Source organism: Oncorhynchus gorbuscha, linkage group LG10 (assembly GCF_021184085.1).
Source record: "Oncorhynchus gorbuscha isolate QuinsamMale2020 ecotype Even-year linkage group LG10, OgorEven_v1.0, whole genome shotgun sequence".
Taxonomy (NCBI): domain Eukaryota; kingdom Metazoa; phylum Chordata; class Actinopteri; order Salmoniformes; family Salmonidae; genus Oncorhynchus; species Oncorhynchus gorbuscha.
Genome location: NC_060182.1, coordinates 46447968 through 46519710, shown reverse-complemented (window position 1 = coordinate 46519710; position 71743 = coordinate 46447968). Strand labels below are relative to the sequence as shown.

Here is a 71743-nt window from a genome sequence, read left to right as displayed (position 1 = left end):
TATTTCGGAATAAGCACACCATGCAATAATCTGAGTACAGCACTCAGACATAAAAACAAGCCATACAGATACCCGCCATATTGTGGAGTCAACAGAAGTCAGAAAGAGCATTATAAATATTAACTTACCTTTGATGATCTTCATCAGAATGCACTCCCAGGAATCCTAGTTCCACAATAAATGTTTTGTTCGATAAAGTCCATAATTTATGTCCAAATACCTCTTTTTAGTTTGTGCGTTTAGTTTACAAATCCAAATTCATGTGGGGCGAGCACTAGGTCCAGACAAAAAGTCAAAAAGTTCCATTACAGTTCGTAGAAACATGTCAAACGATGTATAGAATCAATCTTTAGGATGTTTTTAACATAAATCTTCAATAAATGTTCCAACCGGAGAATTTCTTTGTCTTTAGAAATGCAATGGAACGCAGCTACCTCTCACGGGTGATCAGCTCATGGCCTTCAGTCAGACCTCTGGTTGAAACAGCTCCTATTCTCTCCTCATTCACAGTAGAAGCCTCAAACAAGGTTCTAAAGACTTTACATCTAGTGGAAGCCTTGGGAAGTGCAATCAGACCAAATTTACACTATCTTGGATAGGCAAAGAGTTAGATTTCTCACACCTGGTTTGATTTTTGTCTGTTTTTTTCCTGCCATATGAGTTCTGTTAAACTCACAGACATCATTCAAACAGTTTTAGAAACTTCAAGAGTGTTTTCTATCCATATCTACTAATAATATGCATATCTTAGCTTCTGGGCAGCAGGCAGTTTACTCTGGGCAATTTATTCATCCAAGCTACTCAATACTGCCCCCCAGCCATAAGAAGTCTTAACAAAAGAATCTTGTCTTCGTGTACCAGAGCGCAGAATAACTGATACATTTTTGAACGATCAACACCTGTTGAATATGTCCGGTGTCAATTGTTGCCAGCAGCACAGTTACAGTCACCAATGCTCTGGATAACATGAAAACTGCCTAACCAGCTCTGCTAGGGGGAGTAATAATATAATAATATAATAATAATATTGGTCAGAGTGGGGTGTTCACTCATTATGTGTCTGGAAGTAGCTAGCCAATGTTAGACAGTTAGCTTGTGAGGTCAGAGCTTTTGGAACAATCCTACTTATCGGTCAGAACGTCCAGTGTGCTCTCTTTATGCGAATTCCTCTGAATTTACGAATGGACCATCTGACACCACAGTTGCAGTCACCAACGCTCTGGCTAACATAACAGCGTAACCAGCTCTGCTAGGGGGAGTAATGTTCAGTGAGCTGTTCTCTCTTGGATGTCTGGAAGTAGCTGGCAATTTAGTACAGAACACACAGATCAACCCTTAAAGAGATGGGTGGGGCTAAGGCTTAAAAGGGTGTGAACAATGCTGATGGGTGTAGACAAAGGGCTCTCCAATACTAGTACCAAAACATTGAAAGACAGTTCTCAAAAGTGAGTTTACAAGTGGATCAACTTTCAAACAATCACTTTCCCCTTGTTTCCTCAAATGCAGTGTATGATATACCATTTTGTAGCTCTGAGTTTCTAATTTTATCCAAAGTAAAAAACAAAAATTCCAATGTTGCTACATAAGACCGAATCCAGGTGGTTTCGGTTTTACTGAATTTCAGTAAGTCAATATAAATTAATCTGTAAAACTAAACATAAAACAATACCACTAGTCTTAAGAAGAAGGTTAGAGCTAGTCTTATAGAGAAGACTAGAGTGAGGGCAAGGAGGGCAAGTAACGGTACCATGGGAAAGCCCCACTGACAGCTTTCTGTAGGCATTTATTGAATAGAGAAAAACAGATCTGTGTTGTAACTTTAATGTGTTTGAGTTCATGTTTAAGTTTATTCTTTGAGCTGTATTTGTAAAGATATTTCTTTACATTTATTTGCATATGTAATTGTATTGGGTTGTGTTGAATTACGTTTTTTGACTGCAAATCCCAGAATGCCTTGTGAGAGGAATGAGTGATAACGCGCCAATTATGTGCAGGTGTGTGAGTGATTGTGGCTGACTTTCCGACAGCATCTTACATGCATTGCTCTGTACCAAAACCATTGTTGTTAAATGTAACGTAAACAAGTATTCTTACTAAAAGAAGTTTTCTTATCAAAACCGACGTCCCGAGTCATTAATTTGAAGTTAGCAAATCTAAAATTTGGTGCCGAAACCCAGCATCTGAGCTGCGACGAAGAAGTGGCTGAAATGGCTGAGGAGGAACGTCGGCATGAAGCAGAAAGAATGAGACGAAAGCGGGGTACCATTCGAAGCGCAACAACGCGGATTTTGAATCAGATTGATGTGGAAATATCCCAGTCAAATCCGGATACCGATCACTTGAGTACATTGTTGGAATTGTTATCAGCTAAGGAGGACAGTTTGTTTGAACTCGATCGTGGAATTGAACAGTTAACGCCATTGGACGGATTGGAGGCAGAGATTGCATGCACGGAGGATTATGTAAATGTAAAGTTACAACATCCTCCCCCCCGATGAACAATTATGTTCATCTAGATCTCTAGGCAGTATATCAACTGAATAGGTCTCCTCAACAAAGTCCCTGAAGCAGTACGAACTGAACATGGGACTTTGTTGAGGAGACCTATTCAGTTGATATACTGCCTAGAGATCTAGATGAACATAATTGTTCATCGGGGGGGAGGATGTTGTAACTTTAATGTGTTCTTTATAATCCTCCGTGCATGCAATCTCTGCCTCCAATCCGTCCAATGGCGTTAACTGTTCAATTCCACGATCGAGTTCAAATCAGAGAGCGATACTGGATCTTGAGTGCTAGGCAGCTAGTCAAGAGCACAGTGGCAAGATGTATAGTGTGCAAGAGATTCAAGGCAAGGGCCGGACAGCAGGTCACTGCGCCTTTACCAAAAAACAGAATAACTGAATCCCCACCATTCGAAGTCACAGGTGTGGATTTTGCAGGACCGCTCTATGTGAAAGAAAATGGTTCTGTGAAGAAGTCGTACATTGCACTGTTCACTTGTGCTGTAACTAGAGCAGTGCATTTGGAACTGGTCTCCGATCAGTCAACAGAGACATTCCTGTTAGCTCTAAAAAGATTCATCTCAAGGAGAGGATTATGCAAGGTAATCTACTCAGATAATGCAAAAATGTTCAAGAGAGCTGATCAGGACTTGAAAGAGCTGCGATGAACCTCCAGGTGATGCCCCTTTCTGAGAAGAACGCCAAGAGTTGGTTCTCTTCGATTGCCTTCTACAGCTATTCCAGCTCAGATCCCGGGTTTCGGCACCAAAATTTTAGATTTGATTTTACAGTCATTGTTTAGGCTTTTTCCTGCCTTCAGTAGTTTGATCTCCTGTCCGAAACTCTGTTTGTTGGGTTACCTTAATCCAGTACCTTTCTGCATTGAACAGTTCGTCAGCAGTCAGTTCACCTTGCATCTTTATGGTTGTACGAGCATTGGCTATGAATCTCTTTATCCAGGCGGTGACTCTGAACACTCTTTTCAGTTTGCTGTACCTTTCAAGCTCCAACACAGGTTCATTGCTGTCTGTGCTGTTTGCTGCAAGTTGTACAGTAACCTAGCAACTGGACTTGAGTTCTATATTCACCTCATCCGGAACCTTGTTATCATCAGTCTCTTCGGACTGATTGGGTGAAGTCAGAATTCTGGGTCCATTCCACCATAGCTCGCTCTGTGTCAAGTTTCGAACAGTTTGTCCTCTGGTAGGGAGGTCGGCTGGATTAGTTTTCCCTTCAAGATGTGACCATGACTCTGGATTGGTCAAGGACTGGATCTCCGTCACTCTGTTCGCAACAAACTGCTTCCATTTCTGAGCTGAGCTGCAAATCCAATGCAGCACGATCATCGAGTCTGTCCACGTTTTGATCTGTTTTTCTTCCATTTTCAGTGTGGTCATCAAGTTGTTTGCTAGTCTCGCTCCAATCACAGCTCCCATGAGCTCCAGGCGTGGCAGCGTCATTTTCTTAAGTGGGGCTACCCTGGACTTGGATGCGACTAGACTTGTTGTTTCCCTGTCTTGTGACTCACCTTGCAAGTAAGCTACTGCACTGTAAGCCCTTTCACTTGCATCACAGAACACGTGTAGTTTCAGGGTGTGGTTATTCTGTGGCCGCATGTCTGTTCTGTACCACCTTGGTATGGTGAGCTGGTGTAACTGGGGTAGTTCTGAACACCACTGTTGCCATTCTCGTGTCAGATCAGGTGGTAATTCTTCGTCCCAGCTGAGTCCCCTCTCCCACATTTCCTGGAACATGCACTTGATCCTGATGGTGAAGGGAGTTAAGAAACCAAGAGGGTCGAAGATACGTGCAGACGACTGCAGAACACTTCTCTTTGTGTTTTCCTTTTGCCTTAGAATGCTCAGTAGTGGCCTGAGGTCAAACACAAAGTCATCCGTTTCCGGCCTCCATACTAAACCTAAAACCTTCAGCACTAATCCTTGTGTTTGTAACGTCAACGGGTGGTCAGTTGTCATACTCTCCTCCCATTTCGTTTTCAATTCAGGAGAATTGGTCATCCATTTGCAGAGGTCCATGCCTGCAATCGACAGCATTCGCTTTGCAGTTGTTGTCACAAGGTAAGCCTCTTCAACATTGCGTGAACTTGCAATGAAGTCATCTACGTAGAGTGACTCTCTCAGTATCTCTACAACTTCTGGTTGTTCTGTTTCATATTGTTTCAGGTGCTTCCTGATTGTAGCTGCCAGCAAAAATGGACTTGGGGAAGCTCCAAATACCACTCTTTTTATCCTCAGCACACGCAGCTCCTCTTCATTTTCTCCCCTTGGTGGGCCAGTGAGCCATAGAAATCTCACGGCGTCTCTGTCTCTCTCTGCTAGGGATATCTGCAGGAAAGCTTTCTTGATGTCTGCCATGAATGCGATCTCATGTAGTCTGAACTTTATCAGAACGCTGAGCAGATCCGGATTCAGGTTCGGTCCTGTGAGTAGACAGTCATTGAGAGATGGACAGCCATCTTCATGGGACGAGGCATCAAACACCACTCTCAGTTTTGTTGTCACCTTATCTTCTCGGAGTACTGCATGGTGAGGTAAGTAGTATTTTACGTTGTCTGCACTTGATGCGTTGTCCTTGGGCACGTCCTCTGCCATATCTTGTTGTAAGTAGTCTTCTACTACTTCATTGTATCTGCTGTACAACGTCACATCCTTCTTCAGTCTTTTCTTCAGACATTCAAGCTGTTTCTTGGCGATTCTATAGTTGTTTTGGAGTTCTGGCATTTCTCGTTTCCATGGCAACTCCACATGGTATCGCCCATCTTTGAAGGTGGTTGTTTCCTCGAACCTTTGAAGAGCCTCGTTTTCCTCTGAGTTCTGTGTCTTCTCGCTTAGAATACCCAGCGACTCAAGCTCCCAGAATGCATGCAGTTGCTTGGAGACTAATGTGTCTTCATCAAGTGGGATGAAAATGCAGGTTGCCTCGGCGACACTTGACATGGACACGGGTCCCTGCACCGACCATCCAAAGGTGCTCTCTAAAGCAACTAGCGTGTCTGTCAGTCGCTCCACTCTGCCTGATACTATCTGCCAGTAGTAGTCTGCTCCTATCAGGACAGAGAGTTCAGGATCATTGTCATCTCCTGGAAAGTCTGCGAGCTGCAGTCCCCTTTTACTGAGCTCATGCTGAATCCGTTCACCAGGAACCTTCATCACAGCTGTGCACACTTGTGGGGTTTCAATTGCCTCTATCTCTATTCTCTGCTGTTTGTCCCAGACATTCTCCAAGATGACTTTCACTGTGTTGCGTTGGGACGTTGCTGTGGCAGAGGAGCCAAACGTGTGAAGAGTGAGTGCCTCTTGTCTGATTACTGGTAGCTTCAAGCCCTTCACAAGGTTTTCATATATGAAGCTTCTCTGACTGCCTCCATCTAGTAAGCAACGAGCTATCTTCCTGCCCGATGGGCCTTCTACCCATGCCTTTGCCGTTTGTAGCAACACAGTGTTCTGCCCATCTGGTTTCATCTTCACTGAATGGGGAATATCTGAGGAAACAACAGCGTCTACAGAAACAGTAGAGGGTTGCACCTCACTCCTCTTACTGGTACACAACGCAATGTGATGTCTGCTTCCACATGTTGCACATGACACATCTTTGACTTTACAGAATTTTGCTATGTGTCTCTGTCCTAAACATACAAAGCATCTTCCCATGTTCTTTAGTTTCTCTTTGCGTGTAGCAATATTGTAGTCAGGGCAGTTTTCTGATTTGTGGTCTGCACTGTCACAAAATAGACACGTTTGCTGTTCCTTCTGGCTGGCTGTATGCAGTGCTGCAGCAGAGGGCATGTTGGGTCTTCTTGGTTTCATTTCATTGGAGAAGCATGACTTGTTCCATGGTTTGCTCTCTTTCTGTTGGTTGTATGATCTTGTCATTTGTAGCGCTCTCTCCCTGCTCTGAACCTCTTTCTGTAGGAAACTGATAATCTCAGACACTTTCCATTCATCATCTACTCCCCTCTGACGACTATAGTCAAGAGCTATGTCCTCTGGAATCATCTGCAGTAAGATTGGGAATAGTAGGCTTCCATAGGATTCTGACACCACACCCAGTGATTCCAAGCTCCTAATCTGAATTTCACATTCATCATATAGCTGCCTCAATGCATTTAGATCAGAGGATTTCTTCACAGGTGTGAGGTTCAGCAGCTTTGACATATGAGCACTAATCACAAGGTCTTTCCTTCCAAATCTGCTCTTGAGTAGAGTGATTGCATTGTAACAATACCACTAGTCTTAAGAAGAAGGTTAGAGCTAGTCTTATAGAGAAGACTAGAGTGAGGGCAAGTAACGGTACCATGGGAAAGCCCCACTGACAGCTTTCTGTAGGCATTTATTGAATAGAAAAAAACAGATATGAAAATGACACCCTGCTATTTATTGTTGACCAGCAGATGCCACTAAAGTGAAGTTCTAAGTAATAAATGTTTTTTGGTCAACAGCTTAAGATGGTCAATGCTGGGGAGAGGGGAGGGGGGGGGGTGCCTAGCCTGTTCCCCTTCCTCTGTGCACTCATCCACCCTGATTTGACTTTGTTTGAGTCCCAAACTGTTGTTTCAATTCCTATGTCCAAACGACCATCTGTATGGGTTGTGTAAGAAAAAAAATATGGCGGTACAGCAAAAGGGGATTGTTTACAAAATGTCACACTCCCCCCACCTCTTTGACATACGAGATAATAAATAAAAATGAAAGTCATGTAACAAGTAAGATCCATCTTTGTTTTCTTTGACAGCTGTGAGTGTTATTATACACGTCTAGGATTAGTCTGACCCAACTCAAATTTGGCCCTAATTCAAAGTGCCAATGGAAATGGGGCTTTAGTCACTAGGTATGAGTAACCACAACATAATATTTGTAATGTGTGACAGGGCAAAACCACTGAATGTCCTATATAGGAACATACTATAGGAACATCAATATACAAACAACCTTAACTGATTTGGACAAATTTGGTTGTTTGTCTGATGTGTTTTCACCTGACAAATGTAGTCTTATTTACCGCTCTTTAGGCCATTTCATTGTCACAAGTTTGAGAGGCTGTATGATTACAGCTTGTATATAAGGAGAAAAAAAACATGTCAGGCATTATCAGACTGGACTAGATGGTGTAAACTAGGGTATCAATCAATAATTATGTAACAAAGATGATGATATCATTGTATATCTAAACTGTTTCAAAGCACAAGATACACCCTGGACAGTGGGCACTCATATGGATATAAAAGAGTATCGCTTTGGAGGTGTACTATGAACAGAATGCTGAACCAACGTATGGCGATATACAGAAATGACTCAAATGAACTGTGACCTAGGGGTGGTCTAGCAGTCTAGGCCAGGGTTTCCCACTCAGTTCTGGGGGCCCAACAACACAGCTGATTCAAATAATCAAAGCTTGATAACCCTTGTCTAGGCTGCTGTCGCCAGTGCACAGCTGAAGCATGTGTTTGAATCTGGTCCACTGCTATTTCAGCACACTCTCCTCTATATCTCTCTTTATCTAATAAACATACAAAGACTTAATGGAACAGGAAAAGGGTTTGTGGATGCTGAAGTTGACAAAAAAAAAATATGTTAACGTTTTTCTTAGATTAGAACATAATGATCTGGAATTAAATGAATGGCCTGCTTTTCCAGTTTTTAGTCAATACCATGAAATACACATTTTTGATTAAGGGCTCTGTTCAACCTGCATCGTGGAGGTTCAGCTTTACAGCATGATTGAAATGCAATTCTCGCTTTAGCATTCACAGTAAACGCTGCATATGTCGGCTCAATCGGAAACTACCTTTACATGTCTATCGCGGGATCTGTAGCGCTTCAGCTTTACATATTGAATAGAGCCCTAGGACTAGACCGAGTGTATGCAGCATTGTAGCTTTTCCATTAAGAGAACGTGCCACATATGTCCACTAGATGGGGATCCATGACCTAACTCCAGTTACTACTACTGTAAGGCTTGTTTTCAAACTTGGTAAATGAGTGTCATTTAACACTGATGTACTGTTTGGGACCAGGATAGATGTACGCCATTATTGTGCCACACTTCTTCCTCCCATTCTCCCACTTAAGGGAAACAAGCTAGAAGTCATACGAAGTGTAACAAAGATGGTAGAAATTAAATATTTTTTTACATTTCCAATGCAAAGAAATTTAAATCAAGCTCACATTTGTAGTAGGTTGGCTAAACCATTATGAGTAATGTTTGATCATTTTCTTCCATAAAGAGTATAAAAGAAGTTGGAGGGTGTCTACCCTCCTATTTCGTGACGAAACCACTTGTGATCACAGAATAGACAATTCCGGGAAGTGAACAATGTGCACACTGACTGGAAAGCCTGGTGAGAGCTTTTAGTCTTTATATAGTGGCATTCTATGGATTACACATTCTTGTATTTATACATTGTCTATTAGATCTTTTCCCCCTATAAAATTTTAATATTTTATTTACAACAGTTATACAGCAGGCTTGAGTACAAATACTATTTTAAATCTCTCAAATGCTTTAAGCTTTTGCTTTAGCCTGTACAGAGTACCAAATGGATGGGGTTTGCAATTCTGGGACTGTTCTATTGGTCCATTAAGCCAGACAAGCTCAATCAAGCACCACAGATAAAGTATTTGAAATTTTAAATAATATTTGAACCCAGGTCTAGTATACAGTAAAGTAAACAATATTTTCATGTGTCATTCCAACACCTGAACGTTTAGAAATATGCTTAGTAGATGTTGTCATGGGTTATGCAATATGAAGACACTAGGTTGAGGACGATGCATTGTTTATGTATCGTGAAACATAGCTTGTTTGGAATACTTGGTTCCAGTTTGATCCTTGTCACAGACTATTGTAAAGCTCCTCTTCTCCAACCATTAGGGCTAGATCAATGCCTGAAAGTGCTTCTTGGGTTGGTGGACATAGATTTTTTTTAATTTCACCTTTATTTAACCAGGTAGGCTAGTTGGGAACAAGTTCTCATTTGCAACTGCGACCTGGCCAAGATAAAGCATAGCAGTGTGAACAGACAACACAGAGTTACACATGGAGTAAACAATTAACACGGAGTAGTCAATAACACAGTAGAAAAAAAGGGGAGTCTATATACAATGTGTGCAAAAGGCATGAGGTAGGCGAATAATTACAATATTGCAGATTAACACTGGAGTGATAAATGATCAGATGATCATGTACAGGTAGAGATATTGGTGTGCAAAAGAGCAGAAAAGTAAATAAATAAAAACTGTGAGGATGAGGTAGGTGAAAATGGGTGGGCTATTTACCAATAGATTATGTACAGCTGCAGCGATCGGTTAGCTGCTCAGATAGCTGATGTTGGAAGTTGGTGAGGGAGATAAGTCTCCAACTTCAGCGATTTTTGCAATTCGTTCCAGTCACAGGCAGCAGAGTACTGGAACGAAAGGCGGCCGAATGAGGTGTTGGCTTTAGGGATGATCAGTGAGATACACCTGCTGGAGCGCGTGCTACGGATGGGTGTTGCCATCGTGACCAGTGAACTGAGATAAGGTGGAGCTTTACCTAGCATGGCCTTGTAGATGACCTGGAGCCAGTGGGTCTGGCGACGAATATGTAGTGAGGGCCAGCCGACTAGAGCATACAAGTCGCAGTGGTGGGTAGTATAAGGTGCTTTAGTGACAAAACGGATGGCACTGTGACATCGCCGAAGTCGAGGATCGGTAGGATAGTCAGTTTTACTAGGGTAAGCTTGGCAGCGTAAGTGAAGGAGGCTTTGTTGCGGAATAGAAAGCCGACTCTTGATTTGATTTTCGATTGGAGATGCTTGATATGGGTCTGGAAGGAGAGTTTGCAGTCTAGCCAGACACCTAGGTACTTATAGGTGTCCACTAATTCAAGGTCGGAACCATCCAGTGTGGTGATGCTAGTCGGGCATGCGGGTGCAGGCAGCGATCGGTTGAAAAGCATGCATTTGGTTTTGTCATATACAGTAGGAGGGACACGAAAAGCATGCAGATGAACGAGATAACAATCATAAAGCATTCTCATATAGATGAGAACCAGTAAGCAGTGGGTTTTAGGCCATCTACAGATAATGCCTGTGGCTTACTACTGACCTAAATGTTAATGAAGGACGCTGTGCATTCATGTTGTAGCCCATTTCACTAAAATAAAGTAACCCTATCTGATTTAGCTGACATAACTTCAGATAAAGTACAGTGCTGTGTATCAAATAGTATGTCAGAAATGATTCCGTTAGAGAAAGGGATAATAACATGTTCCAGAAGTATTACTTTGCTGTGGATAATAACCTGTGTTTGAAGGGAGGACACACACACACACACACGTGGTGAAATCAGGAGATTGGCCATACATTATACACACCTGTCCGTTGCAGATTCATGCTTAGTTTATTAGTAATGGGGGGGGGGGAGATATGACTGTCAGGCCAACCTGCATGTTGCAACCATGTTGTCCTGGTTGTGGACCATTGTTGTGGTTCCCATCTGGTGGTCGACCCGGGTAGGGTTTCTGCGAATGAAGTCCGCTACATGGCTCGGCAGCGGATGTCCGGATTGGGATCGCCGTTCCGGACCCGTCGTCTGGTCGTCCAGACTGGAAGATCTGGGTAATAACTTAGGCAGATGTTAACAACACACACACTCATGAAATATATTATTACATTTCCTCCCAAATGAGCAGCGTTGTGGCACTAACTGATGGTTGTATGTGGAAGTTGTTTATGGCTCTATCACTTTCTATGTGCCGAAGAAAATGAAACAAAATGAAAGAAAGCGTAAACAAAACAAACTATAGTTATCCCCCCTTAATCATCTAATTCGACTATTCTATCTACGTCCACGGTCTTGGCAAAATGACCTTATCATGGCATTGTCTAATGTCATATCTAGGGCTTTCCTAATTTGCGGGGTGTTGCTTAGGGTACTATCCTAAGTTGATAACTACATGATAAGTCTACAGCTGTAAGGCACTAGTTTTGGGCAGTCTACAGGGATGACCTATGGACAACTGAGAAGAAAACTGGTGAGTGCTATAGCTGTAGAGGCCTCAAAATAAATGTCCAACTTTACTAAGGCTGGTATTTTGCTCTGACCCTTACGTGATCCGAGCGTAAATCCTAATTGGATGTTCCGTTGTGCAGGTGTGTTTATGCTTACGCAAGCGCACATATCAAGGGAAGGAAACCAAGTATCCTGGCAGATTACAACTTGTTCAGAATGAGTCTGACGTAGTCAGGTCATTTTCATATCGTTGCCTGGAGGTCAGTCAGAATTGGTGTCGAGGGAGTCTATAGTAGTTTTACTACCAGTCTCTGTCTTCCGCTACTGTAGTGGAGGTAGGTATGAAGAAGTAGAATTCATAGCTATGTTATCCACGGAGGAGCTAACTTCATGACGGAAGTACTCTAAGTATTAGACTAGTCGTACGTGGTGTGATCGTGGTTCATGACTTCTAATAACTTTTCTCCTGAACAGAGGGTTCTATTTATTAGTGGCATGTGTGTTAACCATTGGAAGAGTACAATGGAGATTCCCTTCCCCGTGCTGCACTCTGAGTGACTCCTATGTTGCTATTATCAATAGCAATTTAACTCATGAGGTTACTAATCCTCTTACTGAGTGTTTCTGGACTGACTGGTATTGGTACTGGTACTCAAGGGGTCCAGTTGTCCTACCGATTTATTCTGAAATGTTATCCTACAGGAATACATGATTAGAGCATATTACTAGTTGTCTTGTAGTGACTACTACACATGGCAAGGAATGATTATTGTTGCCATTTGTTTTGGAGGTGGAACGTCCACTGGACTTCCTTTACGACCAGTGTGGTACAACTCTGTACTATCTTAGATGTGTTCTAAGATAATCCCAGTCTAGGGGCCTGTTTGCTCCTCACTGTTCTCCAAGGGGAGTTTACAACTAGATTTGATTTATGCTCTGGCGGCCTCGTACGGTGTTGTCCGTAGTATCGACCCCCCACCGGCCTCGATCATGGGTCTGGGCTACTATTCCTCCCCTTTGTGTCTCGGGACCCTCCCACCAGCATGTCGTGTTGGTATCCGAGGCGCAAACAAAAAGTTCAGACCCTATGTACGAGTTGTCAACCAAATCTCCTGGTGTTTGTGCTTCAACACCCTCAGTGGCTGTCAAGGTCTGTCAGTCACCACCACATCCGCGTGTGGCACCCTCTTCAGTACCTGCAAACTGAGACGAGGATATCGGTCTGTGATATCGCAAAGTGTTTCACCAGTGGGAGTCATCGGGTCAGTTGCTGGACTGACGCCAGCAGTGTCATTGTAAGGGTTGACAGTCCCCCACAAAGCAGAAGGTGTATCATCGGAAGCAGAGTATACTCTGCGCATCGATGTTTCTTGCTGAGACAGCCACAGTGCTTGCGGAAGCGTCCGAAGGGCAAGAGAAGTTCATCTCAACTACCGTATTGCACGAATGCAAGGAGGAGGGAAGTGTAGTTTCAGCATGACTCTTAATGTGAGAGGCGAGGTAGTCTGAGTGACCCCTCGCAGTGTAGTGTGGCATCGTTCCATTTTTAACCAAAGTTTAGTTGGCTTCAAAGCCCTTTTAGATCATCAAACAATATTTGAGAGATGAGTGATATTGTCGCACCCGAATCAATTAGCGCATGACAAGTTAAGCAGTCCTCCAGGACTGTTTCCAGGTATGGGCGTTTCGATTCGTGTTTATTGGACATATTCACCACAAAGTGGAGTGGTCGTTCGCAATGACATGATGTGTCAATTCTGTTCAAGGTGGAAGCAGATCGACTTTTCAGATTTTGAGTGGGCTTGGCTTTAACGAAACGTTTGACCTTTTTCTTCGCAACTTTTGTATCAGTCTATAGACAAAGCCCGTGGGCTTGTTTCTTGATCAAGCCGGCCCTGGATAGGGTCTCGAGAGAGAGCGGGAGAGATTTGAATTTTAACGTCCTTGCTATGGGTGTTAATTCCTGCGGACCTCTTGTCCGGTAATTCCACGTCTAGTCCTTGTGACTTATCTTTTACCCTTTTCTCAAATATTTCTCGCTTTAGTTCTTCACGTAGTGGAACTTCTGGAGAACATTGGTCTACGTTTTGATCTCCCTTCAACCCTTTGTTACCCTTGTGCTCTGACACTGTGTGGGTTTGGTGCAGGAACGTAGTGAACAGGTCGATTGTAGCGGTTGTCGTTTTGATGGCGACGTACTTTAGTTATTTAGACCGCAGAAGTTATTGGAATCATGGTTTCGTGGTAGAAACTGTTGTTGTGCGTCATCTCTTAACACTCCAATACCTGATAATGCTCCTCTAACTGGAGTGAGTGCTCCTGGTCAAACTTCAAAACCGAGTGGTCAGGGCTCTTAGCATTGCGAGCTTTTGATGCCTCAAAAGCTGTGCTTGCAAGCTCTCTGAGTTTTAGATAGGCAAGCCGATCTGGGCTTCAGGGCCCAAGTAGGTAATGAAGATAGGATACATGTTCAACAGGAACATTTGTTTAAATGGTAACAGGTCTTCCATGCCTGTTTCAGTGAGTAGGCCAAAGTAAGCTGAACGAAGCCTATGATAGTAAGCTTGTGGGTGTTCATTCCGAGCTTGTTTGACCGTGATAGCCAGGGAGCTATTGTGTTTGTGAGTCGCAGAACCGCTGACTACTAATTTCAAAGCTGTTGCAAGTTTAGCGTAGTCATTTAGCACGTGTTGCTGTTGTAGGCGAATGAACCTGGTCACGTGTCTATTCGATGTTCGCTTCAACAGGTAAACCCTGTCAGAACCCGTAGTGTTCGGGTAGCCATCCAACACGTCCTCTATGTCAGCTAATAACGTTTCAGTATCGTTGGCTGACCTGGAACGGGGTCAAAGGTGGGGAAATTCTTGACAAGTTTGTCAAGGTATTCCGCGTCAAGCGGGCGGAGAGGGTCGGCTTCATCCTGTGGGGAAAGTGGGGCCCAAAGGCCAAGAGGAGAAGCCAAGCTTTGGCTTTGTTGGCCAAAACTCACCATATTACTCAGTGCCGAATGGCCAAGAGGAGAAGACTGAGGGACACTTAATGGAGGCAATGTCTGAAACCTATCGTCTTCACTCCTTTGAGTACCGGGCTCCGGTTGCTTGGATGGATAGTCACTCTGTAGAGCGTGACCATTCTGGACTTCCTCCAGATAGTACCTAAGGGTGGTATTCTGCTTCATTGCAGAGTCCACTTGAGCGCTTAGAGTACTGATTTTGGACACGTGAGTGTCGCACTTGCTCCTTTCGGTCTCAAACTTATCTGTCATTGTTTGCAGATAGAGGTCTTGAGTACGGAGCGAGAGATTCAGTGTAGAGATTTCTTCCGCTTGCTTAGAAATCAGGATTTCCATCTTCATCACCGAGTTCTCATCATTCATTTGGTCAGTGACTTCAATGAGTTCTGCTGATTTGTCATCCAACTTAGTCATTGTGTTCATCAATTGATTGTATTTGTACTGCAGAATTTTGAGTAGAACCATGTTACTCTGAGTAACGTTCAACAAAACTGCCTGCATGTTATCAAATTGTGTGCTCCTGTTTGTAGATAACAACAAATTTATCTAGTTTGGAGTGGACTACATCGTATTTAGTTTTGGCTAAATCTAGTTGTTCCTGGAGACGACGATTTTGTTGAAGAGTTTGTGCTCGTTCATCGTCATAAGTATTTGCAATTACTTTTAATTGTTCAGATTGCAAACGCAGTTCCTCGACTACCAGAATATTTTCATTTCCTGATTTTGCCAATAGTTGCTCAGTTCTCTCCACCTGTCCCCTCATGTTAGCCATGTCTGGCACGTGCTTCAGCTGTACACTGTGGTATTGGACCGATGCCACATTTTTATGGCGATACATCAGTGCAAAAGTGGGGAGAACCATCACAAAGCCTGTGTCTGATGGTTGATTTGAGAGCGTTCGCAATTTCGGCAGTTTCTTTGCTAATGGCATACTTAGGGTTGGTATCGCTGCTGAGGTCAGAGCTCAATCCTTTTATGGGCGGAGGTTCACTAATTAGCAGAGGAGTGGTGACCACCTTTGATAGCTTGCACATTATTAGAAGAATTTCGAGGAAAAATGTTCCTATGTTTTTTCAAAGTTTGGGTTTGGAATTCAGTGGAAGCTGCAAAGACAAGTTTAATCTATTTATAGATGTTGACGAACTATCAGTACTGTACCAGTAATGTGGAAGTTGGATGTGAATGAATTTGCAAAATTGAATTAATTAATCAATGCCAATGATTAATCCTACCTGGGTAGGCTATCTGGGTAATGAACTTTAATTGACCTGAGAAGTTTCTTCATCTAGGTTAATATGGGAAGTTTAAAAGTTTCTCATTTGATTGGAAGAACATTAAGTTAAGTTCAACAATTGAACTTATTAAATTGAATAAGATGATAATCCATACAATCTCCATTGATTTGATATCATAAGTGTAAACAGTAGATCAAATGTTGGGAACATTCAAAACTGTGGCACTTCTCCCTAAGGCCGAAACCACATGGGATTCCCTCTGGTGCGGGGCTTCTGTCAGTACTAGATTACTGAATGGTTTTGCAAAAAAAACAAATTTGACTGATTTATCAATTTAATGATAAATCAGACCTATATAGGCTATTTGGGAATTACACTAATTAACCTGAGAAGTTGCTTCATCTAGGTTAGTTTGTTAAAAGTTTATAATGTCTTATTTAGAAAACTCGTCAATTTGGATATTATTTAAAATATCTATTTCAGAATGTAAATTGCCAGATTTACACTTATTAGTTCAATTGGATAAGACGTTGATATCCGTCTGGAAATCATAAGTAATGACTTGAGTGTGACCGGAATAATTCTTCATGAACGAATATATTAGGCCACACGCCAGCGGTCAATGATTTCACACACTGAAATCAAACGGAAATACCCGGGGCGGAACTACCGTTCTGCAAGGCGGAGGAATTTCAACGTAGCACAAGAAAACAAATGGGCTATTTTCCCTTGTTAGCTTTAGCATGCAAGCTAAACCCTCCTTTGTGCCTGAAAATGCAGCCCATAGAATTCCCTTGGCAAGGGAAAGGTTTTACTTACAACGTATTATGTTCAAACTCTATTTTACTTTTTTTTAAACAATGTTTTAACCGGAACACGCGGCAACAACGAAATGCGCCTTGGTCTACTCACGAGAGAGACAGAGATATATATCGCTGGTCAAGTTTATATCTTCTGAATTTCAATCTGCTGGCTCTTTATCCTCGCTCGAGAAATTAATAATGACCGGGCCTACCCCCGTCTGAAACGCGGCAGGCAGAAATAGCCCTGCGTTTGGTCAACCGCTCTATTTCTCAGATTTCTATAATTAGCTTTCTGAACCCACACAGAAATGTGTTCGCTTACGTTAACCACTGACCACGTCAGAGAACACGGAGGCGGGGTAATCTTCAGCACACACACACACCCCCAATAATGCTTGTCTACCACTCCAAAAATGTGTAATAAACTTGGTATATTATGTAATCTGCTTTTCGATTTTATACAGGCTGAATCAAAATGAAAGCGTCATTCTATTTTAGATTCTATCAGGGGGCTCCAATTATGTCGTGTCATTGGCTATGCCAGATTAAGTGATATGACATGCTATTCTATAAAATAATTTCTCCGTAATTAATATCACCTGATTGAGCTAATCATGTAAATGTAATTAACTCGATAATAATAATAAATAAATCATATTTATAGAGGTGTTATCTCTATAAATATCAATAGCAGTCAATATCAATCATCTGAATTCAGTCTCATCTGAAAGTTGTACATTCTTGGTTATCTGCACGAACCCTGGCTAACAATTTGAATCAGCAATACAAAATTGGGTTTAATTATTTATTTACTAAATACCTAACTAATCACACAGAATTACACATACACATAATTCAATCATAACTTGATTACAAATGACATCATAAAGGAAAACGTCCCTAGCGGGCAAAACAGATATGATAGCTTGTTACACAAAAGAAAAGGGGCTGGGTTTGAGTGAAGGAGCGGGAAGACTGAGGAACAAAGGCCGAAGCTGTGCTATCGTAAATACAGTATCTTATGCATTCCAAATTACCGCCCTTTGGAAAAGGAAAATGCAATAAATATTTACTCTGAGCTGCGGTAGGTTGGCGGTAGATGGAAGGCCGTGTTGCCCAACCGAGTCCTTTGAAGAATGTCTCTGGTGGTCAATTGGATACTGTGACGTAGAAGTCAGTCACTGGCCGCGGGCAGCATTTCGTACTTTAACGCATGCATACATTCATCACTCCTCCCTGTTCCATTATCAGATAAGGTAACAATGTGGGTCGACACACAAGTTAACTTCTCTGTCTTTGTACATACATTGCACACTTATTTAATATAAGTAATATGTATTATACTTATCTATGTTGTGGATGAGCACATTGTTTGTTCTGTTCCTATCTCTCTCTCTATCTATCTATCTATCTATCTAAGATAACTAAGCTAACTAAGCTAAGGGAATGGGATGACTTTGTAGTGCCTGTCCCGAATGGTTTGTTCATGTAAATGGACATATTGAAAGACACTGTTAGTAGTGATGTAATGTTGTAAATGTTATGTGGTGATATTGTTTAAAAACGTGTTGCAATGTATATCCTTTAGTATGTTTAGTTAATGGAAAATGTAGGTTTGATGAGGTAATTGCTTAATTAATTAGGGTTAATTGTTCTGAGGGGAGGGGCTAGCCCTACAAAAGGAGCCTCTCTTTCAGTTCATAGAGAGGCCATTTTGAATTGAGCTGTGAATGGGACAGCATTGTTTTTAGCTGTCCCTTAAGGTATATGTTTGATGGCAGTACTTTGTTGTTTTTGTTCAGGGAATCACTATGTAAATAAACACCCTTGCACAGAAGAACATTTGCGGCTCCGCCATCTTTTTATTTTGATAGAGGCTAGGGTTTCCAGTATAGCCTTCTGGCCTACTCTACTTGACAGATACGTTGTAGTACGTCGTTGTGTGATAGACGGGATACTCCATCTGTTCCTTCCTAACCCTCGTTTGCATCTGCTGTTGCTAACTCAACGGCTAGGATGTATCACTTCTGTAGTGAATAAGAGTTCAAAGCTCATACCATTCGCAACCAAAGCTCACGCTGATGTTGGACTCGTTCTGTAGTTATTATCTGAACCATTCTGACATAGGACCGTCGTCCTCACATCTTCGGAACAGGAAGTTATATTGTCGTCAAGGGCTTATATAGGAAGGGAGAGGAGGGCGTGTTTGAAAAGTTTTATAGCCCATGTCCCTTCACAGGGGAGGGCCAATGATTGAGCAGAGCCATATCTTATGAAGACCGAAATCTCACATTTTAGAAGCTAAAATCACATTTCATCCCATCACAAATAATTTTTAACATTTAAATTGAACAACAATTCCATGCGAATCCGAAAACTCTGATGTGTAGACTTTCCACTGTAGAGTTCGTCATCTTATCATTGATGAGAATGTCTCAGATGACAACCGAGCTGACATCATATTCATTAAGTACCACCGCATATGTTAAATTGTTCGGATTACCAGAATATAGTTAATTTCCCCCCACCTTCTGATGTTCCCCGAATCTCTATGTTAACCAAGGGTTTTGCAAATGTAACCTCAGTAGGGTAGAGAGAGGAAAAAGGGGGGAAGAGGTATTTATGACTGTCATAAACCTACCCCCCAGGCCAACGTCATGACTGTGTCGAGTTCAATTTTGCACTACGCAGCATTACCTGTGGTACTTAGCTTAGGCCTATGTTTGGAGATATCTTTATTCACTATGCAAAGCACAGAAAAATGGATATTGGTAAATACATTTAAAGTGTAAGGTATATACCGGATAGGTGTAAAAACGAGACTAGAGAGAACAAAAAAAATGGACAAATCACTACATGTGTATTGCACAGTCTGGAGGATTAGAGCGAGTCAATTGTGTATTCATGTTTTTTATGCAGCCCTTGGATAATTTTTGCAATAGCAGATTTCTTCAGCATCATCTCAATTTGTGTAAGAGGCATATTTCAAATACTTTTGCATCTCACAATTCCCTGTTAATAAACATCATATGACAGGAAGGGAGGGGAAATGTTTGATCTACTTGACACGGTGCAGGTGCTATCAAACTAACACAATTTCACTTTTACTTTCTATGGCTAGTGGTAACAGCACTTGGAGACTTCCTCTTCTTATAAAGATATGAAAACATCCAATTTACTCATCTTATTTGAGTACATTTTGGTATTACAATAGTACATTATCACTAGGTTTTATTCAAACAGACAATAGCATTTGTGCTTTCAGGTGGTTCTGAGACTGTCACGAATATTACCGAAGGTGGCTCCCCTTCTTGTTCGGGTGGCGCTCGTCGTCGCCGGTCTACTAGCTGCTACCGTTTCTTTGTTCCGTGTTCGTTTGGTTTTGTCTAATTGGTTTCACCTGTTTATTGTTTGGTTGTTAGGGTGGTGTTATTTAAGTTCGTTTAGCCCACTTCTGTTTGTGCGGGCTTGTTCTTCTGTATTTGTGACAGGTGTTAGTGTTTTGTTGGGTTTTCTCGCTGTCCTGGTATTTTACCTAAGGGTACTTATTGTAGTAATAGTTACGCCTATGTAGGGTAATACTATTTTGTTATTTTTGATTTTGGACATTAAAGCATGTTTTTTCCTGCTTCCTTTGCTGCGCCGGACTACACACCCATTCACTCATTGAGCGTTACAGAGACAAGGCAGTGCTAGTGTTTCAGTGCCCTCCACAGGTGAATTGTTAGTTCAACTGAGTTGGCTTGCCGCACATTTGTAGAAAATAAATGTCTGTAATTAACTACTAAAAATAAATAATTAAAGAATACAGACAGATGAAATATGACTTAACCTGGTGTTAAATGTGAGTTATTCTGATGTTTCTTCTTTCTTAGTGTTTTTCGCGTAACATTACACAAAAACGAGCTGCAGCATACGGGAAGACCAAAATGTGTCAGGTTTGTTTTAGTTATGCTTTCAAACCTAAATCGACAGTCAGATTACCAGTAACCTGCATTACTCAGGAGCTGAGATAATATTGCAAGTAGAGTTAACACCAAAGCAGTCATATTTTCTTTGTGTTATAATTATGGCTAGGGGTCCGCTAGCGGCACCCCTCGACAACATTCCTCTGAAAAGGCAGTGCGTGAAATTCAAAAATATTTTTCAGAAATATGTAACTTTCACACATTAACAAGTGCAATACACCAAATGAAATAAACTTTTTTAGCCCCCAGGTGTTATTTATCAACTTCCACAAGAACTATAAGCCATAAAATAATACAATTTAAAAAATCTTTCTTCGTGTTTTTGGTCTGTATATCCCACTCATACATTTCCACCCTAAATTATGAAGAGTTTTTTTTTTTCTTAAAAATGCTGCTGTTCTGGACATTTGTAGGTAAGTGAAACTTACCTGACAATGATGCATAAAAAAGTGTTTTACATTACATTTTCTTTTCATTAACTTATCTTAATGGTATTTTGTTGTTTGTAGGTGCACTATCCTTCTGAACCTATGCAGCCAGGTCCCATCTACTTTTGAACTCCTCGCAACTGCAGAGGTCAAGACAACAACAAGCATGTGCAGACCATGCACAAGCTCCACCACAGTCTGGACCATCATTTCCTGATCACAGGCCACACCAAGTTTGCCCCTGACTGGTGCTTCAGTCTCATCAAGCAGCGCTTCAGAAAGACCAGAGTCAACACTGTCTGAGATTGCTGGTGTTGTGAAGGACAGCACTGTGACAGGGGTCGACATCCCACAGCTGGTTGGACTGGAGGATGGTACGGTGCTGGTGGAAAGCTATGGTTGGCAACAACACCTGACTCCGTATTTCAGGCCGCTGACACAGATCAAGCAGTACCAGCACTTCAGGTGAATATCATTTTCATTGCATTGTATGAGGTTATTATTCTTATCTAAACTTGGGAGGTGAATTGATGTTGTGCAAGGTTGTAATGTCTTCTACATTATTTTATTATTTCCTTTTTCTTTTTACAGCTTCGGTGCTCTGGAGCCTGGTGTTGTTGTCACCAAGGAGCGTTCAAACTCAGTCGGGACTAGGTTTCAGATGCTTGACATCCTTCCTCCATAGATGGTCTGCCTGTACAAGCACCACCTGGACTGGAAACAGCTAGACAAACTTGTGTTTTTGAGAAGATCAGGGAGTTTTGCAATGAAGAGGCTATGGACGTCACATGACCTGCCCCAAAGGCAGGACAGAAAGAGGATTTCCAAATATAGATTCCCTTGTTCATGCGTTGTTCGGATGGACCAGTCATCAGCACTATCTGCAGTGCCTCTATTCAAATGACTCTCTCCTATTCAAATAACTCTCTCCTATTCAAATAACTCTCTCCTATTCAAATAACTCTCTCCTATTCAAATAACTCTCTCCTAATATGTTGCTGCTACTATTTCTTTTTTTATCCTGCTGCTCAGCCACTTAACCCCTGACTGTATGCATATAAGACCATCTCCACCACATACCACATCTATCACTGATATTGATATTGTTCTTGTACTTACTGTATATTATTTTATTTATATTGACACTATCTATTTCTGATATTGCTACTCTGCAAGTAACCATTTGGCTGTACCATTTACACCTTCTGTAGAGACCCATCCACTTCGCAAGATGTGGCTGGGGATTGGTTATAGAATTTCTTTCACATGACCCATCAATTTAGACAAGTGTGTCTGGGTAAGCGTCAGTCTGGACACTTTGTTTACCCTGATTTTTTCCCTTATTGTAGGCTACTTCTTTTACCACTTTTAGTCTTCATCTTTACTACACTACTCACTGTTTAGCACATGACCTCACATGTGAATCCTTAAAGAGATGGGTGTGGCTAAAGCTTAAGAGGGTGAACAATGCTGAATGGGTGTTGACAAAGGAGAGTTCTCCAGTAGGTACCAAAACATTCAAAAGTGAGTTTACAAGTTATTTGGTTGACGATATTTCTGAGAACATTAAAGCCAGATTATCAAGTTATTGATAGTGTTGAAGTTTGTGACATTAACACGTTGCCGTTCTCTTACCAGTGTGTAGTTAACAGAGTATTCAACAATAGCTGAATCGGTTCGCCTTCAAAATAAATGTACCAAATTGAAACTGTGAAACTGACCCAAAACGGATACAAATAGTGCTATCATTCCATAATTGGGTTAGATCATACTAAACAACTTTGGAATGTTATGTAAATTCAACAAAAGACAAATCAGTTTATTTGATTTTTAAAATAAATTAAACTGAGTTGAAACTGCACTGTTCAGACTTCAGAATTGCATTGGGAGGCATACTTATTTGAACTGTACAGCATAACCTATGGATTGTGAGCTATGCAATGTGGTATCAGACTAGTGACACCCACAGAACAAAACTCTGATTATGGGTAAAAACATTGTCCGACTTGTGCCTACATGAATTTGACAAAAATCAACTGATCATGGAGTTTTCACTGCAGTCAACTGCAAGTTTCTGCAGTCTCTCTTCGGCAACTTCATCCTGCATTGTGGGTGGCTCTATTGTCACACAATCATTAGGGTGTTTTTGTTTGACCTACCCGAACGTGACCAAAAGAGGAATCAACTTTGCACAATACATGTATAAGGTTGATATGTTCAAATTCACGTGATGTGAGGCGCTCTCTCACCGATTGATTGTACAGTGTACACACCTATATTTTCAGTTTGTGAATGCGTGATGTGGGGGGGGTTTGAGACGTTCATTTCGACATTATAAAGAACACATTTAATAAACAATGACAACACAGCAATGTTGCACTGAGTCTTGCTGTTGAAAACACATTAGTGTACGACTTTCGCTTGTCGCAGATGCACCTCCCCAACTTCACTCCTTGACTTTCGTCTATAGTCGGTTGCTTTCACCTTACCACAAACAATTGTGTTGCGCTCTGGATTCATTCCAATGGGCGCTTGAAACAGTTCTTAAAGGTACATTTCCTGAGGAAAATGTGCCAGCTTGCAAGTATTTTTTTCATTATGTTTCAGTTTTGCACATGCCTGCATAACAAAAATAATGTAATATATACCCATTGACTAAATGTACAGAGAAACTACATGATCCTTGGAATATAAAAGTATACTAAAGAAAGACTTGAACATATCTAGCTGTTAATTCATTTTTTTATTCAGACATTATAGTTAAGTTAGAGTCATGTATCATCAACATGCATTACAGTATATTTGACATGGCCACTCCTCTTCAAACATCTGTCATGTTCAGTTCCTGTGTTCTCAGTAGAGGCGCGGTGTCATCACTGCAGTGAAACGTTACTGGAAATGATGAAAAATACATCATTGTCATTATTAGATTTGAAACAGAATTCAGTTTGGGTGTGATGACAGCATTGCTGCTATAAGTAAAAGTACTCACTTTTGTGAGGATACATGTCTAAGTGTGAGAGTTTCTGTGCTTCTGTTTGCTTTTTTTGGGACCTTCTGAGGTCAATTTGATGTCTGTTTGTGGTTCTATCAGCCCTGTCTGTCCCCTGTGATAAAAAGCACAGAGAGCAGAGTTGGCATGGCATAGGAGACTTCTTCTCCATCATGCCATGTTACACACAGGGTCGGGGAGTTATTTACATGTAACTGATTACAAAAAAAATAACTGTAATACATTACCACCAAAAGTATTGTAAACCGATTACTTTTAAATTCAGAAGGGATGTTTGTGAAAAAAATCTTTATGACATTGAAATCAGCATAAAAAAATATACAAGTTTAAGTTTGTTCCGCCTGAGTGAGCGTTTGATGGATCACGTGAAAAGAGCAGGAATAGGCTTTTGTAGGCTACAGTTCAAGCTACTCCAATGTGGTGCGACTGCTGTTGGCATCCAAAGATTAGCCTATACATCCAACCTGAATAACTGCTTGGAAGTAAGGACGACAGCAGTGGTGTACTCTGCAGGCGACAAGAATATCACTTGATATTTACACACAAGTGTACAAAATATTAAGAACACTTACTCTTTCCATGACAGACTGACCAGGTGAATCCAGGTGAAAGCTATGATCCCTTATTGATGTCACTTGTTAAATCCACTTCAATCAGTGTAGATGAAGGGGAGGAAACAGTTTTTGTGTATGTGTACCATTCAGAGGATTAATGGGCAAGACAAAATATTTAAGTGCCTTTGAATGGGGTATGATAGTAGGTGTCAGGTGCACCGGTTTGTGTCAACAACTGCAACACTGCTGGGTTTTTCACACTGAACAGTTTCCTGTGTATCAAGAATGGTCCAGAACCCAAAGGACATCGAGCCAACTTGACACAACTGTGGGAAGCATTGGAGTCAACATGGGGCCAGCATCCCTGTGGAATGCTTTCAACACCTTGTAGAGTCCATGTCCTGACGAACTGAGGCTAGGGGTGCAACTCAAAATTACAAAGGTGTTCCTAATATTTGGTATACTCATAGAGCGGAATGTGAATCGTGCTGCTCTCTCATTTATTTGCGCCTAATGGATTGTGGTTATTGTAGATGGCTGTTCACAAATGTCGAGGTGTATTTGAACCAAATAATGGTTTAAGCTGCCGATCAATCATTGTTTTTGCAACCAGTGGATAGCCAGTGAAAAACATGCTCTTGCAACAGCTGCATAGTGCGGAACCCAGCCTTTGGATTAAATGTTTGAGGGAGTTCCTCCCCTCTAAACTCCTCTGTGGTATTACGCTCCAAACATGTCAAAAACCAGTTTAAATTAAGAAGACCACGAGTGGGGATTTTATTGCTCAATCTAATTTGTGCTGATTCACAAAAAAAGTCCATAGGCCTAAAGGACATACAGTTGAAGTCAGAAGTTTACATACATGTAGGTTGGAGTCATTAAAACTCGTTTTTCAAACACTCCAAAAATGTCTTGTTAACAGACTACAGTTTTGGCAAGTCGGTTAGGACATCTACTTTGTGCATGACACAAGTCCTTTTTCCAACAATTGTTTACAGACAGATTATTTCACTTATAATTCACTGTATCACAATTCCAGTGGGTCAGAAGTTAACATACACTAAGTTGACTGTGCCTTTAAACAACTTGGAAAATTCCAGAAAATGATGTCATGGCTTTAGAAGCTTCTAATAGGCTAATTGACATAATTTGAGTCAATTGGAGATGTACCTGTGGATGTATTTCAAGGCCTACCTTCAAACTTAGTGCCTCTTTGCTTGACATCATGGGAAAATCTAAATAAAATCAGCCAAGACCTCAGAAAAAAAATTGTAGACCTACACAAGTCTGGTTCATCCTTGGGAGCAATTTCCAAATGCCTTAAGGTACCACGTTCATCTGTACAAACAATAGTACACAAGTATAAACACCATAGGGCCATGCAGTCGCCATACCGCTAAGGAAGGAGACGCGTTCTGTCTCCTAGAGAAGAATGTACTTTGGTGAGTAAAGTGCAAATCAATCCCAGAACAACAGCAAAGGACATTGTGAAGATGCTGGAAGAAACAGAACCAAAAGTATCTATATCCACAGTAAAACGAGTCCTCCATCGACATAACCTGAAAGGCCGCTCAGGAAGGAAGAAACCTCTGCTCCAAAACCGCCATTAAAAAAAGCCAGACTACGGTTTGCAACTGCACATGGGGACAAAGATCATACTTTTTGGAGAAATGTCCTCTGGTCTGATGAAACAGAAATAGAACTGTTTGGCCATAATGACCATCGTTATGTTTGGAGAAAAAAGGGGGAGCTTGCAAGCGGAATACCACCATCCCACCCGTGAAGCATGGAGGTGGCAGCATCTTGTTGTGGGGATGCTTTGCTGCAGGAGGACTGGTGCACTTGACAAAATAGATGGCATCAAGAGGAATGGGCCAAAATTCACCCAACTTATTGAGGCTTATTAAGGCTACCCGAAACATTTGACCCAAGTTAAACAAAGGCAATGCTACCAAATACTAATCTGACCCACTGGAATGTGATGAAAGGAATAAAAGCTTAAATAAATCCTCTCTATTATTATTCTGACATTACATATTCTTAAATAAAGTGGGGATCCTAACTGACATACAACAGGGAATTTTTACTGGGATTAAATGTCAGGAATTGTGAAAAATGTAGTTTAAATGTATTTGGCTAAGGTGTATGTAAACTTACAACTTCAACTGTATGATTAGACATATGCTCAAACTCTCAAACTTTTGATAGAACTAAACAGCTATTGCTGTGAAAGTAGGGATGCTGAGGGTGCTGTAGCATCTCCTGATAAATCAATTACGTTATAGCCTTATTCTAAAATTGATGAAATAGTTTCCCCCCTCATCAATCTACACACAATACCCCATAATGACAAAGTAAAAACAGTTTAGAACATTTTGAAAAGTATTTAAAAAAACAACTTAAGAATTAAAAACTGAAATATCCCATTTACATAATTATTCAGACCCTTTACTCAGTACTTTGTTGAAGTACCTTTGGCAGTGATTACAGACTTGAGTCTTCCTGCGTATGACACTACAAGCTTGGCATGTATTTGGGGAGTTTGTCCCATTCTTCTCTGCAGATCCTCTCAAGCTCTTGTCAGGTTGGATGGGGAGTGTCGCTGCACAGCTGTTTTCAGGTCTCTCCAGAGATGTTCGATCAAGTTCAAGTCAGAGCTCTGGCTGGGCCACTCAAGGACATTCAGAGACTTGTCCCGAAGCTACTCCTTCATTTTCTTGGCTTTGTGCTTATGGTCATTGTCCTGCTGGATGGTGAACCTTCTTGGTCCTGAGTGCTCTGAGTGCCTTAGACAGGTGTGTGTCTTCCCAAATCCTGTCCAATCAATTGAATTTACCACAGGTGGACTCCAATCAAGTTGTAGAAACATCTCAAGGGTGATCAATGGAAACAGGATGCACCTGAGCTCAATTTCAAGTCTCATAGCAAAGGGTCTGAATACTTATGTACATAAGGTATTTCTTTTTTTGGGGCGAAACAATTTAAAAACCTGTTTTTGCTTTGTCATAATGACATAGTGTGTATATTGATGAGTAAATGTTTTTAATCAATTTTAGAATAAGGCTGTAACGTAACAAAATATGGAAAAGTCAAGTGGTCTGAATACTTTCCAAATGCACTGTATATTCTATATTTGTCTTTTGGGAGAAAGCAGAGAAAAACCCAACCCAAAACATCTTCCTGTGGCCATGTAAACAGCTGCAAATTTTCAAGATATCAGTGTCACCAACAAAAATGTAAACAATAGGCCTTTAGCAAAGGTGACATACGGCTTTCATTTTTTTCACACGCAAATAGCACTTTCGATAGTGCTCAAAGCATACCATTCAATGAGAGCAGCATTTCTTTTTCAAATCAAAACAATGAGCCCGATCAGTCCTCCATGACAGAAACATACATAAACAATAGAGTAGGCTAAGAAGTCCTTCGTTTTGGGGTTATGCTCAGGTAAAACAATTTGATTCATCCATATTTCAAAGTCCTATTCTTGAAGATCAGGGGGTATTTAATTAATTGGAATGAGTGGAAATCTGACAGATGTTGGTTTCTCATGCAAATATATAACCTAATCGTATTATTATTTGTATTGAAATTGAACTCTATGGGCTAGAAGCCTACATAACCTATAAAGTAAAATGAAACATAATTGTTGTGTTCTTATATTGCCTCTTAAGGGGAAAGTAATCAGATTACTTTACTGAGTTTGGGTAATCCATAAATGACGTTGCTGATGACAATTTTGGTCAGGTAACTAGTAAAGGATTACATTTAGAACCTAGCGAACCCTGGTTACACAGACCTCATTTACAATAAACAATAGAAGGTGTGTGTGTATGGGGGCTACTGCTTCCTCACTCACATCTCCTGATGCATTAAGTCTCATCCTCAGCTCGGCATTCTCCCTCTGCAGGACTTTATTCTAAAAGAAAAAGGGCAGAAAGGTAGTTAGAAATATTAAATTGTGAATTACACCGTACAATGCAAAACACAAGAACCCATAAACAGTCGACACATCCTCAAAACAGTTTTTAACCAACTACAGTGCATTTGGAAAGTATTCAGACCCCTTGACCTTTTTCACATTTCGTTAAGTTACAGCCTTATTCTAAAATAGATTTTCACTTTTTTTTACTCATCAATGTACACACAATATCCCATAATGACAAAGCCAAAACAGGATTTTAGATATTTTGCAAATGTATAAAAATAAAAATACCTTATTTACATAAGTATTCAGACCCTCTGCTATGAGACTAGAAATTGAGCTCAGGTGCATCCTGTTTCCATTGATCATCCTTGAGATGTTTCTACAACATTACTGAAGTCCACCTGTAGTAAATGCAATTGATTGGACATGATTTGGAAAGACACACACCTGTCGATAAGGTCCCACAGTTGACAGTGCATGTCAGAGCAAAAACCAAGCCTAAAGTGAAGGGGTCTGAATACTTTCCAAACACACTGTAAATCCATTTAATCCAACCTTGTGCCTCAGTGCCTCCACAATCAGATCCCGTCCGCCTCCTCTGAGGCTTTCCTCTCTCTTTGTGGCCCGAAATGCATCTCCGATAATGGACACCAGCAGATGAGACTGAGGAGAGGAGCAAGAAAATAGAGAAGGTAGAGATTGGCAACTTAAAACCCTTAGATGTGTTTTTAGTGATGTACCCTAAAATCAAGATTGTATGATTGCACTGTACTCACAAATGTCTTGCTCTGGAAGAGATAACAGTGGTACATGTCTGCAGCTGGGTGTTTGGCCACAAAGCCAAAGACTTTGGGTGTGCTCGGGATGACTGCACAGAAGGACACGGAGGAGAGGGGGCATGTGTACAGCATGAACTGGAAAAGACAAGAGGGAAGTGAGAATACATGATAATAAGAGAAAGAACGATTATTGGACGAGGAAGGAGAGGAGTGTGCAGGTGCATTACACAACAGTATAAAAACCCATAAACATGTAAGAGGCCCATTTATTTCTGTTAACCTTTTTAGACTTCGTCATACTGAAGCAGTTCCCTCCCACATCTTCCGTTGGAGTTGGACCTTAGGCTCTCACCTTGGTTTTATGCTCCAAAATGTCAATCCCGCTCATGGACAAAAACAAAGACACCTTGTTCTTCTTCTGCACCTTTGCTGATGACTCTTTGTCAGGAATCTAATGGAGGGCAAAGGACAGGGACGTGAGCAACCATTGATTTTGAATAGTTCAATCAATATGATCTTTAAAACAAAAACTGTTCATTGAACCCATGTTGGTTACAAATGCTGATATGATTGAAATGTGTTATATGCCTTGAAAATGTTGCATCTACCTACAAAACCAATCAATCACACTTTGTAGTCATACTTCAAGGGCACACCTGGTCTACGTTCAGTAATCAAACATTGTTGAAACTTGTAAACTCAGCAAAAAAAGAAACGTCCTCTCACTGTCAACTGCATTTATTTTCAGCAAACGTAACATGTGTAAATATTTGTATGAACATAAGATTCAACAACTGAGACATAAACTGAACAAGTTCCACAGACATGTGACTAACAGAAATGGAATAATGTTTCCCTCAAAAAAGGGGTAAGTACTGCAGTGCATCTCCTCCTCACGGACTGCACCAGATTTGCCAGTTCTTTCTGTGAGATGTTACCCCACTCTTCCACCAAGGCACCTGCAAGACATTTCTGGGGGGAATGGCCCTAAGCCCTCACCCTCCGATCCAACAGATCCTAGACATGCTCAATGGGGTGGAGATCCGGGTTCTTCGCTGGCCACGGCAGAACACTGATTTTCCTGTCTTGCAGGAAATCACACCACAGAACGAGTAGTATGACTGGTGGCATGCTGTGGAGGGTCATGTCAGGATGAGCCCGTCTTCCCTATAACGCACAGCATTGAGATTGCCATGACAACCAGCTCAGTCCGATGATGCTGTGACACACCGCCCCAGACCATGACGGACCCTCCACCTCCAAATCGATCCCGCTCCAGAGTACAGGCCCTGATGTCACACATTCCTTCAACAATAAACGCGACTCTGACCATCACCCTTGGTGAGACAAAACCGCGACTCGTCAATGAAGAGCACTTTTTGCCAGTCCTGTCTGCTCCAGCGACGGTGGGTTTGTGCCCATAGGTGACGTTGTTGCCGGTGATGTCTGGTGAGGACCTGCCTTACAACAGGCCTACAAGCCCTCAGTCCAGACTCTCTGAGAGTCTGAGCACTGATGGAGGGATTGTGCATTCCTGGTGTAACTCGGGCAGTTGTGTTGCCATACTGTACCTGTCCCGCAGGTGTGATGTTTGGATGTACCGATCCTGTGCAGGTGTTGTTACACGTGGTCTGCCACTGCGAGGACAATCAACTGTCCGTCCTGTCTCCCTGTTGCGCTGTCTTAGGTGTCTCACAGTATGGACATTGCAATTGTATTGCACTGGCCACATCTACAGTCCTAATGCCTCCTTGCAGCATGCCTAAGGCATGTTCACACAGATGAGCAGGGACCCTGGGCATCTTTCTTTTGGTGTTTTTGTAGTCAGTAGAAAGGCCTCTTTAGTGTCCTAAGTTTTCACAATTGTCTACCGTCTGTAAACTATCTTAACGACCATTCCACAGGTGCATGTTAATTATTTGTTCATGGTTCATTGAACAAGAATGGGAAACAGTGTTTAAAACCTTTACAATGAAGAGCTATGAGTTATTTGGATTTTTACTAATTATCTTTGACAGGTTCCTGAAAAAGGGATGTTTCTTTTTTTTGTTGAGTTTATATAGAAATGCTACAAATAGAGCCAAAGTGATTCCTTATTCTACAATGTCAGAAAGGCATGATTGTTCTACGTAGCATATTTCTATCTGAACATGCCAAAACATTGAGTCCTGCTGAACGCACCCCTTGTCAACTGTCTAATATTCAGCAGAGAAATGGTTGGGACAGAGCTGTTATGGATATTTACCTTCAGGCTCTGAATGGCCTCATTCAGGACCTGCATGCCCTCAGAACGGACCACCTCAACACGCCCCAGAAACTTAAGACCAAGAGAGACCGTCAGAGGGCAATAACATTCACAAAATCAAATTGTCACCCCAAGCCATAACAATACGGTCCCTAATGTATTATATTAGGAAATATATTGATTAACATGACACTATTCATGCAGTCTCGATGTCTCCACTTACTTTAACTGCGAAACAGATCTCATTATCATCGTCAGAGACATCACTCATCTTTACACTGAAAAAATGAATCCGGCTATGACAGGGATGTGCTCCTGGAAAAACAAATGATTCAAGTATAGCATTTCAGGATATTACACCACTAAATCAACTGGTTCTCATGATGCCTGAGTGTAAATTACCTGTGTAAGGCCCCTTAACTCAATTTCAAAACTGTGGTAAATTTGTGGTCTTACCTTTTTTCAGTAACAATCCACACGATTGTAGTTATAGGACTTCAGGTGGTGAGCTTGCTTTGGGTGTAAAGTCTAGTGGGGTTAATGACTAACCAAAATTAAATTCTTCCTTATTGCTCTTCAGCTGATATCCTTCAGTTCAGTCATTGCTATCAGAACAATTGATACAGATAGCATCTCAAACAGTTACTGACATCTCATATCATTGGGAAAAATACACAAGTCACTTTTCATATTATTTATTGTTACAGTGGTGCCTCTTTATCAACGCCTCGTCTTACGCAAGTACATACAGACATCGTATTATCCTGACAAGCACGAGAAGCAAATGACCTCAAGCAACAAATGTAGGAAAACTCCTGAGTTGAGAGAGCGGTGTGTCACAAAAAGCCCAAACAAGACAGAGTTCAGATGTCTCATGACCCCAGCCCTTCTGAATTTACACAGGACAGTTGTGTGATTTATGGTGACATTCATTCAGACAATTAAAATGTAGTTAAGAACTTCTAAGCAACTGTATTACTAAAAGCAACCCACCCACACACACACAGCTGTGCCAGACTCAAGATGTTGATTGAATGTTCACGTCACCTTACTTTGAAAACATTTTGCAATAATAAGCGTCAAACGAAATTTCACAGAATTCCAGAGTTCAGACTTGATATTGTTTGGATGTTACAGTTAAGATAATGGCATGCAGCAGACCTAACATTACTATTGCCCCAAAGCTGTTAACAGCCCCTTTCCCACTAACTAGCAACACCTTCGGCTTTTCCCTTTCATAATTAACCTTTCAGTATGTATTCTGTTCATACAGTAGAAAAGGGGTTGAACCTCATCTCTGGGAGAGGAGAGCGACAGACTGGTCACTAGACCCAGAGCACAATGAGATGCATTGGTGATAGGATGGAGCAGTCCATTTTCAGATGTGGTGAGAGTGAAGGGAGTGTAAGAATGGGGATGATGATGGGGTCTAGGAATCGTGGACAGACATGTTCTCCACTTGGTTCTGGTCTCCACTTCCCTGCTTCTTCTTCCCTCCATCCTGCTGTTTCTTCTGCTTCTTGGACATCTCCACATCAATAGGGGCAGGCTTTACAAACTTCAGCATCTCTGTCATACCTAAGACAATGTATAGAATATGAATGAAAGTGTACACATTCAGTACAAACACAAACTGCTTTCATGGCAATACTAGTCATCAAATACACATAGAAGCAAATCTATATCTTTTTAAGTACTCTGCAATCATGAAAGGTTGTTTCTTCTCACTACCCTCCATGCATATGGCACACGTATTGCACGAACCTTCACAAAACCTGTAAACAAACAAACACCGTGGCTCACCTGGAGGCATGAAGTTCCGGAGTACCTCTGGAATAATGATACCTTCTTCTGTCTGGTACGTCTCCAGGATAGCACACATTACACGTGTGGTGGCACACATGGTCGCGTTGAGCATATGCACATAGTCGGCCTAAAGAACACAGGAAGAGTCATGTGAACTGGTTCAAATATTCCACTCAATTTGACTTTTTGATTATGGAAGCAAATCTAGAACTATCAATTTTATAATGGGAGGGTTTTCTATGGAAAGACTGGGTACTCTCACCTTGTCCATCATCTTTTTGGTCTGTCCGTAGCGGATACGCAGCCGACGAGCCTGGTAGTCTAAACAGTTGGAGCAGGAGACCAGCTCTCTGAAGGCTGCGGACCCTGGGAACCAGGCCTCCAAGTCCAGCTTCTTACTGGCTGCATGGTTCAGAGCACCTGGGTGGGAGCAGACAGACACTGAGGCTCAGACAGACCAGCTAGAAAACGTGGCTAGTAAGACACTCCAAAACTGCTCCCATGGGAAATGTCTGTTGTGTCAAATGTAAATCATGCAGGATCAATGTGAAGGTTGTTATTAAACATCAAGTTAACTCATACAAGTTATGGTTCTTGTCCTGAGTGGGTAAAGAAATTGTATTATTGATCAAACATTACTTACAGCGCGTTCGGAAATAATTCAGACCCCTTGACCTTTCACTCTGTTAGTTTAGCCTTATTCTAAAATGGATTAAACAGCCCCCCCTAGTCTACACACAAATACCCCATAATGACAAAGCAAAAACTTAAATATCAGATATACATAACTATTCAGACCCTTTACTTAGTTGAAATACCTTTGGCATGGATTACAGCCCGGAGTCTTCTTGGATATGAAGCTACAGGCTTGGCACACCTGTATTTTGGAGAGTTTCTCCCATTCTTATCTGCAGATCCTCTCAAGCTCTGTCAGGCTGGATGGGGAGCGACACTGCACAGATATTTTCAGGTCTCTCCAGAAATGTTCGATCAGGTTAAAACCAGGCTCTGGCTGGGCCACTCAAGGACATTCAGAGACTTTCCCCAAAGCTACTCCTGCGTTGTCTTGGCTGTGTGCTTCGAGTTGTCCTGTTGGAAGGTGAACCTTTGCCCCAGTCCGAGGTCCTGAGCAGGTTTTAAATGAAGGATCTGTATACTTTGTGCAGTTAATCTTTCCCTCAATCCTGACTAGAATCCCTGCCGCTGAAAAACATCCCCACAGCATGAAGCTGCCACCACCATGCTTCACCGTAGGGATGGTGCCAGGTTTCCTCCAGACGTGACACTTGGCATTCAGGCCAAAGAGTTCAATCTTGGTTTCATCAAACCAGAGAAACTTGTTTCTCATTGTCTGATAGTCCTTTAGGTGCCTTTTGGCAAAATTCAAGCAGGCCGTCATGTGCCTTTCACTGAGGAGTGGCATCCATCTGACCCCTCTACCATAAAGGCCTGATTGGTGGAATGCTGCAGAGATGGGATAACCTTCAAGGACAACCATCTCCACAGAGGAACTCCAATCAAGTTGTAGAAACATCAAGGATGATCAATGGAAACAGGATGCACATGAGCTCAATTTCCAGTCTCATAGCAAAGGCTCTGAATAAGGTATGTTTAAAAAAACAAATTAACATTTTCTAAAAACCTGTCTTCACTTTGTCATTATGGGGTATTGTGTGTAGATTGATGAGGGAAAAAAATATTGAATCAATTTTATGACCGTGTGGAAAAAGTTAAGGGGTCTGAATTCTTTCCGAAGGCACTGTATATTTCAGTGGAGACGCTATAAGGTTTCAAATGACTGGCTTTGTAGCATCTACAGACTCATTGTATATTTCAGTGGAGACGGTAAGGATACAAAGCCAGTCATTTGAAACATTGTTGTAGTGTCTCACAGAAGCCCTGGGAATGGTCAAAACATCACATTTCCAAACTTTAATAAATTATTTCTCAATAATCATTTTGGATACAGACTTTCAAAAGCTCTGCTAGGCATCCTTCCCCCAAAGGACATCTAGGGATGTCCTCTCAGAATGATTTAAAACATATCTTTTGGCCAATCTCGTAGGGAATTGGCCAAATCATCATATCTTTTGGCCAATCTCGTATGGAATTGGCCAGTGATAATTACGTCTCCGTCCCAGAGAGGAACAGGTGTGTTGAGTAGAACTATCTGCAGCACCTACCTGAGACTATGTTGACGATGCGGTAGGGGATCCCTAGTGTCTGGTAGAACTCCTCAGCAGTTTCAATCATCTCATCCATCATCTCCCAGGACTTGTTGTCATGAGGAGAAGCAAATACAAACTGCTCAATCTGAATGGAGAGTGTTGATTAGTATTTGGCAATCATTAGCTGAGACCCTATTAAAAAAAGCAATGTTCTCCTCTGAAAAATGTGCATCGCTTGACATAATCTGTAAATGATCAATAACAGGACTTCATCTTTCTTCAATTAGGCCTATAAAATACAATGTACTCCAACAAAGCTGTGGCCTTTTAACATTGACCATGACTCGACCATGACTCACCCATATCTACTTTGAGAAAATGTCCACTGACCTTCTCAAACTGGTGCACCCTGAAGATGCCTCGGGTGTCACGGCCGTGGGAGCCCACTTCCTGTCTGAAGCAGGTGGAGAGGCCGGCGTAGCGAATGGGCAGCTCCTCTGGCTTCAGCCACTCGTCTCTCAGGAAGGCTGCAATAGGCTGCTCCGAGGTAGCAATCAGATACTTCTCATCAATGGCCGTGTCCTCAGACTTCTCACTGCTCTTCCCAATCACCTGAGAGACAACAAGCAGGGAGGGCACAGAGTGAATCATTTCAGGGGGAAAATACCCACATCAGCATATTTGACATGTTTGTCATTTAACAGACTTATTCAGAGCGACTTACAGTTAGCGCAGTAATCTTAAGATGGCTAAGTTGGCCAACCACATATCACAGTAAATAAAATCATCCTAAATAAAAGGGGGTGGGGATGAGGCTGTGGGATTTAAGTATATTTAAGATACTCTTTGAAGAGGTAGGGTTCCAGATGTTTTCAGATGGTCAGAGACTTTCTTAGCTCCGAGGGGAATCTGGTTCCACCATTAAAGTGCCAGGACAGAGAAAAGCTTTGACTGGGCTGAGCTGGTGCTGCCCTCCCGTAAGAGTGAGAGCTGGAGTCCTCGGGTTGGAGTGTAGGGTTTGAGCATAGCCTGAAGGTAAGGAGGGGCAGTTCCTCTTGCAGCTCTGTAGGCAAGTACCATGGTCTTGTAGTGGATGTGAGCTTCGACTGGAAGCCAGTGGAGGAGTGGGGTAACATGGGAAAACTCGGAAGGGTTGAACCAGGTGGGCTGCAGCGTTCTGGATTTGCAAGGGTTTCATGGTACAAGCAGGGCGCCCAGCCAACACTGAGTTGTAGTAGTCCAGATGCTAGGTAGGGTCGTACTCCTCGGATGTTTTAGAGCATGAACCTGCAGGAGCGAGTCAAAGCTTTGACGTTTGCAGAGAATGACAGGTGTCGCCGCCTATGGTCACGTCAAGGTTCTTTGCATTCTGGGAGGGGTGTGTGGAGTTGTCAACCGTGATGGAAAGGTCTTTGAGCAGGCAGGCCTTCCGAGAAGATGAGCAGTGCCATCTTCTCGATGTTGAGCTTGAGGTTTTGCACCGATATTCAAGCTGAGATATCTGCCAGGCATACAGAGATGCATGTTGCCAGCTGGGTGTCAGGAGGACGGAAGGAGAAAAGTAGCAGAGTGTCATCCACATAGTAATGATAGGAGACCATGTGATGATATGATTGAGCAGAGTGACTGACTTGGTGTATAGAGGGCCTAGAACAGAGCCCAGGGGGACACCCGTCGTGAGAGTGTGGTGCAGATACGAACGTCTTCACCACGTCACCTGGTAAGAGCGGGCTGTCAGGTAGAATGCAATCCAAGAGTGTGCAGAGCCTGAGACGCTCAGCCCTGAGAGGGTGGAGAGGAGGATCTGATGGTTCACGGCATCGAAGGCAGTGTATAGATCTAGGAGATGAGAACAGAGGAGAGAGTCAGCTTTGGCAGTGCGAAGAGCCTCCGTGACACAAAGAAGAGCAGTCTTGCTTGAGGGACCTGTCTTTAAGCCTGACTGGTTAGGGTCAAGAAGATCATTCTGAGAAAGACAGCGACAGAGATGGTCAGAGGCCGCACGCTCAAGTGTTTTGGAAAGAAAATAAAAAAGTTCTATAGTTGACGTCAGAAGAGTTGAGTTTTGGTTTCTTGAGGAGGGGAGCGACTCGGACCATTTTGAAGTCAGAGGGGATACAGTCAGTGGTCAAAGATGAGTTGATGAGTGAAGTGAGAAGGTCTCAAGAGACCGTCTGGCAAAGGGAGGAGGGGATGGGGTCGCGCGACCAGACCTCAAGTCGCAGGGTTTCATATGGAGAGAGCGGGAAGAAAGAAGTCAAGGCATAGCGTAATTCTGTCTGAGTGCAGATGCTTGAAATTTAGAGGGATAGAAAATGGCCTTAGCAGCACATACAGGAGAAGGTAGAGAATGTAAGGATGATCGGTCCTCCGGGAAGTTCAATATCCCTCCTTTTTGGGAAAGGGTGAGGTCAAAAGAGGCAGAGGGGAAATACAGCTGGAAAGAAGTGAATCTAAGGCACACTTCGAGAGGTTGAAGTTGCCAAGTACGACAAACGGTGAGCCATCGTTAGGAAATTAGCTCATTGAGGAACTCCCCAAGGGCACCTGGTGGGCAATAAACGGCAACAACGTTAAGCTTGAGTGGACAAGTATGGAACTCAAATGAGGAGATGAGGTGAGAGAAAAGCGCCACCCACTGCTGCGATGACTAGAAGCTCTCTGACAAAATGAACATCAAATCTACATCTTTGTGTAAACATTAAAGAGCCATGAAAGAGTTGTACATCAGCCCTGTCCTGCAATAGAAATGGAAGGTTCATTTGAAATCCATCACACCTTGTAAAGTTCATCATCAAACTGGCTGAGCTGGGCCACCTCCTGCATGACCTCTTTCCTCATGAAGAAGGGGGTGTACAGCATTTGGTAGTTCTTGCTGTGGAGCATCCGCAGAGCATAGTTGATCAATGCCTGCTCTAGGAAAACTAGTGGCCCCTAAAAACAGAAAAGGGGAAGAGTCAGTAAGGATAACGATCATAGTTGAACGGAATTACACCTGGTTTGAATCGGCCTGTGAGTATTGGCTACATGTGACAGTGTGTGACTAAGAACTTGCCTTGAGGAAGTAGCCACGGCTCCCTGCCACTATAGCTCCTTTCTCTCCGTCGTAGCCATCGATCATGACTACCAGGTCCACGTGGGAATACTTCTTCTGCACAGTACAGTCTCCCCAAGTGCGCTCCACTTTGTTATCAGCATCCTGCCAGGGAGATAGCGGAGGGAAATTAGAGAGTAGAAAAGTAAACAAAAAGAGGCAAAACAAAATGCATGAGACAGAGACAAGACACCAGATTTTGTGTTTTCTTCCAGAAGCAATGTTTACTTCCATCCACCTCCTTATTGCTGGTGATGGGAATTACAATTCCTTGACAACCCACCTCATCATTACTTATGGGCACAGATGGATGCAAGAGGTTTCCGATCTCTCTCAGGTATTGAAAGCGCTCCTCCTCCAGCTTTACCCTCTCACTGTCAGATTTCTGCACTGCCTCATCCACAAGCAGACGGACCTTCTTGATCTGGGTGACCGTGAGGGGCTAGAGGGAGGAAAGAGACATTAAAAATACTCATGGTATGGGACCCACAAGTCCAATAGAATCTTCCATAAAGACGTCAATCAGCATATAGATGAAGTGCTAGCTAGCGAGTTGACCTACCGCTAGTGTGTCTGCTGTTAGGGCCTCCAAGTTCTGGGTGTCGTCTGGGAGAGAATCATCCTCCCCAATTGGCTCTTTCTTCTGTAAACAGAAAAGCCCCAGAACAGGGTGAACAGTTAGTGTTTCTTTCTATCTGCACATAGAATAGAACATGACATGCTGTCAGAATGAAGGGGGGGAAAACAGGTAGCCATGTAACATTAGGTTATGTAAAGACTGAGGGGTGGCTGGATTGTTCACCAGCATCACAAGATGTCCCCTATACCTTCATTTTCTCGCCAACGGTTTTGCTGCATAAATTCTTCGCCTTGTTGAGGTTGTCGGCAGTAAAACGACCTGGCGAGCATGGAAAAGACAAGGGTCAACATTACATGCATCAATAATGGTGTGTGTCATGGCAGGTAGCTAACATTATGACGTTAGTGACACTGACACCTGAAACCCCACCTCTTTAAGGAATACCTAGGATAGGATAAAGACCCCCCCCCTTAAAAATATGTAGATGCAGACTTAAATGTAAATGTAAATGACAGGAGACATTAAGGCCAGACACTACAGGCAAAAACAAAAAAAGGGATTTTGCTTCCATTTGAACATTTTAGGATATTTTGTAACTATAACTACCATACTGTAATAAAATGTACAAATAAAATAGTCAATAATGTATATAAACACTTTATTTGTATCATTGTATCCCAACTTCGTCAACAACACGTGCCACGAATGTCATTCATGATAGCATGTTTCATGTAGAACTTCAAACGCTATTTTTAAAACTCCATGTTGAATTATATATAATATATATATATATATGTGGGGCAAAAAAGTATTTAGTCAGCCACCAATTGTGCAAGTTTTCCCACTTGAAAATTACAAGCCTCATCTTTTTATCATAGGTACACTTCAACTATGACAGACAAACTGTAAAAATAAAAAAAATATTTTATTTATTTATTTGCAAATTATGGTGGAAAATAAGTATTTGGTCAATATTCGGACAATAACAAAAGTTTCTCAATACTTTGTTATATACCCTTTGTTGCCAATGACAGAGGTCAAAAGTTTTCTGTAAGTCTTCACAAGGTTTTCACCTGACCAGAAGAAGATTGGGAGAATGTCATATGGATCATCCAAATGCTCTCTAGCAAACTTCAGATGGGCCTGGACATGTACTGGCTTAAGCAGGGGGACACTGCAGGATTTGCAGGATTTGAGTCCCTGGCGGCGTAGTGTGTTACTGATGGTAGGCTTGGCTACTTTGGTCCCAGATCGAGGGAGATTATCAGTGGTCTTGTATGTCTTCCATTTCCTAATAATTGCTCCCGCAGTTGATTTCTTCAAACCAAGCTGCTTGTGGTCCTTCTGTAGCTCAGTTGGTAGAGCATGGCGCTTGTAACGCCAAGGTAGTGGGTTCGATCCCCGGGACCACCCATACGTAGAATGTATGCACACATGACTGTAAGTCGCTTTGGATAAAAGCGTCTGCTAAATGGCATATATTATATTATTATTACCTATTGCAGATTCAGTCTTCCCAGCCTGGTGCAGGTCTAAAATTATGTTTCTGGTGTCCTTTGACAGCTCTTTGGTCTTGGCCATAGTGGAGTTTGGAGTGTGATTGTATGAGGTTGTGGACAGGTGTCTTTTATACTGATAACAAGTTGAAAAGGGTGCCATAATACAGGTAATGAGTGGAGGACAGAGGAGTCTCTTAAATAATAAGTTACAGGTCTGTGAGAGACAGAAATCTTGCTTGTTTGTAGGTGACCAAATACTTATTTTCCACCATAATTTGCAAATAAATCACTAAGAATCCTACAATGTGATTTTCTGGATTTTCCCCCCTCATTTTGTCTGTCATAGATGAAGTGTACCTGTGATGAAAATTACAGGCCTCATATTTTTAAGTGGGAGAACTTGCACAATTGGTGGCTGACTAAATACTTTTTTTGCCCCACTGTATATACACTGCTCAAAAAAATAAAGGGAACACTTAAACAACACAATGTAACTCCAAGTCAATCACACTTCTGTGAAATCAAACTGTCCACTTAGGAAGCAACACTGATTGACAATACATTTCACATGCTGTTGTGCAAATGGAATAGACAACAGGTGGAAATTATAGGCAACTTGCAAGACACCCCCAATAAAGGAGTGGTTCTGCAGGTGGTGACCACAGACCACTTCTCAGTTCCTATGCTTCCTGGCTGATGTTTTGGTCACTTTTGAATGCTGGCGGTGCTTCACTCTAGCGGTAGCATGAGACGGAGTCTACAACCCACACAAGTGGCTCAGGTAGTGCAGCTCATCCATGATGGCACATCAATGAGAGCTGTGGCAAGAAGGTTTGCTGTGTCTGTCAGCGTAGTGTCCAGAGCATGGAGACGCTACAACGAGACAGGCCAGTACATCAGGAGACGTGGAGGAGGCCATAGGAGGGCAACAACCCAGCAGCAGGACCGCTACCTCCGCTTTTGTGCAAGGAGGAGCACTGCCAGAGCCCTGCAAAATGACCCCCAGCAGGCCACAAATGTGCATGTGCCTGCTCAAACGGTCAGAAACAGACTCCATGAGGGTGGTATGAGGGCCTGACGTCCACAGGTGGAGGTTGTGATTACAGCCCAACACCGTGCAGGACGTTTGGCATTTGCCAGAGAACACCAAATTGGCAAAAGGATGCTTTAGTCCAGGTCTGGGAGGATATCCCTCAGGAGACCATCCGTCACCTCATCAGGAGCATGCCCAGGCGTTGTAGGGAGGTCATACAGGCACGTGGAGGCCACACACACACACTACTGAGCCTCATTTTGACCTGTTTTAAGGACATTACATCAAAGTTGGATCAGCCTGTAGTGTGGTTTTCCACTTTAATTTTGAGTGTGACTCCAAATCCAGACCTCCATGGGTTGATAAATTTGATTTCCATTGATAATTTGTGTGATTTTGTTGTCAGCACATTCAACTATGTAAAGAAAAAAGTATTTAATAAGAATATTTCATTCAGATAATTTAAACGCTTGTTTTCCGGGACATAGCTAGCACATGGCAATATCCTTTGTAGTCGCAGTGCTTTGTACTGAAAGAGGAGTAATATCCTGACATCCGATCAGTGACTGGAGTTAAGGCCCTTTACGACAACCTGATTGGTTAAAATGCCACATGTGCCACGCAGCACTTCCTTGTTTGAAAATATCTCCCGCGAAGAATCCACGTAAAGAGAGTAAAAAAAGATACAATCTTGAAGAATATACCTACAGTATGCAAATAAAAATAGGCGATCCATTAGCCAATGCGAGAAAAGCTGTGAATTTTTAAAAAAAGTGCCTCATAGAGGCAGTGGTAATACATGTAGAGGAAAATGAGGTAACCGGCAACAGGGCGTCCAGGCGCAAATTAGTTGAGATGAAGATGACAACCAGACAGTAGCCAGCCAACAGTGGCTTTTATTCCACGTCACAAACAAACCAATTTGTACATGATTTGATCTGCCCTAAGAGTCTAAATACTGGACTGGAAATCACCATAGACCCCACCAACCAGGGATTCTGTAATTCTGTCCAGGCTGCAGGAGTGCTCCAGGGGAGACGTGGCATTTGATAAAAATGCAAGGATGGTTCATCTAGCCCACGAACTTGGACATGCCGCTCTTTAGAAAAAAAGCAAAGTCCTAGGGATTCCTTCGTCTCAGCTCATATCAGAGACATGACAGGAGAATGACAGGGAAATAAAAAGGCAGAGTAGCCATTGTCAGGTGACTTGCTGTGTATTTTTAAAATATTTGTTTTTATTTGACCTTTATTTAACTAGATAAGTCAGTTAAGAACAAATTCTTATTTTCAATGACGGCCTAGGAACAGTGGGTTAACTGCCTGTTCAGGGGCAGAACGACAGATTTGTACCGTGTCAGCTCGGGGGTTTGAACTTGCAACCTTCCGGTTACTAGTCCAACGTTCTAACCACTAGGCTACCCTATAAATAATATGAATTTCCTTGCTCCAGCAAAATGTATTCAAAGTGTATAAAACTGAGCGACAGGAAAACATAACTATACAACGAGACTGTCACATAGGCCTACAGTGTCATAGGTCTGTAGACTAATGTGATTAGTGAGAAATTAGCTTTACATAAAGTAAATATAGGTTAATATTTACATAGGGTAACATGTTGATATTTAGTCCTGCCGTTATGACTAGAGGTCGACCGATTAATCGGAATGGCCAATTCATTTGGGCCGATTTCAAGTTTTCATAAGAGTTTTTTGGGCTCCGATTTTTTTTTCATATACACCTTTATTTAACTAGGCAAGTCAGTTAAGAACACATTCCTATTTTCAATGACGGCCTAGGAACGGTGGGTTAACTGCCTTGTTCGGGGGCAGAACAACAGATTTTCACCTTGTCAGCTCGGGGGAGCCAATCTTGCAACCTTACAGTTAACTAGTCCAATGCTCTAACCACCTGCCCTCTCATTGCACTCCACGAGGAGATCATTGCCTGTTACGCGAATGCAGTAGAAGCCAAGGTAAGTTACTAGCTACCATTAAACTTATCTTATAAAAAACAACCAATCATAATCACTAGTTATAACTACACATGGTTGATGATATTACTAGTTTATCTAGCGTGTCCTGCGTTGCATATAATCGATGCAATGCTGGGGGATGATTTAACAACAGCACATTTGCGAAAAAAAGCACAATCGTTGGATGTCTGTACCTAACCATAAACACAGGAGTATATATTTTTAAACCTGCATATTTAGCTAAAATAAATCCAGGTTAGCAGGCAATATTTACCAGGTGAAATTGTCATTTCTCTTGCGTTCACTGCACGCAGAGTCAGTGTATATGCAACAGTTTGGGCCGCCTTGCTCATTGCGAACTAATTTGCCAGAATTTTACATAATTATGACATAACATTGAAGGTTGTGCAATGTAACAAGAATATTTAGACTTAGGGATGCCACCTGTTAGATAAATTACCGAACGGTTACGTATTTCACTAAAATAATAAGAGTTTTGTTTTCAAAATGATAGTTTCCGGATTTGACCAAATTAATGACCAAAGGCTCGTATTTCTGTGTGTTATTATGTTATAATTAAGTCTGATTTGATAGAGCAGTCTCACTGAACGATGGTAGGCAGCAGCAGGCTCGTAATCATTTATTCAAACAGCACTTTCGTGCGTTTTGCCAGCAGCTCTTCGCAAGCACAGCGCCGTTTATGACTTCAAGCCTATCAGCCTAATGGCTGGTGTAACCGATGTGAAATGGCTAGCTAGTTAGCTGGGTGTGCGCTAATAGCGTTTCAAACGTCACTCGCTCTGCAACTTAGTAGTTATTCCCCTTGCTCTGCAAGGGCCGCGGCATTTGTGGAGCGATGGGTAATGCTGCTTCGAGTGTGGCTGTTGTCGATGTGTTCCTGGTTCGAGCCCAGGTAGGGGCGAAGAGAGGGTCGGAAGCTATACTGTTACACTGGAAATACTATAGTGCCTATAACAACATCCAATAGTCAAAGGTATATGAAATACAAATGGTATAGAGAGAAATAGTCCTATAAATACTATATTAACTACAACCTAAAACCTCTTACCTTGGAATATAGAAGTTTCATGTTAAAAGGAACCACCAACTTTCATATGTTCTCATGTTCTGAGCAAGGAACTCAAACGTTAGCTTTTTACATGGCACATAGTGCAAAAACAAAGTGTTGGAGAAGTAAAAGTGCAATATTTAAACCAAATTGAACATTGAATTCATTATTTATTTGGGGCTAAATTGATTTTATTGATGTATTATATTAAGTTAAAATAAGTTCATTCAGTACTGTTGTAATTGTTATTATCACAAAAAAAAAAAAATAATAATACAAAAAATATATTTGTTTAAAAATCGTCCGATCGATAGCGGCTTTTATGGTCCTCCAATAATCGGTATCGGCGTTAAAATCATAATCGGTCGACCTCTAATACACATATACATACACACACACCTTGTCGTTTTGATTTAAAGTGTAATTTTGTGTAAATATTTGCAAAATATGCATCCGTCAGTTTTTTTAAAAGAATTCCATAAAATTACAATATTTTTAAACTTCGGTTAAAGTCTGACAACTGAGTGTCTTATCACAAACAAAAACATTCTGCCTTAGCAATGTGTTAAAACAAACTCTCGTAATATGCAAATGAGCGCATATTTGAAGGAGGGGGTTGCCTCATTTGCATATTTTGATTTTAAACTATAACTTGTAATACATAAATACAAGATATTATTGTATACTTTCAACTGGTAAAGTTAGAGTGTGATGAGAGTAAAGAAAAACAGATCCCTATCTGTTTTACACATACTGGGTGGGGATTGCGTCAGATTGTTCGGTCAGTGTGAATAGGAGGATGTATCGATTGAGTTTCTCGCTAGTTCAACTACTAAACCATACATTGTTAGTTAGCTAGCTATGTTAAACACGAATCAAATACATGTCAGATATGCCTAGTTAAAGCCATGGGACAGGAGATTGTTGGTTGTATCCCAGGTGGCTAGCACAGCTAGCTAGCTACGTAGACATTTACTAACTCCCGGTGACTAACTAGTTTATCTACCTAGGTAGCGCAGGTTACCAACTAGTTAGGCTTTAGCTGAGAATTTAATAGTGAACTAGCTAGATCTAAAAACGTGAACTGGCGTATCATGCTTGAATTTGTCCATTTCTGTTTGGGTGACTACAAGGTCGACTTTTGAGTACAGTTTATTAATGCACGATGCTAGCAAGCAATTTGGACACCAACAGGCATCCCATTAAATGAATGCACATAGCTAGCTAAAAGGCGGAACTTACATTTTCTCCATTCTGTGTCTGCGTGTACCAGTTTATCCACAAGTGACACGTCTTTAAACCTTTTCCTTTGCGTCTCTCTGATTACTTCAGGATCACCGCCTTTATCGGCTCTAAATTGGTCCAAATCGAGCACCATGCTGACACTAAGCTTCCTCAACTGCAATGATTTAACCGGACTAGTTGTATTCTGCAAGAAGCCCGAATGATGACGTCACATCGTATGGTAATGACAAAACCTTCAAAATAAAAGGCTGCAGTACGAAACATTGCAATGTGGATAACTCATTCAAAAGCTGTATAATTTTTTATCAATGGGCAATTGTATTGTACCAACAAGAAAAGGCAATAAATTATTGATGAAAACAAATACAAAATAATGAAAAAATACTATTACACGAGAGAAGGCATTAGCTGAATGTTTTTTAATATGACACAAATTACCAAAATGAGTGGCTTCTCTGACACTGACAAATTGACATCAGTCAGGTCTTGAATTCATATAAAGATTAGCCCAGGCCAATGAAGAGACACACAGATTGTACAAGCTGAATAATATCCAGTGCATTCATATTCAGAACCCTTGACTTTTTTGACATGTTGTTAAGTTATAGCCTCATTCTAAAATGTTCCCTCATCAATTACACACAATATCTCATAATGACAAAGCAAAAACTGTATTTTTGAATGTTTTGCTAATTTATAAAAAATAACAAAAATTAAATATCACATTTACTTAAGAATTTAGACCCTTTAACTCAGTACTTTGTTGAAGCACCTTTGGCAGTGATTACAGCCTATTTTCAGGTCTTTCCAGAGATGTTTGTGATAAGTTTAGACCGGGCTCTGGTTGGGCCACTCAAGGGCATTCAGAGACTTGTCCCAATGCCACTCTTGCATTGTCTTGGCTGTCTGCTTAGGGTTATTGTCCTGTTAATTTTAATACATTTGCAAACATTTCTAAAAACCTGTTTTTGCTTTTCATTATGGAGTATTGTGTGTATATACACTACCATTTAAAAGTTTGGGGTCACTTAGAAATGTCAGTGTGTTTGAAAGAAAAGCTATTTTTTTGTCCATTAAAATAACATAAAATTGATCAGAAATACAGTGTAGACATTGTTAATGTTGTAAATGACTACTGTAGCTGGAAACTTTTTTTAAATGGAATATCTACATAGTCGTACAGAGGCCCATTATCAGCAACCATCACTCCTGTGTTCCAATGGCACGTTGTGTTAGCTAATCCAAGTTTATCATTTTAAAAGGCTAACTGATCATTAGAAAACCATTTTTGCAATTATGTTAGCACAGCTGAAAACTGTTGTTCTGATTAAAGAAGCAATTACAACTGGTCTTCTTTAGACTAGTTGAGTATCTGGAGCATCAGCATTTGTGGGTTTGATTACAGGCTCAAAATGGCCAGAAACAAAGAACTTTCTTCTGAAACTCGTCAGTCTATTCATGTTCTGAGAAAGGAAGGCTATTGCCAAGAAACTGAAGATCTCGTATAAAACTGTGTACTACTCAATCTGGTTCTAACCAGAATAGAACAAACTGGCTCTGACCAGAATAGAATAGCACAAACGGGCTCTAACCAGAATAGAAAGAGGAGTGGGAGGCCCTGGTGCACAACTGAGCAACAGGACAAGTACATTAGAGTGTCTAGTTTGAGAAACAGACGCCTTACAAGTCCTCAACTGGCAGCTTAATTTAATAGTACCCACAAAAAAACAGTCTCAACGACTACTGTAAAGAGGTGACTCCGGGATGCTGGCCTTAAATTGGGTGTGTTTCATGTTTCATTTGGATTAATTATATCTTATTCTATTGGGAATCCAGCCATGGACATAATAATACATGTATTCAATCACCAACCATGGAAGTAAGCATTATGAAAGTGAATAGTCAGGGAATACACATTTACATGTATCTTGTTCAGGCATTTTAGCAGGGATTTTAGCATCTTTGATTCTGTAATTAGTCTAGGAGCGCAAGCTGGAAAAGATGGGAGTGGAGGTCATTATTATAGTCCATAACACAAATGACAGACGTATTGCAGTGTTCATTACAGAAGGGAATAATTACATAGAGGGGCATGAAGATTTAATGAGAGAATTTGTTGAATGTTTCAATGGTAATGAACATTTTATTACATAAAATGATCATTTCATTTATTATTTACCTGAATTAACGTTGTTGTTTAAAACAGATTGTGGTTTATCAGCTCAAGACAAAGAAAAGCTCCACCAGGATATAAAATACCTGATAAAGCTGTTCCAGGACCTCTTCAACAAGAAATACAGTATGCTTAAATAAGCCTCCTGATGTAGTGTTTATTTGAACAACAATAATTATATATAATTATATTTATATGTATGACCATGACAAACCATCATAGTTTGACATAGTCAATGTCAAAATTATATTACATTACATTGCCAGAAGAAAAAAATTGTGAAAAGTACAAATGTGTGTTTTGTATAATCTGTTCATGCAACTTTAGAGAAAATGAAACACATCTATAAAATGTACCATGATATCTGTTTGTTGTGATGGGGAGATTTTTATTTATTTTTTACTAATGGTAAGTACTGTGGAAAGACCCACATTCAACTGGGAGATGAAATTCCCAACTTTTTTTTCTGGTCAAGTATATGACCTTTCACATTGTGACATCCTAATTAATACAAGCTTAACATGTTGTCTTCTCTTTGCTATGGTAGAGGAGGCTGGGGGAACAGACAGGTTTATTTGGCAGAAAGGCAAGGTCCGGATAACTGTCAACACCCACCTGAACCCATTAGGCAGTTTCTGCATAAATCCATCAGCCTAGATGTCATGTTTTGTCATATATTGTCTTGTCCTTGTGCTTTCCCTTCTGTTCGTTTCCCCCTGCTGGTCTTATTAGGTTCGTTCCTTTTTTCTATCCCTCTCTCTCCCCCTCCCTCTCTCTCTTCTCTCTATCGTTCCGTTCCTGCTCCCAGCTGTTCCTCATTCTCCTAACTCACTCATTTACTCTTTTCACACCTGTCCCATATTTTGCCCTCTGATTAGAGCCCTATTTCTGCCCTTGTTTTTCGCTTCTGTCCTTGTCGGATCCTTGTATGATGTTCGCTGTTCAGTGTCCTTGTCTCGCTCTGTCGTGTTTTGTCTCCTTCAGATGCTGCGTGTGAGCAGGTGTCTTAGTCTGCTACGGTCGGTGCCTTCCTGAAGCAACCTGCAGTCAATGGTCGAGTCTCCAGTCTGTCCTCGTTACTACGAGTGGATTTATGTTTTTTCCTGTTTTGTTTTCTTCTTGATTTTTCCAGGATTATTACTTTTGTCATATACTGGAATAAAGACTCTGTTTTCGTTAAGTCGCTTTTGGGTCCTCATTCACCAGCATAACAGAAGGATCCGACCAAGAATGGACCCAGCGACTACGGATTCTTGTAACACTGCCGTCGAGATCCAGGGAGCAATGCTCGGCAGACACGAGCAGGAATTGTCTGCTGCTCGTCATGCCGTTGAGACCCTGGCCGCTCAGGTTTCCGACCTCTCAGGACAGTTTCAGAGTCTTCGTCTCGTGCCACCAGCTACTTCCTGGTCTTCCGAGTCTCCGGAACCTAGGGTTAATAACCCACCATGTTACGCTGGGCAGCCCACTGAGTGCCGCTCCTTTCTCACCCAGTGTGATATTGTGTTCTCTCTCCAACCCAACACATACTCAAGAGAGAGAGCTCGGATTGCTTACGTCATTTCACTCCTTACTGGTCGGGCTCGAGAGTGGGGCACAGCTATCTGGGAGGCAAGGGCTGAGTGTTCTAACAATTACCTGAACTTTAAAGAGGAGATGATACGGGTTTTTGATCGTTCAGTTTTTGGTAGGGAGGCTTCTAGGGCCCTGGCTTCCCTATGTCAAGGTGATCGATCCATAACGGATTACTCTATAGAGTTTCGCACTCTTGCTGCCTCTAGTGACTGGAACGAGCCGGCGCTGCTCGCTCGTTTTCTGGAGGGACTCCACGCTGAGGTTAAGGATGAGATTCTCTCCCGGGAGGTTCCTTCCAGTGTGGACTCTTTGATTGCACTCGCCATCCGCATAGAACGACGGGTAGATCTTCGTCACCGAGCTCGTGGAAGAGAGCTCGCGTTAATGGTGATCCCCCTCTCCGCATCGCAACCATTTCCTCCCTCCGGCTCTGAGACTGAGCCCATGCAGCTGGGAGGTATTCGCATCTCGACTAAGGAGAGGGAACGGAGGATTACCAACCGCCTTTGCCTCTATTGCGGTTCTGCTGGACATTTTGTCAATTCATGTCCAGTAAAAGCCAGAGCTCATCAGTAAGCGGAGGGCTACTGGTGAGCGCTACTACTCAGGTCTCTCCATCAAGATCCTGTACTACCATGTCGGTCCATCTACGCTGGACCGGTTCGGCTGCTTCATGCAGTGCCTTAATTGACTCTGGGGCTGAGGGTTGTTTTATGGATGAAGCATGGGCTCGGAAACATGACATTCCTTTCAGACAGTTAGGGAAGCCCACGCCCATGTTCGCCTTAGATGGTAGTCTTCTCCCCAGTATCAGATATGAGACACTACCTTTAACCCTCACAGTATCTGGGAACCACAGTGAGACCATTTCCTTTTTGATTTTTCGTTCACCTTTTACACCTGTTGTTTTGGGTCATCCCTGGCTAGTATGTCATAATCCTTCTATTAATTGGTCTAGTAATTCTATCCTATCCTGGAACGTTTCTTGACATGTGAAGTGTTTAATGTCTGCTATCCCTCCTGTTTCTTCTGTCCCCTCTTCTAAGGAGGAACCTGGTGATTTGACAGGAGTGCCGGAGGAATATCATGATCTGCGCACGGTCTTCAGTCGGTCCAGAGCCAACTCCCTTCCTCCTCACCGGTCGTATGATTGTAGTATTGATCTCCTTCCGGGGACCACTCCCCCTCGGGGTAGACTATACTCTCTGTCGGCTCCCGAACGTAAGGCTCTCGAGGATTATTTGTCTGTTTCTCTCGACGCCGGCACCGTAGTGCCTTCTTCCTCTCCCGCCGGAGCGGGGTTTTTTTTTGTTAAGAAGAAGGACGGTACTCTGCACCCCTGCGTGGATTATCGAGGGCTGAATGACATAACGGTTAAGAATCGTTATCCGCTTCCCCTTATGTCGTCAGCCTTCGAGATTCTGCAGGGAGCCAGGTTCTTTACTAAGTTGGACCTTCGTAACGCTTACCATCTCGTGCGCATCAGAGAGGGGGACGAGTGGAAAACGGCGTTTAACACTCCGTTAGGGCATTTTGAGTACCGGGTTCTGCCGTTCGGTCTCGCTAATGCTCCAGCTGTTTTTCAGGCATTAGTTAATGATGTACTGAGAGACATGCTGAACATCTTTGTTTTTGTCTACCTTGACGATATCCTGATTTTTTCACCGTCACTCGAGATTCATGTTCAGCACGTTCGACGTGTACTTCAACGCCTTTTAGAGAATTGTCTCTACGTGAAGGCTGAGAAGTGCGTCTTTCATGTCTCCTCTGTCACATTTCTCGGTTCTGTTATTTCCGCTGAAGGCATTCAGATGGATCCCGCTAAAGTCCAGGCTGTCAGTGATTGGCCCGTTCCAAGGTCACGTGTCGAGTTGCAGAGCTTTCTAGGTTTCGCTAATTTCTATCGGCGTTTCATTCGTAATTTCGGTCAAGTTGCTGCCCCTCTCACAGCTCTTACTTCTGTCAAGACGTGCTTTAAGTGGTCCGGTTCCGCCCAGGGAGCTTTTGATCTCCTCAAGAAGCGTTTTACGTCCGCTCTTATCCTTGTTACTCCTGACGTCACTAAACAATTCATTGTCGAGGTTGACGCTTCAGAGGTGGGCGTGGGAGCCATTCTATCCCAGCGCTTCCAGTCTGACAATAAGGTCCATCCTTGCGCTTATTTTTCTCATCGCCTGTCGCCATCGGAACGCAACTATGATGTGGGTAACCGCGAACTGCTCGCCATCCGCTTAGCCCTAGGCGAATGGCGACAGTGGTTGGAGGGGGCGACCGTTCCTTTTGTCGTTTGGACTGACCATAAGAACCTTGAGTACATCCATTCTGCCAAACGACTTAATGCACGTCAAGCTCGTTGGGCGTTGTTTTTCGCTCGTTTCGAGTTCGTGATTTCTTATCGCCCAGGTAATAAGAACACCAAGCCTGATGCCTTATCTCGTCTCTTTAGTTCTTCTGTGGCTTCTACCGATCCCGAGGGGATACTTCCTGATGGGCGTGTTGTCGGGTTGACTGTCTGGGGAATTGAGAGACAGGTTAAGCAAGCACTCACTCACACTGCGTCGCCGCGCGCTTGTCCTAGTAACCTTCTTTTCGTTCCTGTTTCTACTCGTCTGGCTGTTCTTCAGTGGGCTCACTCTGCCAAGTTAGCTGGCCACCCCGGCGTTCGGGGTACACTTGCATCTATTCGCCAGCGGTTTTGGTGGCCTACTCAGGAGCGTGACACGCGCCGTTTCGTGGCTGCTTGTTCGGACTGCGCGCAGACTAAGTCAGGTAACTCTCCTCCTGCCGGTCGTCTCAGACCGCTTCCCATTCATTTACATTACATTTACATTTAAGTCATTTAGCAGACGCTCTTATCCAGAGCGACTTACAAATTGGTGCATTCACCTTATGACATCCAGTGGGACAGTCACTTAACAATAGTGCATCTAAAACTTAGGGGGGGTGGGGTGAGAGGGATCATTCCTTCTCGACCATGGTCTCACATCGCCTTAGACTTCATTACCGGTCTGCCTTCGTCTGCGGGGAAGACTGTGATTCTTACGGTTGTCGATAGGTTCTCTAAGGCGGCACATTTCATTCCCCTCACTAAGCTTCCTTCCGCTAAGGAGACGGCACAAATCATCATTGAGAATGTGTTCAGAATTCATGGCCTCCCGTTAGACGCCGTTTCAGACAGAGGTCCGCAATTCACGTCACAGTTTTGGAGGGAATTCTGTCGTTTGATTGGTGCTTCCGTCAGTCTCTCTTCCGGTTTTCATCCCCAGTCTAACGGTCAAGCAGAAAGGGCCAATCAGATGATTGGTCGCATATTACGCAGCCTTTCTTTTAATAATAATAATAATAATAATAATAATATATAGAAACCCTGCGTCTTGGGCAGAACAGCTCCCCTGGGCAGAATACGCTCACAACTCGCTTCCTTCGTCTGCTACCGGGCTATCTCCGTTTCAGAGTAGTCTGGGGTACCAGCCTCCTCTGTTCTCATCCCAGCTCGCCGAGTCCAGCGTTCCCTCCGCTCAGGCGTTTGTCCAACGTTGTGAGCGCACTTGGAGGAGGGTGAGGTCTGCACTTTGCCGTTACAGGGCGCAGACTGTGAGAGCCGCCAATAAACGTAGGATTGAGAGTCCTAGGTATTGTCGCGGCCAGAGAGTGTGGCTTTCCACTCGTAACCTTCCCCTTACGACAGCTTCTCGCAAGTTGACTCCGCGGTTCATTGGTCCGTTCCGTGTCTCCCAGGTCGTCAATCCTGTCGCTGTGCGACTGCTTCTTCCGCGACATCTTCGTCGCGTCCACCCTGTCTTCCATGTCTCCTGTGTCAAGCCCTTTCTTCGCGGCCCCGTTCGTCCCCCCCCCCCGTCCTTGTCGAGGGCGCACCCATTTACAAAGTACGAAAGATCATGGACATGCGTTCTCGGGGACGTGGTCATCAGTACTTAGTGGATTGGGAGGGTTACGGTCCTGAGGAGAGGAGTTGGGTTCCATCTCGGGACATGCTGGACCGTTCGCTGATTGATGATTTCCTCCGTTGCCGCCAGGATTCCTCCTCGAGTGCGCCAGGAGGCGCTCGGTGAGTGGGGGGGTACTGTCATGTTTTGTCATATATTGTCTTGTCCTTGTGCTTTCCCTTCTGTTCGTTTCCCCCTGCTGGTCTTATTAGGTTCGTTCCTTTTTTCTATCCTCTCTCTCTCCTCCCTCTCTCTCTCTTCTCTCTATCGTTCCGTTCCTGCTCCCAGCTGTTCCTCATTCCCCTAACTCACTCATTTACTCTTTTCACACCTGTCCCCTATTTTGCCCTCTGATTAGAGCCCTATTTCTGCCCTTGTTTTCCGCTTCTGTCCTTGTCGGATCCTTGTATGATGTTCGCTGTTCAGTGTCCTTGTCTCGCCCTGTCGTGTTTTGTCTCCTTCAGATGCTGCGTGTGAGCAGGTGTCTTAGTCTGCTACGGTCGGTGCCTTCCCGAAGCAACCTGCAGTCAATGGTCGAGTCTCCAGTCTGTCCTCGTTACTACGAGTGGATTTATGTTTTTTCCTGTTTTGTTTTCTTCTTGATTTTTCCAGGATTATTACTTTTGTCATATACTGGAATAAAGACTCTGTTTTCGTTAAATCGCTTTTGGGTCCTCATTCACCAGCATAACACTAGATGGGGAAAACATAAATAACATGTTAAGAACAACTGTATTTAATTTATTATGATCCCCATTTGCCAATGGCAATAGTCTTATTGTCTTATTAGTCTTATTGGGATCTGACACATAACAAAAAATACATTACAGACCAAAAAAATACATTTTAAACATTAACATGTGGTGTGTGTGTGCATCTATCAGTTACACATACATGTCAGTACATACACACAACAAGTAGGTCACATGTCAGTACATACACACAACAAGTAGGTCACATGGGGGAGAGGCGTTGTGTCAGGAGGTGTTGCTTTATTTGTTTTTTAAAAACATGTTTGCTGTTCACTTGAGCAATATGAGATGGATACTGCATGTTTCCTTGAATTTGTTCTGGACCAGGGGACTGTGAAAATACCCCTTGTGGCATGTTCTGGTGGAGTAGGTGTGTGTGTCAGTGCTGTGTGTAAGATGACTATGCAAACTATTTGGAATTTCCAATACATTGTTTCTTATAAAAACAAGAAGTGAGCAGTCAAGTCATTCCTCAACTCTTAGCCAAGAGAGACACGCATGCATAGTATTAATATTAGCCCTCTGATTACAATGAAGTGTGGCTCTGTTCTGGGCCAGCTGCAGCTTAACTTCCTTTGTAAGCACTTGACCTTATGGCTGAACAATAATCAGAGGTTGTATGACAGAGGTTGTTGTCTGGTGAGCTAATAGGTGATGTAGTCCATGGTATTCATACCTCCCATACTTGCATTGCATGGACAAAGTTACATTTCCTGTGGACATTGCATATGCAAGAGGCACACAAGACTGCCTCGCTGTCACAAGTCTGGACACCTCCAATTGCTCAAAAGCTGCATCCCTGCGCCGTCCTCTCTCAACATCACGGAAAGGAATTACGACGCGGGTAACTGAGAACTACTCATGGTGAAGATTTGGAGGAGTGGAGGCACTGATTAGAGGGGGCAGAACACCCATTCATAGTATGGACAGATCACACAAACTTGGAATATCTCTGCACCGCCAAGCGCCTCAACTCCAGGCAAGCTCGATGGGCCTTGCTATTCACTTGATTGGGGGGGCTAACCGGATGTTTTTCCTGGAATGGGCTCATTCCTCCCGACTGGCCTGCCATCCTGGATCCCGCCGGATTCTGGGCCTTGTTCTACAACGTTTTTGCTGGCCCACCTTGGTTCCCAACGTCTCTGGATTTGTCATTGCCTGCACTGTGTGTTCCCAGAAAAAGACTCGGCGGCAAGCTCAAGCTGGCCTCCTTCAACCACTCCCTGTTCCTCACCACCCCTGGTCCCATATATCCCTGAACTTTGTCACTCGTCTCCCTGCATCAGATGGCAATATCACTCTCCTTACAGTGGTGGATAGGTTTCACAAAGCCGCCCATTTCATTCCCCTTCCCAAGTTACCCTCAGCCAAGGAGACAGCCCAGCTCATGGCGCAGCAATTCTTCCGGATCCATGGACTTCCGGTCGACATGGTCTCCAACCGCGGTCCTCAGTTCTCATCCCGGTTCGGGGAGGCATTTTGCACTCTCATTGGGGCATCGGCCAGCCTGTCCTCCGGTTTTCACCCCCAATCTAACGGCCAGTCAGAGCGAGCCAATCAGGACCTAGAGACGAGTTTTTGTTGCCTCATCCTCGCCAAGCCCACCACCTGGAGCCAGCAACTTGTGTGGGTGGAATACCCCTTAAAATATTTAGATGCACTATTGTAAAGTGGCTGTTCCACTGGATGTCATAAGGTGAATGCACCAATTTGTAAGTCGCTCTGGATAAGAGCGTCTGCTAAATGACTTAAATGTAAATGTAAATGTAAATGAATACACGCACAACACCCTTCCCTGCTCGGCCACTGGTCTCTCACTGTTCGAGTGTTCCATGGGTTATCAGCCTCCGCCCTTCCCTGAGCAAGAGGAAGAGGTCTGCATACCCTCTACCCAGATGTTCGTCTGTCACTGTCGCCGTACCTGGAAGAGAGCCCGGTCCACCCTCAATAACACCTCCAGGTATCGGCGACAGGGGGACTGCCACCAGACCCCTGCTCCCCGCTATCGTCTCGGGCAGAGGGTATGACTGTCTACTCGTGATCTGCTCCTCCGGGTGAAGTCCTGCAAACTCCACCCCGTTTTATCAGCCCTTTCCCCATCTCTAAGGTCCTTAGCCCCTCTGCTGTACACCTTCTGTTGCCCGCACTCTCCGTATATATCCCACTTTCCATGTATCTAGAATTAAACCTGTCTCACAGCCCTTTGTCTCCTGTTTTCTGGATTTCTGACCATTCTGCCTGCCCTGACCCTGAGCCTGTCTGCCATTCTGTACCTTTACTGACACTGCCCTGGATTACTGACCTTTGCCTGCCGTTGACCTGTCATTTTCCAGCTCCGTTTTGTAATAAACATCCGTGATTTGAACTGTCTGCATCTGGGTCTGTGTCACCTGTGCTCCCTCTCCGGCCTCTAGGTCACCAGGCTGCTCGTTATGGCGCACACCTGTCACCATCGTTATGTGCAGCTGCATGTCATCAGACTCACCTGGACTCCATCACTTCCCTGATTACCTTCCCTATATATGTCACTCCCTTTGGTTCCTTCCCCAGGTGTTATTGTTTCTGTTCCTGTGTCATGTCTGTGCATTGTTCGTGTGTCTTATTTTGTAATATGTTGCGTTTATTTATTAAAGCACTCACTCCCTGTACTTGCTTCCCGACTCCCAGCGCACTCGTTACAGTCTGATACATTTTGCATGTGATAATCTGTTGACAGCTGTTTGATAGCCAGCGAAATTAGCTAGCAAACTAACTAGTTGGTGGGAGGAGCTATATGAGGAAGGGCTCATTGTATTGGCTGGATGGAATAAATGGAACAGTATCAAACACATCAAACATATGGAAACCACGTTTGACTCCGTTCCAGCCATTACATTGAGCCCATCCTCCTATAGCTCCTCCCTCCAGTTTACACTGGTTTTAACTTACCAGTAGACAGCTAGCACAGGCTTTCATTATTATCATTCTTCTGTGGGATTTATAGTGGACTACATTCCAAAAAACTGTAGACATACGAACTGACATCTAGGAGCCAATTTGAACTGTTACCACACCTATTTCTCAGCTAAATTACACTTTTACTCTGTATCACTCAACTCTCATTTATAATGAGTCGTGTTTATGATGATAGGGATATAGATAGGCCTATTTGTATTTTTGGTGTTGTTGTAGTCATGGATGCATCAGCGCAACAGATACCACATTTGTAATAAAAATTATCAATTGGCCTATGCATCATAATTACCTGGAGATATCTGACCTGCAAATTTGTAAACAAAGTTGCTGTATTTATAACTCGTAAAAATATAGATTTTTAACACTTTAAATTGACACATATGGCAAATTAAGCTTTCCTTTGTCCATTTCAAGATATACTGTATTAAACAATAAAATAAAATGTGATATTTTATTTGGGACTTACTGAGCTTTAATGAAATTCAAGTAGAAGTAAAATGACTTGTGTAAAAAACTACAAGCTAAAGTAAGTAGTAGCTTATTTAAAAAGTACTCAGAGTATTCAGTTTAGTTATTCAGTTACTTTTTAAATGAAAACATTGACCTTACAGCTAATTTCGCTATGGTTACCTGAACGTTGTCACACATGATCTTTTCCATACAAAAAATACGTAAAGGATTTGTAAAACATATACTATTACTTTTTGAAAATAAATTAAACATTCAAAGCAAGTAAAATGTATTGATGAATTATAAGCAATACAAAATACAACACAAAAAGTGCATGAACAAAAAAATCACGCATTCACACTTTTGGTCGACCCTACACTCTGAGGTGGAAGGTGAGAGCTCAAATGACACATGAAATGCAGGAACCTTATATAGTCAGTCTTATGCAAGTATAGGTTTCACACACAGCTACACATACACAAGCATTAATCTTTCTCCTAGCAACAGGCTAGTTCTAGGACAACAGCTTTATCAATGGTACACGAGATACAACACTTAGCTCTGATTTCAGTAGATTAAGAGAAACCAGTTCTTTCTCCATAGGTTGCACCGGTCACCTCTTGGCTGTGTGCCAGAATGAACAATGTGGGCCTACTTAGGTTCCTACTTAGGTTCCTATACTGCACACACACACAAAACATGTTAGAACTGCACACACACACACATATCTTATATGATCTAGTTTCTTAAACAATCTCAACCTTAATGCCTAAGCAACTAAGTTTAAGAAAAAATATGAGTATACAAGTATCATTAAGGTTTAACAGAAATTGCCCTTACATGTCTTTACTATTATTCTACAATGTAGAAAACAGTAAAAATAAAGAAAACCCTGGGATGAGTAGGTGTATCCAAACTTTTGACGGGTACTATATTTTGCCCATTCATCCTCTGAATGGCACACATACACAATCCATGTCTCAATTGTCTCAAGGCTTAACAATTCTTTTTTTAACCTCCCCTGGCTTTAGCATCAATAAGGGATCATAGCTTTCACCTGGATTCACCTGGTTAGTCTATGTCATGGAAAGAGCAGGTGTTCCTAATGTTTGTACACAGTCTTCATAGGCTACATGTACAGAGTAAATTAGGTTATGTAGTGTTGCATGAGCAAAAACAAAGGTGTTCTGTTCTAAGGCTTGAATTTCTCTCTGAACTTGCTGTTCAGTTTCAGCAGGTGCTGATTTTCAATGTGAATCCGTGGAAGGAGGCAATTCCTCAATGCCCCAAGTGCTGCTCAATCAACTTTAACGAAAATAACTAGGAATATAATTATACATTTAAAAAAATATTTCCAAATGTTCAAATTTTCTTCATTAAATGTTATCTTATGAATAGTATTTTTATGTTAAATGCTGCACTTCTTATAAGAATATAGATTTTTTTTTTATGTCCTCAAACTCATTGTCCTGTCATGTCCTGACCTTAGTTCCTTTGTTACGTTTCTTGCTTAGGTTGGTCAGGGCGTGAGTTGGGGTGGGCATTCTATGTATTGTTCTAGTTTTGGTTTTCTATGTGTTTGGCCTGGTATGGTTCTCAATCAGAGGCAGCTGTCAATCGTTGTCTCTGATTGAGAATCATACTTAGGTAGCCTGTTTTTCCCACTTGATTTGTGGGTAGTTGTTTTCTGTTTTGTGTTGTTGCACCTTACAGGACTGTTTCGTTCACGCTCTTTGTTATTCAGTGTTCAGTTGATTTATTAAATATTAACATGGACACATACCACGCTGCATTTTGGTCCGATCTTGACTACTCTTCCTCCAATGACGAGGAGAACCGTTACATGTCCACCCTGTTACATTGTGGTTACTGGCACTTTAATTAACAAGGTAGGCAAGTTGAGAACAAGTTCTCATTTACAATTGTGACCTGGCCAAGATAAAGCAAAGCAATTCGACACACAACCACACATGGAGTAAAACAAACATACAGTCAATAATACAATAGAAAAATAAGTCTATAAACAATGTGAGCAAATGAGGTTAGATAAGGGAGGTAAAGGCAAAAAAAGGCCATGGTGGTGAAGTAAATACAATATAGCAAGTAAAACACTGGAATGGTAGATTTGCAGTGGAACAATGTGCAAAGTAGAAATAAAAATAATGGGGTGCAAAATAAATAAATACAGTAGGGGAAGAGGTAGTTGTTTGGGCTAAATTATAGATGGGCTATGTGCAGTAATCTGTGAGCTGCTCTGGCAGCTGGTGCTTAAAGCTAGTGGGGTTGATGTGTTTCCAGTTTCAGAGATTTTTGTCGTTCGTTCCAGTCATTGGCAGCAGTGAACTGGAATGAGAGGCTTCAATTGATTCAATATCAATTGAATCCGGTCTTTCTGAAAGAATGGCACCTCCTCTTAGTCAAGCTGAAAGACAGCGGCAATACAGAGATCAAAGTAATGCTGACCCAGAAAGGAGAGAGTATCTACAGAAAGAGTGGAGGAAAGATTAAGAGACATGGAAGAAGGCAATAGCTGAATTCAGTGACAGTGCAGTGTGCAGAAAGGAAGAAATGGAGAGACTACAAAGGGATACTCAGAGCCAGGGCCAAGGCTAGTGCCCCCCCACTCATAACCCTATTCCCTATCTACCAACCCTTATCCTTAACTTTATCTCTGACTCTACCCCGAGAATCCTAACCATGCATTTGTGTTTTAGGCAACGCCAGCAAGGGGAACACTTTCGAAGAAACAACAAATAGAAGACTCCAAAAAGAGAGAGAGCATTTCAAATCAGAAGTGGCAAAGGAGAGGAAAATAAAAAGAAAAAAAACACAGGAAGAGGTATGCGAGGATTAGAGGAGAACAGGCATCTGTATCGCCTCGTTCAACAGTCAAAGCATTGCAGAGACGTCAGAATGTGACATCACCTATTAACAGGGCTCTTCTCTTTCACACATCTCTCATTAAAGATATCAAAACAAAATACAGAAATGCAAGGAAACAGAAGAACAAGCAAATCATTGCGAAAGTGACCTCTGTGAAACTACTGTAGAAGTATAAACTTCAGAAGTATGCCCATACAGTGTTGGGCTTTTCAAAGAAGAGAGTTTGAAGGGAATCTTTGCTCTTTTTTGACGAGGAAGGGAAGCAGAACAGAAACAGAAATCAAAAGGAAAGTGAAGGATTTCTTTCTCCGTGATGATGTATGTCATATAACGACCAGCCGCAAACAAACCATCCCATGACTAAAGAACAAAATGCAGAAGAGGCTTCTTACTGACACAATGAAAAATATGCACAGGAAATTCCTATCTGAGGAACTAGGTCAGTTGTCCTATACCTCCTTCTGCCACCTCAGGCCATTTTGGGTTGTTACGCCCAATAACACTGATAGTGAAACTTGTCAGTGCAAAACCCATGAGAATTTACAGTTGATGGTAAATTCTCTTCACAGCCTTGGTCTTTTGTCCACCGAAAACCTTGAGGACATGGTCAAATCAAGTATGTGTGACCCGAAATCGAAGCTATGTGCTTATGGTGAATGTAAGGATTCCATCCTCACCAGTCATCCAACTCTGAAACCTCCTGGGAATGTAGAAGTTCCTCTGACACAATGGACCTTGGAGAAGATCCAAAAAGATGTAGAGAAGTGCGCAATGATAACTGTGAAGAGGGAGGTCACTATAACAGAAACTGAACTGTCAGTTTCAAGATAGGCTCGCTAAGTTTAGGCAACATCTTTAATATCAAGTGGCAAAAAGGGCCTATAGGGAGCTTAGGGAGAGTCTGAAGAACAATGAGTGCTTGCTGCACATTGACTTCAGCAAAACTATTCATGCAAATACAGTCAAGTGATCCAGTCCGTGCAGAACCACACAAACAAGGCTTTCAAGAGGAACTGGAATTTCTTTGAGGCCAGCCACGACAAGGGGCACCAAATGGTGTTGGAGGGGCCCTCAAGATCTGCAGACACAGCAGTGCACCATGGAATGTCATGTATTGTCATGTCTTGTCCCTGTGCTTTCTCTTCTCTTCGTTTCCCCCTGCTGGTCGTATTAGGTTTCTATCTCTCTCTCTCTCTATCGTTCCGTTCCTGCTCCCAGCTGTTCCTCATTCTCCTAAGGACCTCGTTTACTCTATCACACCTGTCCCCTCTTTTGCCCTCTGATTAGGTCTCTATTTCTCTCTCTGTTTCTGCTTCTGTCCTTGTCAGATTCTTGTTTGCTTTGCCCTTGTTCCGTCCTGTTGTAATCTGCCTCTTCATCAGATACTGCGTGTGAGCAGGTGTCTCTATCCTCTACAGCCCGCGCCTACCCGAAGGGACCTGCAGTCTGTTGCCGCTAGCCCTGCGATTCTCCTCTACTACTAGAAGGGGGACTCTCCTGTAAAGATAGAGGATTTATGTTTTCCCTGTTTGGACATCTCCTGTAAAGATTGAGGATTTATGTTTTCCCTGTTTGGACATTAAAAGACTCTGTTTCTGTTATATCGCTTTTGGGTCCTCACTCACCTGCATAACAGAAGAATCCGACCAAGAATGGACCCAGCGACTTCGGATCCTCGCTACTCAGCCGTCGAGATCCAGGGAGCGATGCTAGGCAGACAGGAGCAGGAATTGTCTGTTGCTCGACATGCCGTTGAGACCCTGGCCGCCCAAGTCTCCGACCTCTCAAAACATATTCACAATCTCCGTCTCGATCCACCAGCTACTTCCAGGGCTTCCGAGTCTCCGGAGCCCAGAATTAATAACCCACCGTGTTACTCTGGGCAGCCCACTGAATGCCGCTCGTTCCTCACCCAGTGTGATATTGTGTTCTCTCTCAAGCCCAACACATACTCCAGGGGTAGAGCTCGTATCGCCTACGTCATATCTCTCCTTACTGGACGGGCTCGTGAGTGGGGCACGGCAATCTGGGAGGCAAGGGCTGAGTGTACTAACGAGTATCAGAACTTTAAAGAGGAGATGATACGGGTTTTTGATCGTTCAGTTTTTGGGAAAGAAGCTTCCAGGGCCCTGTCTTCCCTATGTCAAGGTAATCGATCCATAACGGATTACTCTATAGAGTTTCGCACTCTTGCTGCCTCCAGTGACTGGAACGAGCCGGCGTTGCTCGCTCGTTTTCTGGAGGGTCTCCACGCGGAGGTAAAGGATGAGATTCTCTCCCGGGAGGTTCCTGCCAGCGTGGATTCTTTGATTGAACTCGCTATTCGCATAGAACGACGGGTAGATCTTCGTCACCGAGCTCGTGGAAGAGAGCTCGCGTTATCCATTTCCCCCCTCTCCGCATCACTACCATCTTCCTCCACTGGCTCAGGTGTTGAGCCAATGCAGCTGGGGGGTATTCACATCTCGACTAAGGAGAGGGAACGGAGAATCACCAACCACCTCTGTCTCTATTGTGGTTCCGCTGGTCATTTTGTCATTTCATGTCCAGTAAAAGCCAGAGCTCATCAGTAAGCGGAGGGCTACTGGTGAGCGCTACTACTCAGGTCTCTCCGTCAAGATCCTGTACTACCTTGTCGGTCCATCTACGCTGGACCGGTTCGGCAGCTTCCTGCAGTGCCTTGATAGACTCTGGGGCGGAGGGCTGTTTTATGGACGAAGCCTGGGCTCGGGAACATGACATTCCTCTCAGACAGTTAGGGGAGCCCACGGCCATGTTCGCCTTGGATGGTAGTCCTCTCCCCAGGATTCAGTGTGAAACGCTACCTTTAACCCTCACTGTCTCTGGTAATCATAGCGAAACCATTTCTTTTTTGATTTTTCGTTCACCTTTTACACCTGTTGTTTTGGGTCATCCCTGGCTAGTGTGTCATAATCCTTCTATAATTGGTCTAGTAATTCTATCCTCTCCTGGAACGTTTCTTGTCATGTGAAATGTTTAATGTCTGCTATCCCTCCTGTTTCTTCTGCCCCCTCTTCACAGGAGGAGCCTGGTGATTTGACAGGGGTGCCGGAGGAATATCATGATCTGCGCACGGTCTTCAGTCGGTCCAGGGCCACCTCTCTTCCTCATCACCGGTCGTATGATTGTAGTATTGATCTCCTTCCGGGTACCACTCCCCCCGGGGTAGACTATACTCTCTGTCGGCTCCCGAACGTAAGGCTCTCGAAGATTATTTGTCTGTTGCTCTCGACGCCGGTACCGTTGTCCCTTCTTCTTCTCCCGCCGGAGCGGGGTTTTTTTTTTGTTAAGAAAAAGGACGGTACTCTGCGCCCCTGCGTGGATTATCGAGGGCTGAATGACATAACGGTTAAGAATCGTTATCCGCTTCCCCTTATGTCTTCAGCCTTCGAGATCCTGCAGGGAGCCAGGTTTTTTACTAAGTTGGACCTTCGTAACGCTTACCATCTCGTGCGCATCAGGGAGGGGGACGAGTGGAAAACGGCGTTTAACACTCCGTTAGGGCACTTTGAATACCGGGTTCTGCCGTTCGGTCTCGCTAACGCTCCAGCTGTCTTTCAGGCATTAGTGAATGATGTACTGAGAGACATGCTGAACATCTTTGTTTTCGTTTACCTTGACGATATCCTGATTTTTTCACCGTCACTCCAGATTCATGTTCAGCACGTTCGACGTGTTCTCCAGCGCCTTTTAGAGAATTGTCGTTATGTGAAGGCTGAGAAGTGCGCTTTTCATGTCTCCTCCGTCACATTTCTTGGTTCTGTTATTTCCGCTGAAGGCATTCAGATGGATCCCGCTAAAGTCCATGCTGTCAGCGATTGGCCTGTCCCTAAGTCACGTGTCGAGCTGCAGCGCTTTCTCGGTTTCGCGAATTTCTATCGTCGTTTCATTCGTAATTTCGGTCAGGTGGCAGCTCCTCTCACAGCCCTTACTTCTGTCAAGACGTGCTTTAAGTGGTCCGTTTCCGCCCAGGGAGCTTTTGATCTCCTCAAGAAGCGTTTTACATCCGCTCCTATCCTTGTTACACCTGACGTCTCTAGACAGTTCATTGTCGAGGTTGACGCGTCAGAGGTGGGCGTGGGAGCCATTCTGTCCCAGCGCTCCCATTCTGACGATAAGGTCCACCCTTGCGCGTATTTTTCTCATCGCCTGTTGCCATCGGAACGTAACTATGATGTGGGTAACAGCGAACTGCTCGCTATCTGCTTAGCCCTAGGCGAATGGCGACAGTGGTTGGAGGGGGCGACCGTTCCTTTTGTCGTTTGGACTGACCATAAGAACCTTGAGTACATCCGTTCTGCCAAACGACTCAATGCGCGTCAGGCTTGTTGGGCGCTGTTTTTCGCTCGTTTCGAGTTCGTTATTTCTTATCGTCCGGGCTCTAAGAACACCAATCCTGATGCTTTATCCCGTCTCTTCAGTTCTTCAGTAGCCTCCACCGACCCCGAGGGGATTCTCCCTGAGGGGCGTGTTGTCGGGTTGACTGTCTGGGGAATTGAGAGGCAGGTAAAGCAAGCACTCACTCACACTCCGTCGCCGCGCGCTTGTCCTAGGACCCTTCTTTTCGTTCCCGTTTCTACTCGTCTGGCCGTTCTTCAGTGGGCTCACTCTGCCAAGTTAGCCGGCCACCCCGGCGTTCGGGGTACGCTTGCTTCTATTCGCCAGCGTTTTTGGTGGCCCACTCAGGAGCGTGACACGCGTCGTTTCGTGGCTGCTTGTTCGGACTGCGCGCAGACTAAGTCCGGTAACTCTCCTCCTGCCGGCCGTCTCAGACCGCTTTCCATTCCCTCTCGACCGTGGTCTCACATCGCCTTAGACTTTATTACTGGTCTGCCTTCGTCAGCGGGGAAGACTGTTATTCTAACGGTTGTCGATAGGTTCTCTAAGGCGGCTCATTTTATTCCCCTCGCTAAGCTTCCTTCTGCTAAAGAGACGGCACAAATCATCATTGAGAATGTGTTCAGAATTCATGGCCTTCCGTCAGACGCCGTTTCGGACAGGGGTCCGCAATTCACGTCTCAATTTTGGAGGGAGTTTTGTCGTTTGATTGGTGCTTCCGTCAGTCTCTCTTCCGGTTTTCATCCCCAGTCTAACGGTCAAGCAGAACGGGCCAATCAGACTATTGGTCGCATCTTACGCAGTCTTTCCTTTCGAAACCCTGCGTCTTGGGCAGAACAGCTCCCCTGGGCAGAATACGCTCACAACTCGCTTCCTTCGTCTGCGAGCGGGCTATCTCCTTTTCAGAGTAGCCTCGGGTACCAGCCTCCTCTGTTCTCGTCCCAGCTCGCCGAGTCCAGCGTCCCCTCCGCTCAGGCTTTTGTCCAACATTGTGAGCGCACCTGGAAGAGGGTCAGGTCTGCACTTTGCCGTTATAGGGCGCAGACTGTGAGAGCCGCTAATAAGCGTAGGACTAAGAGTCCTAGGTATTGTCGCGGTCAGAGAGTATGGCTCTCCACTCGTAACCTCCCCCTTATGACAGCTTCTCGCAAATTGACCCCACGGTTCATTGGTCCGTTCCGTATTTCTCAGGTTGTTAACCTGTTAGTCCTACCCACACCGTATTCGGTAGCGTAATCATAGCCTCAAGCTCATTACCATAACGCAACGTTAGCGATTTCTAAAAATCGCAAATGAAATGAAATAAATATGCCTATCCTCAAGCTTATCCTTTTCTTAACAATCCTGTCGTCTCAGATTTTCAAAATATGCTTTAGAACCAGAGAAAATCAATAATTTGTGTAAGAGTGGTGATAGCTAGCTTAGCATTTAGCGTTAGCATTTAGCACGCAACATATTCACAAAAACCAGCAAAGGGATCAAATAAAATAATTTACCTTTGAAGAACTTCAGATGTTTCAATGAGGAGACTCTCAGTTACATAGCAGATGTCCAGTTTTTCCTGAAAGATGCTTGTGTAGGACACAACGTTCCGTTTTGTTACTATGCATTTGGCTACCGAAACTAACCGAAAATTCAGTCACCTACACGTCAAACTTTTTTCCGAATTAACTCCATAATATCGACTGAAACATGGAAAACGTTGTTTGAATCCATCCTCAAGGTGTTTTGTCATATATCTCTTCATTGAAATGCCATTCCTGGAAGCCTGCATTGTTCTCAGATTCGGATGGAAAAATACTGGTACCTGACTTTTGCGCACCAATTTCCACGCAGACACCGTGCGGGACCCCTGGTAAATGTAGTCTCTTATGGTCAATCTTCCAATGATATGCCTACAAATACGTCACAATGCTGCAGACACCTTGGGGAAACGATAGGAAGTGTCCGTTCATTCCTGTCGCATTCACAGCCATATAAGGCGATCATGGAAAACGTGCCATCAGAAATCCTGTTGATTTCCTGGTCGCTCAAACATCTTGGTTTTGCCTGTAGGTTTTGTTCTAAGGCACTCACAGTGAAAATCTTTGCATTTCTGGAATCGTCAGAGTGTCTTCTTTCCAAAACTATCAATTCCAAGCATAGTCGAGCATCTTTTCGTGACAAAATATTGCGCTAAAAACGGGCACGTCTTTTTATCCAAAAATGAAATACTGCCCCTAGAGTCTTAACCGGTTAATCCTGTCGCAGTGCGACTTCTTCTTCCGCGACATCTTCGTCGCGTCCACCCGGTCTTCCATGTCTCCTGTGTCAAGCCTTTTCTTCGCGCCCCTGTTCATCTCCCCCCCCCCCCCCGTCCTTGTCGAGGGTGCACCTATCTACAGGGTCCGGAAGATTATGGACATGCGTCCTCGGGGTCGTGGTCATCAGTACCTAGTGGATTGGGAGGGGTACGGTCCTGAGGAAAGGAGTTGGGTTCCATCTCGGGACGTGCTGGACCGTTCGCTGATCGATGATTTCCTCCGTTGCCGCCAGGTTTCCTCCTCGATTGCGCCAGGAGGCGCTCGGTGAGTGGGGGGGGTACTGTCATGTATTGTCATGTCTTGTCCCTGTGCTTTCTCCTCTCTTCGTTTCCCCCTGCTGGTCGTATTAGGTTTCTTCTCTCTCTCTCTATCGTTCCGTTCCTGCTCCCAGCTGTTCCTCATTCTCCTAACGACCTCGTTTACTCTCTCACACCTGTCCCCTCTTTTGCCCTCTGATTAGGTCTCTATTTCTCTCTCTGTTTCTGCTTCTGTCCTTGTCGGATTCTTGTTTGCTTTGCCCTTGTTCCGTCCTGTTGTAATCTGCCTCTTCATCAGATACTGCGTGTGAGCAGGTGTCTCTATCCTCTACGGCCCGCGCCTACCCGAAGGGACCTGCAGTCTGTTGCCGCTAGCCCTGCGATTCTCCTCTACTACTAGAAGGGGGACTCTCCTGTAAAGATAGAGGATTTATGTTTTCCCTGTTTGGACATCTCCTGTAAAGATTGAGGATTTATGTTTTCCCTGTTTGGACATTAAAAGACTCTGTTTCTGTTATATCGCTTTTGGGTCCTCACTCACCTGCATAACATGGAAAGGAAATCCCAGACACACAGGCCCTGTAAAATGTCCTAAAGGGTCTTAACTCCTCTGTGGAGATGTTCTTCGTTACTGAGAGTGATGTGGAGGCAAGAGCAGAGGCAACCCTCCTTCCTCCCCATACACACATACATACATTTCTCTTGTGCAGTAGTTGGTTGAGTATTGATATGTATAATGTGTTTGTTACTCTTTATGTCTTATCATATGCTATTTCTTCTCACCTCAGATGCCTGCCTTAGATGCCATTAAAGGAACGATTAAGATTCATCAGGTTATCAGTGACTCACCAGGCCAGATAAAATCCAGGGACATTACTTGTCTTTGCAAGAAGGATAGTGGCATGTTGGTCTGTTCTTGTTTTCAGCTCAAAGAGGCAACTCTGGGTGACCCTGCAGCATCTAACCAGCTCCCTACATCTCATGACAAGGCTGACACCACATGGCGACCTGGCACCATTGAACTTAATCATGTAGGGGAGTGGTGTGTTGTCAATTATGACCATGAAGGATACCATGGCATCATCATGGATGTAGAGGAACATAACATTAAGGTGAAGTGCATGCACCAGAATGGCATCAACAAATTCTTCTGGCCAAGTCCAAAGGAAGATATTTGTTGGTACTGTGATGGACATATCATTTGTCTGATGCCAGAGCCACAGGCTGTTAATAAACTATCTGTACAGATGGAAAAATCCACCTGGAAGTATGTGGAAGAGCATTTGGGGTGAAAGTGGGGAGAGATGGAAAGAGGGGGAGCGAGAGAGGGGGACAGGAATGTGTTTTAATGCTAATTCCAATGATTTTGAACCGGCAATGTATTTTTGTGTTGTTGTTTTTCCACAATGAATATGTAACTAAATAGCAGTTCCAATGTTATTACTATGTAGATGTCTATTCAGTGTTCAGGGTTTAATTTATGTTCTGTCCCATTATACCTTGGTCCACCATGTTATCTTGGCATCTTTTTCAAATGAATTCAGTTACATTGTCAAATATCAAGAATTTGTGTCATGTATTTTAAAGAGTAAGACATGGCCAACACCACACAATTATAAACCTGGATAAAATATAATTAATACCTGTCTCAATTTAGAAAGATAATGGGCAAATTAGATTAAGTTCTGTATACAACATCTGTTATTGGACAGGGTTGACAAGGGGACCAAATAGCTTTATGAAAATGTGAATGTTACTAAAATAGTCCAATGAAAGTAATTAAAGACAGTTAAGTGCACGTCCGTAACAGGGTGGACATATCATATGGCTGATTCACAGAAGATGTGTTTATAATTACCGTGTCACATTCTGACCTTAGTTGTTATGCAGGTGAGTGAGGACCCAAAAGCGACTTAACAGAAACTGAGTTTATTCAAGTCCAAACAGAAAATAACAAATCCTGAATCCTTAACAGGAAATGTCCAAACGGGGATAACAGAAATCCTCTAGTTTGTAGAGGGGAATAACAGGATAAGCGGCCACAGACTGCAGGTCCCTTCGGGTAGGCGCGGGTCGTAGCTGACAGAGACACCTGCTCACACGCAGCATCTGATGATAGGCAAAACACGACGGACGGAACAAGTACACAGCGAACAGCAAACAAGGATCCGACAAGGACAGAAGCAGAAACAGAGAGAGAAATAGAGACTTAATCAGAGGGAAAAATAGGGGACAGGTGTGAAAGAGTAAACGAGGTCGTTAGGAGAATGAGGAACAGCTGGGAGCAGGAACGGAACGGAACGATAGAGAGAGAGAGGGATAGAGAGAGGGAAAGAAACCTAATAAGACCAGCAGGGGGAAATGAATAGAAGAGAAAGCACAGGGACAAGACATGACAATATATGACAATACATGACATTAGTTCTTTTTTTATGTCTTTATTTTAGTTGGTAATGGCGTGTGTTGGGGTGGGCATTCTATGTTGTTTTTCTATGTTTTGTTCTGTTGTTATATTTTTATGTGTTTGGCCTAGTATGGTTCTCAATCGGAGGCAGGTGTCAATCTCTGTCTCTGATTGGGAGCCATATTTAGGTAGCCTGTTTTCTATTGCGTTTTGTGGGTGGTTGTATCCTGTTTAGTGTTTTCACCATACGGGACTGTTTCGGTTGTTTGTTTGTACTTTTGTTATTTTGTTCAGTGTTCTGTTGATTTATTAAATATATCATTATGGACACTTACCACGCTGCACATTGATCTGATCTTTGCTACTCCTCCTCTGAAGAAGAGGAAATCCGTTACAGAACCAACCACCAAAAAAGGACCAAGCAGCGTGGCAACGGGCAGCAGAAATCTCAAGACTCATGGACATGGGAGGAGATTTTGGAAGGCAAGGGACCCTGGGCACAGGCTGGGGAATATCGCCGCCCCTAGGCAGAGCTGGAGGCAGCTAAAGCTGCGGTGGTATGACGAGGCTGCACGGCAACAAGGCTGGGATGAGAGGCAGCCCCAAAAAATTATTGGGAGGGGGGGACACACGGGTAGTGTGGCTAAGTCAGGTAGGAGACTTAGCCGGGCAGGCACCGTGTTATGCCGTGAGGCACACGGTGTCCCCAGTGAGCAGAAATAGCCCGGTGCGTTACAGCGCAGCGCCTCGTATCGGCCGGGCTAGAGTGGGCATCGAGCCAGGTGCCATGAAGCCGGCTCAGCGCATCTGGTCTCCAGTGCGTCTCCTCGGGCCGGGGTACATGGCACCAGCCCTACGCATGGTATCCCTGGTTCGCCAGCACAGCCCAGTGCTGTCTATTCCACCCCGCTGCACTGGCCTGGCTACGGGGAGCATCCAACCAGGTAGGGTTGTGCAGGCTCGGTGCTCGAGACCTCCAGTGCGCCTCCATGGTCCGGTCGATCTGGTGCCTCCTCCACGCACCAGCCCTCCGGTGGCAGCCCCCCGCACCAGGCTGTCCCTCACACTCCTCCCTACAGGTGCTCCCGCCCGTCCAGCACTGCCAGAGTCTCCCTCCTGTCCAGCGCTGCCGGAGTCTCCCTCCTGTCCAGCGCTGCCGGAGTCTCCCATCTGTCCTGACCTGCCGGAGTCTCCCGTCTGTCCTGATCTGCCGGAGTCGCCCGTCTGTCCTGACCTGCCGGAGTCTCCCGTCTGTCCTGATCTGCCGGAGTCTCCCGTCTGTCCTGACCTGCTGGAGTCTCCCGTCTGTCCTGACCTGCCGGAGTCTCCCGTCTGTCCTGATCTGCCGGAGTCGCCCGTCTGTCCTGACTTGCCGGAGTAGCCCGTCTGTCCTGAGCTGCCGGAGTCGCCCGTTACTCCGGAGCTGCCGGAATCTCCCGTCACTCCGGCGCTGCCGGAATCGCCTTTCACTCCGGAGCTGCCGGAGTCTCCCGCCTGTCCAGTGCTGCCGGATCTCCCATCCATTGGGGACCCATTGCTAGGGTCCCCAATCCGGGGTTGGTGGCGAGGGTCGTACCGGCAGACATGCACATAAGTGGGCCAAGACTATGGTGGAGTGGGGTCCACCGCGGTAAATGCCCACCCAGACTCTCCCCTATAGGTTCAGATTTTGCTGCCGAATTTGCACTAAAATCAATATCATCCTCAGTACCAGTCAAAGGTTTGGACACACCTAC

The 71743-nt window shown here is 43.3% G+C and overlaps 2 protein-coding genes and 1 long non-coding RNA gene across 4 annotated transcripts; 1 reads left to right on the top strand and 2 right to left on the bottom strand.

Moving 5' to 3' along the window:
- The first annotated feature begins 11735 nt into the window (after nt 1-11735).
- LOC124046186 lies at nt 11736-23943 on the top strand. Of its 2 annotated transcripts, none has more exons than XR_006840955.1 (3): nt 11736-11850; nt 21044-21427; nt 21554-23943. It is a non-coding gene; the product is annotated as an uncharacterized LOC124046186 (long non-coding RNA). The 2 variants fall into 2 exon arrangements; XR_006840954.1 differs by lacking the exon at nt 11736-11850 and adding an exon at nt 19142-20947.
- LOC124046185 (PTB domain-containing engulfment adapter protein 1-like) lies at nt 23687-32073 on the bottom strand. The gene is made up of 8 exons (XM_046366288.1): nt 31938-32073; nt 31705-31796; nt 31482-31553; nt 29589-29687; nt 29234-29371; nt 29013-29120; nt 28389-28448; nt 23687-23854 (listed from the first exon to the last, which is right to left on the bottom strand). Exons 2-8 carry the CDS (start codon nt 31750-31752, stop codon nt 23852-23854), a joined length of 528 nt encoding a protein of 175 aa, XP_046222244.1. The 5' UTR covers nt 31753-31796; nt 31938-32073; the 3' UTR covers nt 23687-23851.
- A 93-nt stretch (nt 32074-32166) lies between these two features.
- Nucleotides 32167-46137, bottom strand: LOC124046184 (serine--tRNA ligase, cytoplasmic-like). The gene is made up of 11 exons (XM_046366286.1): nt 45947-46137; nt 39377-39447; nt 39112-39192; nt 38833-38991; nt 38511-38654; nt 38234-38389; nt 35846-36067; nt 35471-35600; nt 33550-33707; nt 33285-33414; nt 32167-33059 (listed from the first exon to the last, which is right to left on the bottom strand). The coding sequence occupies exons 1-11, from the start codon at nt 46080-46082 to the stop codon at nt 32911-32913; spliced, it is 1536 nt and encodes a 511-aa protein (XP_046222242.1). The 5' UTR covers nt 46083-46137; the 3' UTR covers nt 32167-32910.
- Nucleotides 46138-71743: the final 25606 nt, after the last annotated feature.

What these genes read in the sequence shown, in the direction of transcription:
- LOC124046185 (XM_046366288.1), bottom strand. Translation starts at nt 31,752, where the DNA reads ATGAGTGATGTCTCTGACGATGATAATGAGATCTGTTTCGCAGTTAAA. An exon ending in AGATCTGTTTCGCAGTTAAA is followed by an intron (nt 31,554 to 31,704) that starts GTAAGTGGAGAC and finishes CTTGGTCTTAAG; the next exon opens with TTTCTGGGGCGTGTTGAGGT. An exon ending in TCTTCCAGAGCAAGACATTT is followed by an intron (nt 29,121 to 29,233) that starts GTGAGTACAGTG and finishes TCCTCTCCTCAG; the next exon opens with TCTCATCTGCTGGTGTCCAT.
- LOC124046184 (XM_046366286.1), bottom strand. Translation starts at nt 46,082, where the DNA reads ATGGTGCTCGATTTGGACCAATTTAGAGCCGATAAAGGCGGTGATCCT. An exon ending in TTGATGATGAACTTTACAAG is followed by an intron (nt 36,068 to 38,233) that starts GTGTGATGGATT and finishes GTTGTCTCTCAG; the next exon opens with GTGATTGGGAAGAGCAGTGA. An exon ending in CATCGTCAACATAGTCTCAG is followed by an intron (nt 33,708 to 35,470) that starts GTAGGTGCTGCA and finishes GCTCCCACCCAG; the next exon opens with GTGCTCTGAACCATGCAGCC.